The sequence below is a fragment of the Falco punctatus genome, assembly GCF_963210335.1.
Source record: "Falco punctatus genome assembly, chromosome: 10".
Classification (NCBI taxonomy): Eukaryota; Metazoa; Chordata; class Aves; order Falconiformes; family Falconidae; genus Falco; species Falco punctatus.
In genome coordinates this window covers 30,266,328-30,338,416 of record NC_137590.1, presented here as the reverse complement: position 1 = coordinate 30,338,416, position 72,089 = coordinate 30,266,328, and the positions used below count along the sequence as shown (strand labels likewise).

Below are 72,089 nucleotides of genomic sequence, written 5' to 3'. Positions count from 1 at the left end.
GCACTGCTGACCTTTCAGGACACCTCTCCCTCTGATTGTCTGTCAGTGGGGAAGTCGACTCTACCAGTTCTCGCGCACCCTTCCAAAACACTCTGTACTACCCTGTCACAACCCCTCTCACATCTTATCAACATTTCTAGCATTATTGACACCTCCCAGGAGGAACAGCCTCACAGCCATTACCAAATGTATCAGTATTATGATATATAGTAAATCCTGAGATCCACAGAAGCACTATTTGTGCACAACAATTCTTTTTCTAACTGCCTTGAAAACCTATCTCCTTGACCTTGACCACCTCAAACTGATTGTGCATGGGTGTTTCTTGGACCAGCGCCTGCCTTGCACAGCAGAACAAGGTTTTTGATCATCCCTAGCATACTCCCATAGTATGCCAGAAACTGTAGCAGAATAATTATTTTTTTGCTGTAATTTATTCTCTTCATTTTCAATTTTTAGTCAGATGAAAAAAAATACAAATACTTTTGTTTGATAGATGATGTTGGGATTTTTAAGCATAAAAACCAAAACAAAAAGAAAACTGATGGTTTGGGCAAATTATTTTGTGAGAGATTATGTCGTATTCAAAGAGCTAAACTCTCTCCGTCCCCCAGTCCTTAATCATTTGAGCTCAAATTTGTGGTACAATTGCATATTATATTTCTTGATGTGCCAAAGATCTTTTAGAACCCATCATGTATGTCACCCAGTTGCTTCATTCTGGTTACTTTTTCTCTGGGGAAAAAGGTAATTCCAACCACACTGCACTGACCTCTGAAGCACAACAGAAATGTTAAAAACTCCTATTAATTACTGAAAACCTTACTTCACCTGCTACCTACAGGAACATAACAACATCTGTAGGACTCCCATCCAAAGCTGTCTTGATGGTGGGCTTGGAGACAAATCTGGTCAGCCCTTGGCAAGAGTTAAGGCAAGCACTCCACAGCAATTGCTTGTCAAAAGTAAGGCACAGACTTATGACAGATGATGCAAGAGCTTGTAATGGGATTGAAGTGACTTTGTTCCATATTCAGTTCAACTGTAGCTTCCTCAAACAACTAGTTTCTTACATACCTGAAGTGACAGTCACTCAAAACACTTTTTAATCTGGTCCTCAGCATTCCTAAGACTTGATTTTCATTTTAGGAGTAAGTCAAGACAAGCCTTTTGTGTTGCAATCTATCTGCACCTGCTATCTATTAGATCCCCTAATTATCCTTTGTGTTAGAGAAAAAAAATTTAAAAAAATAATGTTAGGGATCAACAACACTGAGAAATTCTGATAGTAGTGGTGCTAAAAGAAAATGGTGCTCAGCTTTCAGCTAGCCTTCTGCAGCATAGTTCTAGTGGACCCCAGGTTTTGGCCTCGCAGCAACGTTGTCCATTGATTTACTTTACAGTTGGCCCATTACACTATATTTTAGTTATTTATATAGCACTTTGGAGCAAAGTATTGGGAAAGGATAACAAGGACACAGCAATAAAAAAAAGTATAACAATTAACAATGACAAAAACTGTGAGCCAATGACTGGTGGCCCCAAGGGAGGACAAAATATTAAGCTGACATGAAAAGGCATCAAATCTATGGATAAAATGCTTTTAGGAAGTTGGGATAAAAGAGGCATTAAAACAAGACATTAAGGTGCAAAGAACAACAGATTAATAAAAAAGGAAGATTCAAACTATTGGGTTGAAAAGAAAAAGTACAGTAGGCAATTTATAAGTAGCGTGCAGAGGGATTTGGAAAAAAAGAGGAAAGAAGAATAAAAGAAAGGACTCCCTTGGGAAAAATAAGAAAGAATCTGTTTCTGTCTAAGCAATTGATTCAACAAACAAGTCAGAATTTGTCATTAAGATAGAAAGATTAAAATGAAAGAACATCTTGGGGCACACACAGCGCACTGGGATATTCAGTTTCTGGATCTGCCACAGACCTACATGACCTTGGTCAAATCGCACTCTTAACATTCAGCTCCTGTCTTGCAAAATGGAGATGCTAATGCTTCCTTTCTAATTTACATTTAAATAATAAGACAGCTATTGGTGTATATCCACATACTATCACAACAGCGGCTGTTGCTCAGGCCTCATTTTAGGTGGGACATTTTTGGAGCAAACAGTGACTACCTAGACAGTGACAAGAGATTTGAAATATGCCCAGGTAGAGAGAGATGATTGGGGGTGGGGCGGTGGGGTTGTGGGGTGTGAATTACACAATGGAAGTAATTTTAATTTTGCAGAAAAAACAGGCACTGACCTCCCAAAACCAAGCAACAAACCCATGTACCAGCTAGTAAAGAAAGCTGTTTTATGTCATCCCTCCAAGTGAACGTGTACTAGACTTCTGTTTCCTTGGAAGCTACTTTAAGGGCTGATGCTTGACTGCAGTGTTTTACTTATCCTGAGACATAACCTTAACAGGAACTGACAGAAAAGAGAGATGCACGTCATCCCTTTTCTCCTATCTAAGCACTAGCTCCACTAGCCTCCAAAGTTTAAGGATCCTTCTTCCCCTTTCACAGGTATATCCCTCAATTCAGTGACAAGGAGGTCTGCTGTTTTAATGTGTTTTATGAACTTGCTAAAGCACATTTTTTAAATCTGGACAAATCCACCTCCACTCAGCACACCATTAACATAGCCCTGCTAGCTATTAAAGAAGATACTAAGAAAAAGAAATCACTGAAATGGCTAAGGAAGAACAGGTATCAAGCTGCCTGTATTACTCCCAAACTGGCTGACAGTGTTATTTGCCAGCACAAATTATCTCTGAGTAGTTCTGCACATCTGCAATTTTTCGTACCCGCTTCTCCCCCCACCCTGTTCATCCTTATTCCCATCAGAAATAGCCCAGATTCTTTAATTGACAAGAGACTGCCCACAGTTTGACATTTTTGTGTTAAACTAACAGTCACATTACTTTTTCATTTTTAAAAGGTACTATTCTTGATCAGCGCCAACACACATATTATTGAGTGCCTTTCAAAGATGGCATTTAAATATTGCTAATGGAATTTCTTTGTAATCAGTCCCAGAGAGTTTAACTCTATCACACAACAAAGCCTTCCTAGCATTTGCCATCAACTCAAATAACAGAAGATTCATAACTAACTCTCACTTCAGTTTTTGTAAACATGATAAAACAAGAAAGTGACTTTTCAAAAGAAAGCTTGTGAGTGGTGAACTGGTAAATCTCATCTGGAGATGAGCAGTGTTTGAGGAACCTCTGAAGCCTTTTCTGAACATGGCAATTAAAATAACAATTATGCAAGGAACTCAAACCCATTTGGATTTCTTCTCTGTTGTCAGGCTCTTTCCTTTGTTGACAGAGATTACTCTATTATTAACCTTGCAGCAGATGCATACTGCAGCACTAACGAAAGTGGTTTTCAGGCTTATATTCTTTTCCTCTTACTTTTCAAAAATAATCTGCTTATTACCCACTCTTGAAGTGAACATGTTATTGAAATAAATTCTGGACAAGGACAGGTTGGTGGGTTTTATTGTAGAAAACGGCCAACCAGCTTCTTTAAATCTGCTTTTACTCAAGAAAAGATGAATAATTTTTTTTAACACTCCAAGAGTCTGTTAGCCTAGTTTGCATAAAGTAGGAAACCATTGGCTTCATCTTGGGTAACAGTACTCTAGGGGTCACAGACCAGTGTAACACAATTGGCTGTACCTTCTGCAAGACAGGGACTTCAGCATTTCCCTAGTTAATTCTTTCATACATTTCTCAGCCTAGCACAGCATCGTTGATAAATACTGATGCAATGGACCCTCTGTCCACCTGTGCAACAGATAGTAAATCTGGTGTCAGTGCAAAATGCAAGTTTTAAATCCAAGGCAAATTTATACATTGATTTTTTTAATAATTTTGTAGGGAAGTCAGACTGCCTTATGAAGAAGTTCCTATGCTGAAGTTACTAGAACTATCCTCTTGTAACCAAAAGCTGAACCTTACCCTGCATAGAGTATGTCCTAATAAACCAGATGAGCTGTCCCTGTCCACAGCCCACACCAACTACACTAGGGAAAGGAGAGGAAACTCCTTTTTACCTATTTGGAAATTTTCTTACAATTGCAAACTGTGCTGGCCTGATAACATCCAGCCCTTGGGAAAAGGTATCCCATCCAACCCAACTGTGGATTATTTTTTTTTTCATCTATACTGATGTCTAATCCACTTTTTCTTATTTAGCATCATGGACTCAGTAGTATGCCACGTCAATGGGATCCACAGGCCAAAACATCCTTTAAAAGTTTATTGTCTCTTGGCTTCATCAAAAGTGGTAATGAAAGAATGATTTAGGTCAGAAGGGATACTAGAAAATAGTCTGGTCCAAGTTCCCCCACTTCTCAAAACAAAGCCAAGTTTGATGTTCATTCAATGATTGCTATAGGTGTAAATAAGTGTTCCTAATTTTCTATGCCTCTCTCGTGACCCCTTAAGGAATCTGTTTTCAGTTTCACATGATTAAAATATTTACCCTCTATGCTTTTTTCATGCCTCTGAGTACTTTCACTTTCTGATTTATCTGGTACTTAGAGTGGGAACTGATTACTAGGAATAATCCCTTCCAAAACACACAGAGCAGCATGCAGCGCCTGATGAGCCAGAGTGCCTCTGTGATGCTTCTACAGCTATCATTTTTCTCCTCATCACTACAGCCACATCTCACTGCTTTCAATATTGTTGTGTTTTGTTCTACAGGATCCTGCAGGTTATGCTTTACAAAGATAACATGAGCCAGTGGCAACACTGCCTATAATCTCCTTGTACATGACAGCAGTGCTTATCAAGTCCCAATCCTGGACAGCCAGCAGATACATAACACTTGATTTCACAAAGGCTGGTTTGCCTCTCTATCACATGCATTTTGAATTCACTGCAGTCCTGCTCTCACGTATCAGTGACTCAGTCCACTGACCATGTCTTCTAAAGATTTCACAAGCACCAACTGAAGACAGCCTCTTCCTTTAGTCAGTGGCTTTTGGTATTGTATGTCCCAGATCAGAAAATTTGCAGAGGTAGGTATAAAATGAACTATTAGTCATCACAAACCCATTTTCCAGATGAACAGAGTCCTCTCTGGGAGCACGTCATCATTTCATGCTGGAAGCATCTACACTTCCTTAGACTCAAAAGACATCTTCCAAATGGCTCTGAAGTGTTCTGTCCTAAACCATGTCTCTTTCATAGTGATTTTTCCTGGTTTGTTTCATTTTTATTCTCTGTCTCCCTCTGCAGAAGGGGGTTTGCAGTAAAGTAAGAGTTATGCAAAACTAAAGAAAAGATGAAAGCACATTTAACTAATTAAGTAGGAACCTGGATTGTAATTTTGATATACCAGTTTATCTAAAAGTTCAGTAGCAGAGACAACACAAAATCAGACCCTGTGAAAGAGGCAAAGGAATTCAGAGAATGCAGGGATCTGACATGGTTTTCTGAGGCACATCAAGTTACAGATGGGTGAAAACTATACAGTAAATTAAAAAAAGAAAATACCAGTTAAATTTTTTGCCACCATAAATGATCATTTCCAAGTTCTTAAAGTTTTCCTAACAACACTAGCTATAAGACTTTGAATAATCATAATTCTGACTTATGTAAGTGTTCCTACCCAATGGTTTATCTATCAGGCTATTCTCCAGATACAAATAAATTTGTTTTATGGAATTTCAAACACTTCTGAATATTTTGGGTCAACTGAAAACACAACTATTATTAGCTTTATGTGCCACCCAAGAGAGAACTAGGAATTAACAAAAAACTGTCACAGCTCAGATGCACACAAATCCACCCTTTGCTAATATATAAGCATGACTTTTCTTTTGCCGCATGGAATTACCTCAGTTTCGGAAGGACAAAAAATTTTTGCAATAGCCAGAAGATAGTCAGAGCCTAACTGAAAGCCCACAGAACCCCTAGTGACTACAGAAGTGTTAAGGACCTACAGCTAAACTGCTCCCTGGCTAGCACTGTCATATTACTTCCAGAAATACTGCCAATATTGTGTCATTCCCACAGGAAAACTAATGGAAAGTATTCAAAATGAGAATCCTTCCTGCAGGTGGGAAGGTATTTCTTCAATCTCAGGGTTAATTGCACCTCGGCTGTGACCTGGAACACCCTTGTTATTTAAGTCTACAGCCTCCCAGGAGCATAGAAATCATGCTAAGTTACAGTGCATTTATACTATGGAAAATAACTGCTAGATGGTAGCGTTAAAACTATTGTGCTCTTATTTGTGACTTAAAGAGCACTTGAAAACAAGTTTCCAAGCAAGAAGAGATTGCTCACTGACTCACTTCAGCCCTTTTCCTCCCCTCACAATTTTCCCTGAGTTACATGGCATTTCAACCACTGCAAACCAGAAGTCATGTTTCCTGCTCTTAAAATTAATTTAAAAGAATAGCTCCTAGAGCTAGGGGCCACATCCTGCTCTCAGTTACACCCAAAGATCAATGAAGTTACGCCAGGTCTCTTCAGTTGCACTTGCAAAACTGAATGCAGAATCTATACTTGGAGGGACTAAGCCTGCTCAGTATAATGGACTGCCGATAACTTAGCTATTATTAATAATTCTTTATTGATTCTTTTACTTATATGAGCTGTTGACAGGGACATCACAACATGAATGGAGAAGGGGAAAAGTAATGGAAATTAAATGACAGCCTGCAACCAGGCAGAGAGAGACCTGTGTTGACGTTATATGTTGGGAGTCCATGAAAGCTTGTGGCCAAAGACATGAAATGTCTTTCAACTTACACAATACATAACTTAATGAAAGCATAAAAACAAGGTGATACTTTTGTCTTCTATTTCTGTTGCAGTAACCATCCTCCACTTTTCATAGTTTACAAGTCAGAATCAACAACCTAAGCTCAGATATTTCCTCACTTCTATTCAGAGAGCTTGCTTATTATTCAGCATTTTAATATTTAGTTTCAAAAATGTTTCTAGCCCACCTGATTGCAAAGCTAGCCTCACATCTTTAAATCAGTACCCTACTGTCTCACTGAGTCTGCTGGCAGAGCCCAGGAAAACAATCATATCTAGCAAGTTGTTCTGCTCTCCCAGTCAGCCTGACGCAGCATAGGATGTTAATGTCAAAACCTAATTGCAACCACTTACAACAACCACCACTGAAAAGCACCGAGTCTCCTGCAGGTACTGCCGAGTCAGCAGGTTCCCGCTATGCCAAACAACACACTGAAATGGACCTTCCCTGCTGTGCTCACAGTACACAGGGCCCATAGGAAGGAGCCCCGTGCTCTGCAATGATACCTACTTTATATGCTAATACTGTCAAAACAGCAGATCAGGAGAGAAACTGTGGTCTGGGTTCTAATTCCAGCCGCCCTCTAGAAAGACAATTTAAACAAGAACAAAAAGACATGATACTGTAAACCTTGCTGGTTGCCAGCTCAGTGAACCAAAGCAAATCTATGTCATAGTAATTATATTTAAACTGTAAATCTAGGCAGTAGCTCTTCAGGTGGTATAAATTGGCATTAGCTCATTACAATCAAGGAAGCCTTATTGATTTACATGAGCTAAGGCTCTTAGATGAATTTTCTATCAGTTACCAACCCAAAGCTACCTCCAGACCTGAATCAACCCATAAACAGTAAATTTCTGGAATGTCTATATTTTCTCTTCACTGTGTAATTTTTATTACTAAGAGCTGAAAGTTTGGCCCATGGCATTCAATTTCTGATTACTAAAATCTCTACTAGGAACAGGTGACCATAACTTCAGGTCTCTTCACAACACCAGCCCTAATTACAACAGCAAATTACATTATTTCAGGCAAGTCTGTATCAATCTTCTGATTTAAATGTTGAATTTTCAGGAATCTGAAACATATCCATAAGGTTTCCTTGACAGTGGAGCTTTGTTTACAAGCCCAAAGCTGGCACTTTGCTTACTTGTTTTGAGAAAACAACGGTTTTCACATGCTCCCACCCAAGCAGGCAGTAACTGGTCAGAAACTGGTTTTGTTTCTCTACAAATTAAGAACAGCTGAGACCTAGAAAAGAGTCAGATGGACATTGGGTATTCCGTATTCCAAACCTGAACCATTAAGCTACTGCAATTGAAAACATGCCAACGGCATCTGAACAATAAGTCTTCTCAGTCAAAATTTCACCAGGCTAAGCTCATGAGCCAGAGGTAGTTTTCCAATACTTCAAGTAGCATGTCAGATATGAAACTTTCCTGGGTAGCTCATTTACTGCATACACAGAACTTTTGCATGTGTCAACAGATTATTTTCTCTCCTAAAAATACATCTTGAAATATTCACTTTAAATATGTACACTACCAGACTGTGTACATGTACCCAGGGCAGAAGACATCTTTCTACTTTAGTGTACCCTGCTAATCACGTACCATCTGGTAATATATTATGTATTCAAAGATACACATAATATATCAAAACACATACTGTAGGCATATTATGGTGTGAGGAAAGAAGGAATATATCAGATGTATTCACACAAGTGTAAATAACTTCTCATCCAAGAAAGCAGAACAGCTTTAAAGTACAATGACATTTTGAAAGATCTGCATTATATCTAGAAATGAGAATTTTTTAAATGAGTCTGAGCACTCAGTGATGCATTAATTAAAGACTTCATCTGATGCCCATAAACATAATTGGAAAGACCTGCTGACTTCACCCATCTCTGAATCAGGCCCAGTAGCACATTAATTGAGGGCAAGTTTACATCTGCAGCAAGGCGAAATTAGTTCTCAGGACAGTAAATCATGGTTTCATGCATTAAATACTGATGTGCAGTTAATTTTACCTCTTGAAAGATCTCTGTTAAAAATCATGCATTGCAAAGCTGCTCAGTACCTAGTATTTTAATACTCAGAAACAGAAAAGCTTGTTTATAATGCTAGATTTCAACTACATGCAGAAGCAGGCAGTGGTCTCTTGACAGACAAATGTAGATATTAAATTATTTCCGTCTATAGCTAAAAAATGAAACACAGTATCAGTTGCTCTGTTTCTTTTTAAAAAAAATATAAACAAACAAAAAACCAACAGCTGTGATGTTTTTAAATCTGTAGCATTTAAACTCTGTTCTACAGTAAATGCATTTAACCTGTCTCCTTTGAGATTCTCACAGTGGGGTTGGACAGACACACTCAAACACTTCTTTTCCACATCCACTGCTGTACCTTCTGCTGATCCCATCATATCTTTGTTAATATGCAAAGGACAGTATTTATTCAGTTGTGTAGGATTTTGTTTCAATTGCATTTTCATTGCCACTTGTTTCATCACTTATTCAAAGAGAACTTTCATGCTTACATATAAATACAGTCATGTAGGACTCCTTTAGCATAAAGCAGAAAGGAAGCTATTTGAAGGTCTTTTTAAGAGAAAAACCAACTGATACTGGGGTGAGCAACTCCAGGGGACCTGCAAGACAGGAGGAAATGGGCAATTTCACACTGAATTCCAGACTTCAGGTTTGATTTTCCTCTGACACTGCAAATTGCTCTAGAGTGAATTGGCATAGAGTAACAAAACAAGATTCCCCAAAGAAACCACATTTCCTTCTGTAAGGGAGACAGAAATATTGGTGAGGACAGAGACAAGCATCCATAAGTTCCAGCCACAGAAATCAGTATGAATGAAAATACATGCAGCACACTGGAAAACTATTTCCCAGGCATTCACTTTTAACTGTCTTACTAGGAGACAGCATTTTTAGAACAAACCAGCCTACATTTGCAGACCAGATTACTGATTCCTAATCTAGTTTGAGTGACTTCCTTGGGACAGTGTGGAGAAGGCTGATTTTTAGCAGCATCTGAGCAGTCCCTGGATCTTAATCCTTTTCAGCTTTCTGAAAAGGCAGATATCATGGCGGGAGTCTGTTATAGATCACCCAACTAGGATGAAGAAGCAGACAAAATAGTCCATAATCAGCTGGGAGAAGTCTCACAATCACTAGCCCATGTTCTCATGGGGGACTTCAACTTACCAGATACCTGCTGATACCATACAGCAGAGAGGAAACAGTCTAGAAGCTTCCTGGAGTGTGTGGAAGAGAACTGCCTGACACAGCTGGTGAGTGAGCCAGCTAGGGAAGGTGCCTGCTGGACTTGTTGTCTGCAAACACAGAAGCACTTGTGGGTGATGTGATGGTTGGAGGCCATCCTAGAAATAGCAATCGCAAAAATGACAGGTCTTCATTTCTCACAGAAGGAAGGAGGGGGGTCAGCAGAATGTCTACCATGGACTTCCAGAGGGCACACTTTGGCCTGTTTAGGAGACTGGCTGATGGAGTCCCTGAGGAGGCAGTCCTGAAGGGCAAAGGGGTCCAGGAAGGCTGGACACCCTTCAAGAGGGAAATCTTAAAGGCGCAGGAGCAGGCTGTCCCCACATGCCAAAAGACAGGCTGGCAGGGAAGACGACCGGCCTGGCTGAACAGAGAGCTTTGACTGGAACTCAGGAAAAAAAAAAAAGGAGAGTTTGTGACCTTTGGAAGAAGGGGCAGGCAACTCTGGAGGACTTGTAATGTCGTGAGGTTCTGCAGGGAGAAAATTAGAAGGGCCAAAGCCCAGCTAGAATTTAATCTGGCTACTGCCATAAGAGACAATAAAAAATGTTTCTGTAAATGCGTTAGCAACAGGAAGAGAGCTAAGGAGAATCTCCATCCTTTATCGGATGGGGGGGGGGGGAAACATAAGTGACAAAGGATGAAGAAAAAACTGAGGTACATAATGTCTTCTTTGCCTCAGTCTTTAATAATAAGAACAGTTGTTCTCCAGGTACCCAGCCCCCTGAGCTGGAAGACAGGGAACAGGGAGCAGAATGAAGCCCCCATTATCCCAGGTGAAATGATCAGCAACGTGCTACACCGCTTAGACACACACAGGTGTATGGGGCTGGATGGGATCCACCCAAAGGTACTGAGGGACTGGGAAGAAGTGCTCACCAAGCCACTTTCAATCATTTATCAGCAGTCCTGGCTAACTGGGGAGGTCCCAGAAGGCTGGAAGTTAGCAAATGTGACATCCATCTACAAGAAGGGCAGGAAGGAAGACCTGGGGAACTACAGGCCTGTCAGCCTGACTTTGGTGCTGGGGAAGGTTACGGAGCAGATCATCTCAAGTGCCAACACACAGCACATGCAGGACAACCAGGGGGTCAGGCCCAGCCAGCATGGGTTTAGGAAAGGCAGGTCCTGCCTGACAAACCTGATCTCTTATGACAAGATGACCCATCTAGTGGATGAGGGAAAGGCTCTGGATGTTGTCTACCTGGATGCTAGTAAAAGCCTTTGACACCATTTCCCACAGCATCTCCTGGAGAAACTGACTGCTCATGGCTTGGACGGATGTACTCTTCACTGGGTTAAAAGCTGGCTGGACAGCCAAACCCAAAGAGTGGTAGCAAATGGAGTTACAACCAGCTGGCAGCCAGGGACAAGTGGTGTTCCCCAGGGCTCAGTGTTGGGTCCAGTCCTGTTTAATATCTTTATTGACGATCTGGATGAGGGGATTGAGTGCACCCACAGTAAGTTTGCAGAGAACACCAAGCTAGGGGGGGAGTGTTGATCTGCTGGAGGACAGGAGGCTCTGCAGAGGGGTCTGGGCAGGCTGGGCCGATGGGCTGAGGCCAGTTGTATGAGGTTCAACCAGGAGAAGCGCCAGGTCCTGCACTTGGGTCACAACAACCCACACAACGCTACAGGCTGGGGGCAGAGCAGCTGGGAAGCTGCCTGGTGGGAAAGGACCTGGGGGCATTGGTCAACAGCCAGCTGAACATGAGCCAGCAGTGTGTCCAGCTAGCCAAGATGTCCAACAGCATCCTGGCTTGTACCCAAAACAGTGTGGCCAGCAGGACCAGGGCAGCAATTGGCCCCTTGCACTGGTGAGGCTACACCTCGAATACTGAGTTTTGAGCCCCTCACTACAAGACAGACATTAGGGTGCTAGAGCGTGTCCAGAGAAGGGCAATGAGGCTGGTGAAGGATCTAGAGAACAGGTCTTAAGAGGAACAGCTGAGGAAACTGGAGTTGTTTAGGTGGGCGGAGACTGAGGGGGATCTTACTGCTCTCTACAACTACCTGAAAGGAGGTTGTAGCAAGGTAAGCGTTGGTCTCTTTTCCCAAGTAAGAAGAGGGAATGGCCTCAAGTTGCACCAGGGGAGGTTTAGATTGGATATTAGGAAAAAATCCTTCACCAAAAGAATTGTCAAGCATTGGAACAGTCTGCCCAGGGAAGTGATTGAGTCACCATCTCTGGAGGTATTTAAAAAACATGTAGATGTGGCACTTAGGGACATGGCTTAGTGGTGGATTTATCAGTGCTAGGTTAACAGTTGCACTCTACGACCTTAAGGGTCTTTTCCAACTTAATTTATGGTTCTCATGCCGGTTTTCAAGCATCTTAAATCACTGTCACTTCAAACAATAGATGCCTATTCCTTTTACATTGCAGCTTATTACATGTAGCAGAGTTAACCCATTTCATCTTCACACTAACAACCCATACAAATGCTGTTTGCAATTCCAGCATCAAGGGTGAGAGATCACTGATTAAACCAGCACATTATTGTTGTAAAGGAGATGTGGAAAGAACAGAGGAGATCAAAGAGCACAGCCACACTGCATTATTTGGGTGACACAGCAGACTGACTCAACTGCATCCATTTATATCTGGAGTGTTCCATGTCACGCATTCAATTTTACATAAAATTTGGGTTAGAGATGCAGTTTCATTACCAGATGAACCTTTGAAGGGACATAATTAGCATGTATTAGATCTCCAAGGAAGACACTGTATTGCAATGTTCATTTCCTTCTTCTCCCACTTCCGCACCCCATCCGCCTTCTTACCTGTCCACCATCTGCAGAGTCAGTTGTCAAGAGATCAAATTTTGATTTCTATATTTGCCAGATTTCAGCTTCTCTAACTACAAGCAAGACACTCCTACACTCTGCAGTTGCTGGTTTTCTTGGTAATTACTGTTCCATCATTGTCCCTAAGGGGGAAAAATAAAAACAACAATGAAATACCCCCAAAAATAACTAACAAAAAATCTTGCTGTTGCCCCATTACCAGCTGTCTTCTGACATTACTGTAACTCCCACCTCCCTTGAGGTATTCTTGCTACTGTTGACCCTGTATTTTCTGATATAATTTGTGATCTTTTTCATATCAAAAAGATCACAGGCATGTATTTGTACATACAGCTCACTCATCTCTAATCCAGGTCTCTAACTTGTTTTCAGGCTGGCAGAGTCTGAAATCTGCTTCTAATCTCCAGACTTCTCTCTATGCTTCATTTCTTCCAAAAATCTTTGCTAGAATAATTTTTCTGGAACTTTAACCTTATTGTCACAACTTAAAATCTTGAATGCAATAAACTCAGAGCATGCAACATGCTCCTTGGAGCACAGGGGAACTGATTCACTTTTATTTCTGTTTCTTCCTTCAGCTCCTTTCCTGGTTCTACACCCTTGGAAAAAAACATTTGCTACCTTTGATCAGAGGTAAGAAATGCAATCCATTTCTTTTTAATTTAAAAGTACTGTTTCCTTACTTCCAGTTTTCTGTTATCCCCACAGCTCATTCTTAGAAGTTTGCCATGATGCTAGGGATGGTGGAGTCTGAAATCTGAGAACAGGCCTGTCTTGGCAGCACTGCAAGACAGCAAGCATCAGTGTAGGAATGCCAATCACACAAGCTATTTTACATAGGGGGCTTCCTAAAAGCCTAGATTATTTTTTCTGTTTTCTATTTGCGGAACAGGTCAGACACAGGTACATTCAATATCCTAAATGAAATCTGCCCTTAGCTAAGGTCAAGCAGTCTTTCAGTCTCATCTCTATACTGAGAATCAACACAGGCATCAAGTCCAACTTAAACCTTCTGCACCAATGATCTTCACTAGTGTGCAGGCCCTTGGCACAAAGGCAAGATTTCATCATTAACAAAGTTAGCACATTGCAGTAATTGTTTCAAGAGATCACTTTTCTTTGGATTATCCTGGTGTGTAAACTTTAACAATCCTGGCTTGTGCTGATTATCTCTAGTCTTCTCCTCTCACATGCTTCACCTGGATAGCAGCCATCTGTTTTAACAATCACAGTATTTCAGACTGTGCCTGCTGAGATACAGAGGTGTATCTCAGCACTCAAGGGGAAGGCACTGAAATAAGGTTATCTTTCACTAAGCATGATGCACCAGGCACTTCATCTCACCTTGTCATCTTTTCATATTGCAGTCATATTTTAGCATATTGTGCTATATATTTTATACATGTATATGACGAAGAGTTTCTTCTAAGCGCAATCCAGCAGCAAATCTGTTGACTGGCCAAAAGGCACTGTTTATTTTACTGTTACTTCTGCTGATGGACACGAAATGCAGAGTTTGGGTTAACCTTGCATTTAGGTCAATAGATATTATAATGCATTGAAAGTGTTATGAAATGTATTATTTACTACTACAAGGGGTTGGGAATATAGTTAAAGAAAGTAAGAGGGGAAGGCAGTGGTTTCTCTTCAAGCTAGTTTACCCTTAGTTTTCTTGAAGCAATTTAGCCTTTGCCATTATTTAAATCTTCAGCCTCTAAAATGAAGCATTTCTCTCAGTCATGTGCTGTTCACAAGCATGTGATTTGGTCAACCATGCTGTACAGAATTGTTCTTGCATCTTTTTTTTGACCAAGCTGAACACTTCAAGCAGGCTATTACAAAACCTTTTATGACTGGGTTTTCAAATGGGTTTGAAGGGAACGAAAAGCCAGGTATCAGCTGACCTCCAACAAAAAGCAGTATAATTTTTCTTGTCCCTTTGGAAATGAAGGTGAATGGGGCCATACTAAGTCAATGGAGTAACGTTCATGGAAGCCTTCCACTTCCAAGCATTTATTGAGCAGCTTTGCTGTGCTATTCACAACTAATACAGGGCTCCCAAATATTACTAGGCAATACCATGCTTTCATTCATTCATATTTTCTAAAATATATTATTTAAGACTCACCCAGATCCTATAGAGATGAAAAATTGGACACAGTGGTGCAAAAGTTATTATATATAGCAGCCCAATTCATAAATAGGCCAGTATTCAAAACAGCTCAAATAAGAGATTTACAGTAGAGGGTTGTTTCAAGACTGAAGGTAAACACACTGTAGGATGAAGCTAAACAAGTTTTACTAAAAATTTAACAGAACAAAGCTGGTGAAAGGCCTGGATGTGGAAAAGTCTGCAAATACCTCCACTTATGAGAAAAGGAAACAACTTGCCATTCACACAGAGAGGTAACAGTGCCTATGTCTGCTGGCTGATACTGCATGACATTATGAAGTTGGCTGTCCATACATTTCACTTTGCATGGCGAAACCTTGATCTTGACCACAGTCTCTAGATGCTGCAGAGATAATGGCTAATACCTCTGAAAGGATTAGCAACAGGCTCATGATTTCTCCAATATAAAAATATTGCAGCATCCTATTCTAAGCCATGCAGCCTTATTTCTCACAAATGCTTTATATAATACTAGTTCAAAAGCTAGAAGTATTTCCCCACTTTCCAAGAGCTAATTAAACTCCTCTAGGACTGCAGAATATCTAATGCCAGAAAACAGGGAAGTGGCAACCATGGTGGTAAGAGGATCACACCAAATGTTGATGTAGTAAGATTCATACTTTACCCAATTTTTCAGCAGCTACACACAATCACTGCTTATGAATTCTTCACTCAGTGCAGGCAGTATGCATTTAGTCCAGTTCTTAGAGAACTCAAACCCTTATCTGTATGCAGACTGCTTTTGTTCTGAGCCTTTCTTCATTTTCTCCCTCTCTTCTTAATTAACAGAAAACAGTTATGAATATTAAAGGAGAAATTAACAGCAGTGTAAATAATTTCTGAGTGTTTGTAGATTCCGAATTTAGTTTTTAATTAACCCCCACTGGTTTCAAAAAGCTGTTTAAGAAAACGATATCCTTTCAAAATTTCCCTTGTGTTTAAAAAAGGAAGAAGAAATAAGGTAAGACTGTAAAATTGCAGTTTGGCGTTGCAGACACCACCATCACGTGAGGATGTTATTCTGACATTAGTTCTCCTCCACTTAGCCTGGTTTAGGACCTGGTTTCAATAGAACAACTCACATATTGCCTCCTTCCCTTAACAAACAAAATGTGGGGGGTCTGGCCAAATACTCTAACTATGATAACACAAGTCCACCTTCTACAGAATTAAAAGCATCCAACTCTGATTCCTATTGGATAAAACCAGAACACAGGAACTGGTCAACTTCAGAGGTCAGCTGAATCCCACATTGTAATCACTGACCACAGGTAATACAAATGCTTTCAAGGAAGATGCCAAAAGTGCTGATGTAGCCATTACAGAATTACTACCTTTTTATGGGTACATCCTTTTGTCACTCAAGTCCTATGGCCTTGGGGATTTTGTTTTAGTTTGTATAATTCTTCTCACAGTAAATATGTATGTCCTTGCTAGCCATTTAAACATCCAGTCTTTACAGTTGATCCGAGCAATCTATCGTCCTTCAACTCCTGTCAGCAATCAAGGTCACAGAGTAGGCTCTTTGGATTGAAGGAAAAGAAATTCCTCACCAGTTTTCTAATGGGCTTATTTTTCCAGTGTTTTGGCATTCACATAACCCAAAAGCACATGCCTTGAAGTGAATCACTACCACATACACAAGGCAAGCATCTGTATATCATACCAATAAGAGCAATTTATTTCTATTTTACACATCTTGAAAAGATAACCCCCCATCAATCTGTGGGCAGCAAGCCCTATTCAGTCAGCGAGAGTTCTGCATGTGAGACAGCTCAAAGACAGACACTCCAAGAAATCTAAGATTCCTCAGGAATCCTCAGGATCCTCTAAGATGCCTCAGGAAAGCTTTTAAACTGCACTTCCCAGAGCATGCAGTGGGGTAGATCGTCCTCTCCTTGGTGCATAACACTTATTAGCATTAATTTGAGTTGTCCATGTTCACTGGCAGGAGAACATGGCCTGGTGCTGCTAAAGGAGTCTCTTGGTTTCTCACCAACACCACTTATCCCCTCTGCTTCCTCACAGATCCATTGCACACACACATGCTAAAGAAATATCTCATGTACTACGCTTAGCCTAAAAGCTGCACAATGGGAAGAAATTTCTAATATGGCAACCAAAAAGGTACCTTTAGACCAAATGACAGATAGCAGTGGGCCATGTTGCCTCTGCAACAGCTGAGTGACAGTATACTGACAGAAAGAAGACACATAGGAAAAGATACTATGTTTGAAATACTATTGTTTAGATACACATTTTGGCTTCCTATTTGGAAAAATTACTTTTGAGGAAAAAAAAAAAAAAGACAACACTGCTGAGCCTATACAAGTGCTTCCTCCATCAGAAGTCATCAAACAACTGCATTCTTTGACCCACAATTAACATGTTTTATTAAAAGTAGAAAAAGACATTTGTTTTACCCCATCTCTTGCTTTTAATCTTTTTTCTTCGAGATTCCATTTTATCCTAGGAAGGTAGTTACACCAGTATTAAAACAGCGTGCACTTTAAGTGGATTAGCTGCACAACTGTCAACGCAGACCCACAAGTCAACAGAAACTACCGCTAAAAAGGAGGGTGGAAGCTGTCATTCACACATCTGAGGCCTCTGCCTCCACACCAGAAGCAACACACTTTAGAAAAGTCAGAAAGCAGCCAGGAGCTAAAAGGTAGTGCCCTATGCACAGCTGAGCATGCTGGAGTGGTTTTCCAGTGAAGGAACTGGAAGCAGAGTAAGAGCACAGGAGAACATTTAGGGAAGTACAATCAAAACTAAATTCCTATGAGGACAGCATCCAACGGTCAATACAAAACACTGTGGCAAGTGATCCCAGAGAATTGCTACCCACCCTGGATCTACCTCGCTGCTTGCATGAGGCAATGCTGCGAGCTTATTTCCTCACACCCAAACTGGAGAGGGGTGCAGGGGAACAGGCTCCCATGGAAATCTACCTCCACCCAACACCTGGGGTGCACCAGAGGGACCTTAGCCACCCCACCATAACAGAGGAGGAGACCAAGAGCTGGGGCCAGGCCTGGAAGAGGGCACCCTCTTCTCTCCATCCATCATGACATTTACCACCCTGACAGATGTCCACTATCAATGCATGAACACACCTTCTCTTATACTGAAAAGCTTCAGCACAGTGAAGTGGATCTCCTAAACAGAAGCACCACATAACCAGTTGGTGCATTTCTTTGCCATTTTCATTGGCATTCACTGACTGACAGCTACAGGTCTGGTTCAGGAAAGTAATGGCAGCAGCTCGAAAGGTGGGAGAGATCTGGAAGGCAGGCATATACATTGATTTGGCCTCATACACAAATTGCATCACCAGTGGCCTGACTCTGCAAACCTGACAGATTTGTGGATCCGTTTAATCCTGTGATAGACCTCATACCCACTCAGGAGTTGGACAGGCAGCAGGAATTTGGTGGCAGGTGCTCAGATGCAAGTACAGTAAGTCACCTTCCCACGCAAGCTGGTTTTCCTGCTAGCTAGGCTATTAGCAATCCTCAATCCCTACACATTAGAAGTTAATCCTGCCTCAGGCAGCATTAACTTACACATTAGCTCTTTAATGTAACTTCTGCAGTGCTAGAAAAGAGTCATCTGGTACAAATATTATCCCACATGAATCCACTCACTTCCCCAGTTGCTACATTCCCTATTCTCTTTTGAAAAGATCTTTTTTATGAAGCTTTATGTTGTGAGGCTGTAATTATCATGGCAACATCCCACAAAGGTGTTTTTATCCTCTGTGTGGTAACTTTGAGCCTGGTTTTGTGGTATCGCCAACAACACTCACTCAGTGGTGCACAGGGAGCGAGCGATGTGGCATACAGCCAAGGCTGCTGCCCACCAAACAGAAAAAACTTTGAATATTCTTACAACAAGCCCTCCATGCAGTTTGTTATTAGCAGTAGAGTAATTGTAAAGGTACTATGTATTTGTGAAAACATGCACAAATCAAAGCATCCTGAAATTCAGGACAAGTGATGATTTATTAAAAAATGCATACTAGATGCCTAATTTATAAACTATTTATAACCCAGCAAGGGAGCAGAAGCTGTACTGTTTTACTTTACAGACTCTCCATGCAAAAACTGTAAAACAAGTATTTTAAGAACAAGCTGGATTGATTTCCAACTTGTGTAAATCAAGCTAACTTCATTGACTCTAGTTTTATATGCACAAATTCTTCTGTGTTTATGAATAATAAATTATTTTTTTTCCCCCAGATAATCAGAATGAGATTACATATCTTTTGCTGTCCTAAAAAAAACCACAAAAAATATTGCATAAAGACAGTGACTCAAAATAGTTAAACCAACAGTCCTTTAAATTGCACATTTAGGTTAACGCTTACAGAAATATCACAGGAAAAAAAGCATTTATACAAATTAATGCAGGAAAGTCACTAGAATAAGAAAACCAAAATTGTTGTAAATAGGTTTCGGAAACTGTATCACAGGAAAGTCACTAATGAAATCCTTGGAGAGACTAGGCAATCTTCAGTGCAACAATTCAACTTCAGGTTCTCCCCCCCACTACTTCTTACATTTTCAGATGTTCCCCAAGGTGCCTGTGCTCTGAAAATACCTTTGTGGTAAGATAAGTTCAAATACAACTTAAAAGAAAATGTATTTTATGTCATTTTGATAGGGTGAGGTTGTCACCTTATTGTTTCAGCAGCTTCCCCGGCAGATCAGTTGGTAAAGAACCAAGCGGGTGTTAAGGTGAAACAAAGCTATCTAAGTCAAGCTGATAAAGCCTCTTGTGGTTAAAGCACCAGTTCCTTCTTTTTCGGTAAATGCCTCCCGATCCAGCCCTCCAGTTGTTGGAGGCTTGCAAAATCCTTTTTCCATGGAACCCGATCCCCACCTAAACAGAGCAAGCCCATCTGAGCCTTATTCCTGCAAAAAACTTGGCTTCTCACCCCCAAGGCCATTTCATGTGCCACTCCCCTTATATCAGAGCAAACAAAACCCAAACTGGAGATACCAGAGGAGAACATGGCCACCAGGCCACAGCACCAGGGCAAGATCCTTCCCACTATCACGTGTCCAACTGATCCATCAGTGTGGGTCTGAGTTACTTCACCAACTAGTTTGCCACCACTCCCTCAGCAGATCATTGCACTTCCTGATCAACCTAAAGGACAGGATTTCCCCTGTGCTTCTGTAGTTATTTCTTTTTTTAAGCTGCCTCATTATGAGCAGATAGGTTGATATTTCAACAGAGGATAACAGAATTAAGCACCTAGCGTAACTCTTAACCGTGATCTATGCACTGCTGAAAGGTAGCAGTATACCATACCATGACAAGTACAGTCCATCCATCGTACAAAGTGCTCATAGTCTGCATTATCACTGGGATAATCTACTGCGCTTTTAGTTTAAGAGTAATGCCATGTGTTGATGCCTTGCAATTTGATGGGATTTCCGTTCATTAGTAGTAATAAAAGAACCACTTTTTATTCATTAAATTATTCTAAGTGACAGAAAAAAACCTCCTTTCTTAAGCATATGCACAGCTGCATTTTTTTTCTCATGCAGTTGGGATCACCCCTCTCAGCACATTAATATTGTATTAGAGGATGTAGATCGCTTTTTCATTCTTAATTGGTACTTAAAAATTTCTCTCTAGTGAAAATACTGATTGATTTGGTGTTTAAATGAACTTGCTCATTGCAACTGCAAATATCCTGAATACTAAGTAGTTTAAAATAACTTGTCATAATAAAAAAATAGATGGACCATACCTAGAAAAACAGTGCTATTAAAATTAAAACTCTAGCTTCATAGCTATTTTGTAGTATCACTGAATAAATAACATTCTGAAGGAAATCTAGAACAAGCCTACCATAATCGTGCTCCATCTTTTTGCACTACCAGCTTTGATGGCTCAAAAATAATGAAACTGCTAGAGGAAGTGATCAGATTGTTACTGATAATAAAGTTATACTCATTATATTTACTTTTTCATTTCTGACTCTTTCCAGATTTCTTATTTGCAGTATTTCCCCTACATCCACAAGATCTAGTGTTCTAGGTTCATTTTTAAAAAAACAATTGTATAAAAAGGAAAGTGCAGGCTATTCTGACCTAATCGCATTATCCAAAATAAAAAGAAAGAAAAAAGTTTGGCAAGTTGGGTGCGTTTCCATTATTTTTATTTCTTTTTTTTTACCCTCAGCTGATAGCATTTGTTCATCAGCTATTACAAGTGTGCACGGTGGGTACTCTCAGGTGCTACAGCAACAAGGGTAACATGCACATGAAAGGTTCTCAAGGCTAGTGGGTGTGCAGAGCAAGGTTTTATTTTCCTCTTTAGCATGCCTCAGCTATCTTCACAACAGAAAAGGGATAGTAGCACACCTCAGCCAGGGGCTGCTGACATCGCTACACCAAGTAAGCTGCATAAAGCTTAACAGTGGTAGCAACACAGGAAAGCTACAACGAAACTAGAAAACCCCACGGCCAGCATCAGGTCTGGGTGAAGTGCACTGAGAAACAGCAACACGAACAGCCTCAAAGCAGAGCATTAGAAGGAATGTTCAAAAATCACCTGTGGGCAAGCTCCCCTGGCCGGTGGGGTGCTGAGCACTCTGCAGATGCTGGGGGCCGCAGGCAGGCAGAGGTGGTCAAAGCTGCCCAGATGAGTGCAGGAACCTCCAGGGCTGAACCCCGGACTCCTACCATGCTCTGGCCCCTCCTCTGAGCTCTTCCTCTTTCCTTCCCAGAGCCATGCTTAGCCTTACTGACCAAGACCAGCCACGGAGAAAGCCTAAGGACAATAGCTCAGGTGCCCAAGGAGGCTTGGAACCTGCCCACACCTCTTTATGGGCTGGGCAAGGAGCCCAGGCCAACCAGGGCAGCTCCCAGCACCCGCACCTGCCAACAGGCTGCGGTGAAAACTGCCTGCAGCTGGCTCCTGCACTCAGGTGCTTCCCTTAGCACCTCACCGTGCTCTGCTAGGGAGGTGAGGCCAGGGCAATACCTCCTCATCTAAATACTATGTATTAGCATAAAAGACAAAGCTTGTGATTTAATGTAGGTTCTCTGAAGACGAGAGTGAAAAGGTAAAAAGTAAGTTCATTAACATACTGCAGGCTTACGGTCCTTACTATGTGATCTCGTTCAATTTACCTTTCACATTCAGATTTATTAAATTTGCCCAGTAAAAGAATATGCAGTCTTTATTTAACAGCCCCTGAGATTTGTTATTTTTTTTTAATTTTGTGTGCTTTATTCAAAGTCTACTAAAACAGAAACAAATATATAGAACAGTTTACATTTTCTACTCATTAATTATTTTGTTCTCTCAGCATAAAATGCCTTTGAACAGTCTCTGACTTTCAGGCAATGCTGAGCCTGAAAACCCAGCTTTTTAAGTCAGCACCCAGAACTGAAGATTCTACTTTTGAAAGCATTAGGTTATGTGTTAATATTTCATTTTTATCTTCATTTTGCAGAAATGAATTTATTCTTCATGTGGCTCAGTGTTATACTTTGTTTTTTCATTCCTTGTTCTCCTCAGCAGCATTGTTGATTGTTTCATCAGGAGTGGTCACAACTCAGGAGAAGAGGGTTTAGGCAAGTCAATTAACATTGCTGTAGAGCAGAGCCCAGGAGAGGAATGGACATACGGCATGCGATGATGTGCAATTTACTATTTTTTAATTTCTTAGTAAGTAGAGTGAGCTAGAGGACATTCTTGGTCACATTAAGATGAAAGACCAACTACAGAGCTTTACTAATCTGGCCTCACTTAAAATTCATAGATGTTTTACATGTCAAGTAACCTAACGTCCTGAAAATTTACAGAAAGGAGATTTAAAAAATGGGATTCTTTTGCTATACCAAATATTTGCTTTCATTATACATTCATTAGACTGGGAGAAGTGCTGGAGGGCAGAATTTGGGCTGTTTAATGTTTATTAAAAAAATCCTTTGTTAGACACAAAAATGTCCTAATAGGTCATCAAATTCATATCATTGTGCCACTACAACCTGACCCATGTTTATTTCCTCATATGCTTCTAATCAATTTTTATAGCTGCTCTAGAGTAGTCAATTAAGAGTTCTATTAATAGCAATGAATCCACAGCTCCAGCAACCTGGAAATATCTGCCAGGACTTTCTTGCTGAATTTTATTTTTCACTGTGAAGAGAAGTGCACTCCCAAACACAGGCTTTATGGGGCACTGGCACAGGTCAGCATACTGTGCTGCGGTCATTTGTAGGTCATTTGTGAACCAGCATGTTACCCTTCTGGCCATTTGTGCCCAGACTTAACAGGTCTCCCATGGCTCTATCTTGCCATGAGGAGTCAAAACAAAGCACCCACAGACTTAGCAATTCCCCCCAAGTCCTGGGTAGAGAAAACAGGATAAAGTGTAGGAGCAGTCAACCTCCATTTGAACACCTTTTATTTTATTTCAGTTACCAATAAAACCAGAATCCAGGAAGGGAACAAGTACAGACGAAGCCACACACATGCAAGTTTGGCTCAGAGCAGTCTGAGGACCTTGCACCTTTTAACAAGCTGCAGTAAAAGGTTTCCACAGCTTCCTTAGCAGGTGTGCCCGGTGAGTGGAAGCACAGCAAAGCAAGCAGGGCTTATACACAGTAGGTGTACTGCAGGCCGTTGGCAACATGGAATATTTTCCCATTTTTCCACGGATTTAAGCTCCTCTAACTTGAATTGCATTCATTCCACTCAGTGCCTTTTTCAGTCCATATAGGCACTATTGAGCCTTTTCTTCCAGTATAGTTTTTTTTTTAACCAGCAAGCCGATCTCACTGTTTACATACGCACTCTTCCTCACAGTTCTAACAAAGAGAAAAAAATCCAGTTTTTGACCTTCCTGGCTTCCTTATGCTCCCTTTCTCCTTATGAAATTGCCCCTTCTCAGGAGTTAGCAAGGAAGGCCGCCCATTGATCAACAAGCCGCAACAGCAACAGCAAGATAGGACATGACAGTGGTTCTGGCAGCTGGAATGAAAAATGAATGTCTGTCTCTAGCTGGCCAATTCAAAACCAGGTTAACAGTACCTGAAATTCATCACTATCTAATGTCTTTGTGAGATGAGACTGATGTCAGTTTAATTTAATAGGCCAGGCTGAAAAATGCGACAGTTCAATAATTGATTAATGAGTGGTTTAAACATCACTGCCTCAGGGGTGGTAACATCCACCAAAGAGTGGGGACGATGACTGGGGCAGTAACGACATTAGCTGCCTCATTTTAGTCCAGCCTCCAAGCCTGCCAGACACCCCAGCCTGTACCCACGCTGCTGCAGAAGCGGGCAGACAGGCCCATGACTGAACACACCTCGGAAATAAAAGCATGCCCTACATTACCCGTTAGGAGAGCAAAGGGGGGAAACTGGTGCTGTAGGTGTCTGTACTGTAAATCCTGCTGGGAATAAACCAAGGACTGCAAGGTACAGAGCTGTCAACCAGGTGCTTTCTGCAAGGACTGAAACTCACTGAATAAATAAAGGGAGAAAAGGGAGATGAGAGTCCTCTTATCTCTTTCAGTGATGTTCTTGCTGACTCTCCTCATTCAGGCTAAGTGCAGTTCTCTTTCCTTATCAGATACCTGTAACAGCAGTCACCCCGTGCCACTGTTTTCTCTTCCTGCTCTTTCACCCCACAGTCTCCTTTTCTTTCATAGTATGTAGAGATACGCCATCTTTTCCAAAGTGTTTCCTAGTTAATGCTAAGAAGCCTCCAATGACTCCATAATGTATTCTTCAACAGTCACACTGAGATTATGGCTGCCCTACCCTTGTATCTTTATAGATTATTAGTAAACCACTTACTTATGGGAAAGAAGTAATTATTTTGATCGCCATCTTTTATTTTCAGGCTCTGAATGCTTGCACAATACTTTTCTGTTTTTCATGCAAATTGTAAATGTAGGCACGATAAACTGCACTTCTTTACGTTATCAACATGAAAGACACATTCACTTTTAACACGTTTTAATTAAGACTTAATTCATTGAATCCAGATGTTACCAGAAACCAGCTGTTATTTGGATAAATACTGCATCGTTTATAGTGCTTCTTAATATATTTGGTTGGGACAGAAAAGCAAAGCAACTCCTCACTTGACATAGAAGAATAGCCCAAGCTGAGTGTTGAGAGCTCTTAGCAATCTAGGAGTTACCACGGCAAACTTCCACCTTTGGAAAGCATGTATTTTAGATGGAAAGGGGGAAGAAGCTTCAGGAATGTTACTGTACTAGATGTTTACCCCTTCCGAGGCCTCAGTTAACCCAAATAGGGGACAAACCCAAGAAGAGGGTGCTACCTTCAACTTACTTCCAGCAAAGCCATACTCTCATGCAAATTCTGGTCCTTCTTCCAAGAAAGTCCTTCCTGCCGCACCAGTTCCTCTGTACCACACAGCAGCTGCTTGCAGAGCTCTGGCCACAAGCAGCTGCCTGGTCCAGAGCACCTTGCAGCATTCTGTTGGGATGTCAAGGATCACACCTTAACCTATCATTGCTATTGCCATCAAAATAATTAAAATAGCACTTTTTTTATTTAATCTTCAGAGGACCTAAACATTTCTTACACTATGAATATAAGACTAATGTAAGTGGAAGAGAGTCAGAGAGCAGAAGTGGAAGAAATTCATAAGCTTATTTCTGCTTTTTTTATGAAAGTAGTAGAACAAAAGTGATCAGACTTGGACATTCCTGAAGCCTATAGGTCCAATGTTTTCAAGACAACATTAAGTATAAAAATGATCCATAACCATTATAAAAAAAATATTCTCTTTTTAAATAGGCCTGGGCATTATCTCAGTTGCTTTCTTCCTGGAAACAAAGCTGGGGTTAGACACAAATACGGATGAAGCTTTAACAGCCAGACAACACATAAACAGTAGTCATTCATTAAGCCCTCTGACTGCAATGAACCAAAGTGTGCCACATATGGACTACTAAACAGAAACTTCTAAATATACAAATCAAGAATCTCTGCTGGAAACAACCAAGAAACCACACAATAGGTGTAGCTGCAAAAAATTAACTGGCTTGCTTCACAAAGCAGGAGTTGAACAGTGTTGCCCTTTTAATTTTTGTCATGCTATATGACAAACAATTAGGACATACCTGCACACCCATAAATGAGGAGCTGCTATACCTAGACTTTTACTTGCTGCCATAATTGAGACATCGTATTTTAAAGCTACTGCGGTTCCACAACCATTACCATGATTTTACTGGCCTCAGTGCTTACATTACAACAGTGTCTTAGGTTCAAGCCAGCTCAGGTTGCAACAAGCGCTCTGTAAACCCTCAGAAAATGACAGTTCCTGCTCCCCAGAGCTCAGTGGAAGGCTAGCTAGGCAACGCCAGGAGTTTCTATGGCTTTTAGGTTCCAGTGACCTACTGCTCCTTTTAAACTTGCTGGGCAACGGCTTGATCCTCTTCTGCCCTGAAATTCCTATCATGTGGTGATCCACACTCTCTTTAAACTGTAAGGGACAGATCCTCACCCCATGTAAACCATCAGCATTTCACTGAAGTCCTTGGTGTAAACTATCAGCACACCAAGGTCAGGATTTGCCTTTAGCCATCTTGTCTCTCAGATACGCTGAACACAGAAGGCATTTCTATACCTGTAAATAAAAATATTCATACTTGAAAATACTGTCAAGAGCAGTATGAGATTAGTCTGCCCTCCTACATGTACACACTGCTTACCCTCTGAGCAAAGTAATGATCCAGCAACTGTGGTTACAGAAGATCTCCAGATTAAATACTGCCAGGTAGGAAGTGCAGATTAAGAAAGTTTTCAGGGTACTTCTCTTCCTCCTTCACGAGTACGTATATATCACTCAGCACTGCTAAGGACTAAGAAAATAAAACACCCGTAGAGACTTAAACTTCAATTTACCTGCAAGGCCAGTTCTTTCCCGTAGCAACTAAGTACTTTCTTCACTGTAGTACACACCCAGAGGTCTACTCAGTCAACAAGGACCGTTTTTTGGTGCATATGATGTCATGCCTCTCCCCTCTCTCTCAAATGAATTTATACACTAAAATTAATTGCAATAATACTTTTGCTGACACTGACAATAGAGGAAATACCCTTCAGACAAGAACAGAACTAAAAAAGAAATCCAAATGAAAAACACCACAAGAAAATTTTAAAATTTCAGATTATTTTACAAAGCCAAAGGAAATATGGCCAGTATAATCACACAGCCATTCTGTAAAGGAAGTATTTCCTGGTATCTTGGCCCCTTGTCAATGGCCCCATCTTGTGTCCCAGTTATTTTTAAAGCAGGCTTTGCACAGTAAATAAGAATGGAGGTGGAGAAGAGAAGGAAAAAAAAAACCACCAGTCTCCTCTTAGGAAAATAAGACTTAATTAAAAAGTCTGCCATTGCTTTGCACTTAATTAGGGATAACACAGCTGTTAATAAGTTTCTGATTGATAGTAAACCTGATGTCTGCACAGAAAACTACTTACTTGGTTCAAAGATGCTGATAGTTCCATACAGAAAAAAGATTCTGTTTTGTAATTGTGCATAATGTTAATATTTGAAACATCCTTAAGGGTGATTGTACCTATTAAAATTTCATATGTGAAACGAGAAATAAATGAATTGGTGTTGCATTTTTAAAGGATCAGATTACTGTTGATTAAAGCTTTGTCTACACTTGAAATTTCCCAGTAGAACAGCTCTACTGGTGGTTGCAATAATAGGAGGACAAGCAGAGATAGGCTGCCAGCAACTGCTGTTTAAATCACAATGTCATACAGACCTGATCTGTAACGGGTTAGACGAGACTGTCATTATAACGTGGCTGTAGCAGTTAATACTGCCAACCTAACTATGTTACTGAGTGTGTAACAAGAAAAAATGGAACAAAAAGCCAGTACAGATGCAATCGGAAAGTTGGTGTTTGTCAGTAAGGCTGAGATACAGATCAGATTATTTATCCACAACATGGTAATGTGAATGCTACCATGAATTCTCACTCCACCTGAGAAGTTAAATAATCAAGCAACATAAGTGAAGGGGAAGATGAAGTGGAAGGACAGAGCAATAGAGGGAAAGATGAGTTAAATGATTTTGAAGTAGAGGAAGGAAGCATTTGAGGATGGTAAACTTCATAGAAATAGGAGGGAAGAGAAACAGGTCTCTAGAGGAAAAGGAGAAATAAGAAATTCCCACGCAATCTACTTTTAATTTTTCAATAGTGCTCCTCCATGTAGCAAATACAGTGAAGAGACTAAAGTAAGCTCTGAGGGTTGAAAGGGAAACATGGAGAAAAGCCACATCAAAAGGCACGACAAGAAAGAGATTTGTGGAAGAAGAAAAGAAATCTTTTGACAAATGAAAAAAATCAACAGAGAAAATGTAGGTATTGAAAAGGAGTGAAAAAAAGGCATAAAGAAAAAAGAGGATAAGGAAGAAAAAGGAAAAACGTTTGGAGCATATTGTAAGAGCTCTGTTTTGTTTGACAAGAGTTTTAACACTAGGAGTCACACACATAATGAAAGCTTCTTCTCCAGCCTTTGGGTAGATGATGTTCTACTCTTCTGCAATTCCAACACAAGCTCAACCGCTCCTATCCACAAACATTCTGGCATCACCACCTTCAGGACACATTCCTAATTCCTCACTCCCTTCTTTCTCTGATAAAACTCCGTGTTGGGCAGGAGGCAGGTTACAAGCCATGGATCTGACAGGCTGCTGCCCTCTTCCATGTGAGCCCCACAGCCCTCCACTGTACATCATCAAAATCCACTGATATATTGGGACAACACTGGACATATGTGACACACGGGGCAACACAGGGCATCCATGTGGTCTGTGGCAAAAAGCATGAGGAGTCGTGGAAGCAGAAACGTACGTAGGCGAAACAGAACAATGTACAAAATAAATCCAGGAATGTAAAGGAAAGTCAAACGGGTGATATCAAAGTCAAGTCTGTTGAGAAGCCAGCCACAAAATGTGTGCTTTAACCAAAATATCTAAAGATCGACAGCTGGGAAATAATTTAATATCTCAGGATAGGGGAATGCAACCAAGACAAGTAAATAGCTCACTCTTTAAAGGTAAATTATGCTTATTGTGCTCTGCCAGTGCTGTAAAAATGACATAACCCTTTGATGTGAAGCAGTGCATTTTCGAGCTTCCTTGGTTCAAAAGAGTAGGGGTGGTAGAAAACGGCAGCATGTCTGCTGGGCTTCTGGAAGTTTTATCTGTGTTACAAAAAAGTGCACCTGGTAACAGAATACCAGCACCCTCAATACCGTGCCCTGTCAGGGAGAGGAGTTTACTGCTGAGCAGCTGTGGTGATGGGGTAGGACTGCCATGAGCTTGGCTAATGATGCAGCCACTGTTTTAATAGTAAGTCCAGACATGCCCTTCAAGCGACTGTCTCACTAAATGAAAAGAATGAGCGGTGTCGGTTAATAGTCGAGGAGATAGTTATTCAGGCCACAGTCTGACCTAACATTCTGGTGTCACAAGAAGCAGAAAGCAGTCTGGACTTTGTAAAAGATTTGAACCACATCAAATAAAAACAGTGTGACTATTAGGGCTTGTATGTGAAGTAGACTTCACTACTGTGTGAGCACACAACAAAAAGAGAAAGAAAGGACAACTTCCTGTTTAAAGTGAAAATCTTGCTGAAGTCTGTCTCAAAAGTATAGAAATCTGACTTTCTTACGGTCACCACATTTGGTGGAATACACCTTTTGTGCTCAGCTCCTCAATAGACTTGACTTTGATTTGAAAAACAGAAACTAGAAGATTAATTCTCCCAAAAAGGTGCCTGATTATATATTCTTCATTGAGAATGAGAGTGATATATTACCCTTCTAATATTATATGGTCAAAAAGCTCTTACTTCGTTTACTGTAAATCAGATCTCTCCAAGTTTTCACCTATGTACAGAGAAAGATTTTGGCCCTCTAATAGGAATAATTCAAGCCTCAATGAAGTCAAGGTTGTAATGGCTGTAAGAGGAATTTTAAGATTATTGTGGAGATCAGAAGATATTTAAGTAGGTGATGTCTCCTCAGACTGATATTCTCAGCATAATTTCTTGAATAAGCCATAACACAGAATGTACATATATTTAAGGAAATGTTTTCAACCAGCCAGGAGCGTGTATATCTTGCTCACACCATGTACCACAACGCCAGTCTATGGGAAAGACCTGTCCTTAGAGAGTGGCTTTGTCTTTGGAACAGTAAATCACATTGCAATTTACACATATGTATAATAAACCTAAGCTTAATGGTAGCTCATCCTTTTGAAAATGAAGATTAATTAACTTGTAAAGGCCATTACTCTAACACCTGTTTTATTTAAAGAATTTAATCAACACACCAGAAATTCAGTAGTGAGAACCATAGCAATTCCATTGTACTTAAAAATACATTTCCTATTCATCAAGCTTAAAATAAGTTCTGTTTAAAAATAAGCAATTGACGGCAACCTAAAATAGCAGTAACAAATTCCATAGACTGGAGCACTTCTGCTGTAATGCCTCAGGCAAATTTATAAGCAATTTCTCAGAATATTCTCAGGGTGTAAAGCATCCAGTGCTTGGGAATCCCTATTACAGATTCTGGCCTCATTTTTTTGCCCCTAAACATTTGTGATAAAAGGAAAGAAAGTAAATGTAAGTAAAACACAGCAAAATGGATTTGTGAAAGCCAGCTGCCTACCTGGCATGGTGCTTATTAGTATAGAACAGGTAAATCACATACATTTTTAGACAATTCTATAATTTGTACTCTGACAAAAATACTCTCAGTGGATGTCCTCTTAGAGGTTAGGAGTTCACACTGCTGTTAGATTTTCTTCAGTGCTAAAGGAAAGCTAAAGCTTTCTGATTAAAGGGTTCAGGAGACTAGAGGCAAACACTTCAGGATAGATTTATCCATCTTTATACGGTCTGCTCATTCTGACACAAGTAATAGTTGTTTACTCTTAAGCTGTTTGGAGTTGATGGTTGCCCTATGATTTCTTTTTGGTTCTGAATGCAACAGCAGAAGTCAGTAGGCTTTTATTTCCTGGTTCACTGGTGGAAGGCACCAAGGACTTGTCCAATTCTCCCTTTTTTTCCTGGCAATCCTGATTCCACTTTGAATTTGATACTGGAGATCCTGACCTACCTGCAGGGGACTACATTTTAAAAAATAAAAATAATGACCACAACTTTATAAACACACTAAAAAGGTGGGAAGAACACCAATATGAGCAAAGTGGTGCAACAGAGAAGAATTACAAAATACTATTCTAGTGTAACTGTACCATACTGTATAACATATATTGTGATATATAATAAGATCATACAGAAATGATAATTTTTTATCTCTCCTACAGTACACAGAGACAAGTTTCATACCTGTACATTTTAAATCCAATCTTTCTGAGACAGAACTTTCTTGCTTTAACAACTGTATATGACTATTTTCTTGACTTTAATCTTCACTAACTAGTTTCTGAGTCAAAATTACACATATTAACTCATCACAGTATTCAAACACAGTTTAAAATGGTATCTTCATATTATAAAAATGAGAGATGAAGAATTGTATCTTCATCTCTCATAAAAATGATGCTCTTTGGTATCTCTTTGGTGTGTTTCATGGTTAAAATTCAGCCAAGATAGTATCAATGGTCTTCACTAGACAAAGTCCAACTTTTACTCGAAGATTTATCTCTGCAAAAAACAAGACAAAGTTAGCTAGCAGCTATTCCTTGGTACATGTCTTTAATTGCTAAGAATCAGTGATTTTAGTAGTAATAACAACAATTATACCTACTGAAAAGCTAAGCCTTTTTACTTCAGTACAATGAGAATCTCTTGACTTTCAAAGATATACTTCTCTAAACCCTCCTGCTAACACAAATAATATTCAGTACTAGCAGATGAAGTAGTCCAATACTTTTAAAGCTTAAAATCACACTCCTAAATACACAGGATGACCAAGTATCTAAACCCTGGTCATCTCAAAGGGCAATACTGGTTCCTCTGCATTGTGTTTCCTATCTGGATGCAAAATAGTATTTTACCAGGGAAACATGAAACAGCCAGTTTTTAATTACATGTTACTTTATCTCTCAATTTAAACAAACTTTCAATAAAATGTTAGCGAGGGTGCTCAAAAAGGTACTCACAACACTGTAGGTCTTGAGGGCTGTATTCTCATTCCCAAGAGTCACCTTTGATAAGACAGGTGTGCTACTTTTTTTCTTGCCAGTCCATGAAAAAAGAATGAAGGAGCTGAAGCAATCTGCTGATATGCTTTGGAGGCTTAAAAAGGCTCTAGAGAACTGGCATCAGTGAAACGATCCTGAACATGGCTCTATTTGGGGGAAAAGAGTGGTCCAGATAAGTGACAACATCTGTATGTTTATCAGCAGTAAAATTCTTACGCAGCTAAACTGGAAATGTTCTGTGTACACTTTTACCCCTGGGTGAAGCCATATTTCTTTTCCCTTGCAGAACACAGAGAAAGAGGCTTCAGAAAATAAGAAAAAAAAGAAAGGGGGGGTGGGTGGGATGGGGGTGTTGCATGTGTAAAATGACACACTTGGGGAAAATAATTCAGAGCAGGTCTACATGATGGTTAAAAACTGGCAGTTACAGTCACAATTGAGGGAAGCTACTTGGAGCCACCACTGAGGGCTGCCTGGTGGCAGTGGCTGGAGAAGCAGTGGTATCCAGAAAGCCAAATACATCTGGCCTTGCTGAGATGGTATTGAGAATATCACAATATACCCCATCTTCCTAATACATAAAACCTTGGTGCCTCTGCATCTTTAGCAAGGTACAGTTCTGGTCTCCACATCTCAAGGAGGACATAGAGGAATCAGAAAAGGTACAAAGAATGGCAATTAAAATAATCAAAGTGATAGAGCATGAGAGTGTACATGAGAAGAGATTAAAAAGTCTGGGGCTCTTCAGTTTGGTGAGAAGGTGACTGAGGAGGGATACGACAGAGATCCTAATAATAAATGTGAGCTGTTCATCCCATGCTGTAATTCCAGAAATAAGGGCTATTTGATGAACAGAGTAGGAGATCCGTTTAAAACAGAAAAAACATTGTTTCTTTACTCGGTAAAGAGTGCATGCCTGCATCTCGCAGCCGTGGGCAGCTGCAGAGGCAGATGGTGTCGGCGTATTCAAAAAGGAATCAGACATATTCACTGACAACAGGTCCATAATGAATACTAAAAAGATTATGTTGGGATGTATCTTCTAACAACCGTAAGGACAATTCTGGATGCCAGGGCACTACGTGGGAGGAAATGTCCAGGCTTGGTACCACATGGGAGACAACAGCCAGGCTTGTATATTCTCCCGAGATAACGTTTCCTGCTGTCACTGTCAGCGAGAGTACTGAGCTAGATGATCTCACCCAGTAAGTCATTTCTCACTTTCTAGGGTTTTGTCTATTTTGCTGTGACTTCCTGTTCAGTTGAATGGGAAGGAAACAGGTCCCCTGGGGAGGCATCCCATGTAAGTCCGCCAGGGATGGTGATCAACGACCAGCTTAGTAGCAGGAGCAGTCACCTCCATACAGCAGTGCTGCATATTGGGTATGGAATATTGAAGGAGTTTTTGTCCCTATCGGTACTTAAAATACTTATGCCAAGTCTGTCTTTTGTCTTGTGTGGGAAAGAAGGAGGAGGAAGAGAAAGGAAATATAAGCAAATTCCAACACAGGCATTGCCACAAATAATTTGTGCGTACGTGGTCCATACAATGGAATCCAAACCACAGCATTTGTCCTCTGTCTGTGGAAGAAGTGCTAGTATTCTTTGAGTGATAGTGATGAATGAGGTGAAAGGAGATACAAGATGATAAATGAAAGAAAAGTCCCGCCTGAGAAAGGAGCTGTCTGTAAGCAGCATGCTCAGAAAGACAAGGAATCTGAAGTCTCCTGCAGCTCAAACTCCGTGCCTAGGCTACAGCAAAAAAGAGCAGCAGCATGACCATCACCACTTCTGCTGCCTCAGGGCCCGTTTCGGAGAAAGAGCAGTTTTCATTGTTTTATATAAAACCTAAGCTATGACACTCCAGAAACACTCCCTGACCTAGCTTTTCAACAGGGGCTGGGCCAGAGCATTTCCAGGCAAGCTCAGCAAAGTTGTTTGTGCCCATGGAGCCTGGAAGTAAGGATGACAGTTTCCACATCTCCAGTTAGGGTGGCATGAAGCAGAACTTCTAGAACTTTGATTCTGGCATATAAAGTATATTTAAATCCTTTTTTTGTGTATAGACCCCTTTTAATTCACACAAGAATATTCAGCTGTAATAAATATGCATTATTACTCCCTATCAAGAGCTCGTTCTTTGCTTAAGTAGCCTCTTTGAAAGCAGAAACCACCCGATGTAACAACGCTTTCAGGCTGTGGCACAGCAAGGTACCTTGTGACTGACAAATCTGTGAGCCTCAGAGGTCATGGCTGAGGCAGAGTCCTCAGCGTTTGCATTAGAGTTTTTCCCTGATTAAACAAAAGGATCAAGAGAGGCACAACGAAAGGAAATTCAGTATCTTGGGCAATCCTCCAAAGAAATCAAAAGACTACCCAACATGTTAATCTTTGGACTTCATTATTAATTGGGGGTTTATATGTTTGTTGTTTATGAACAATTATTTCCCCTTTTCTCCCCCGCTCCCCCCTCCTTCCCCCCAGAGCCAGTGTCACAAGATGGCTACTTAGATTAGCTAGAGTGCGCATATACAAAAAATCAGCTGTTTTGTGAAGAATTCCTTTTCAGTGCCCCTAAATATTGCTGTCTTAAGATCCCATGGTTTTCTGCCACGTTCCTCCTGCTCTCTCCCATCCCGTGTGTACACATAGCCCCTACACCTGAAGAGAACAAACAGGAGACATTACCTGTTATGGACTTGGTATCTCAGTCAAAATGTTTTCTTACAGTGCACAGTACTTACATGACAACTGTGCATGGCGAGTTCACCTTATATCCTAGTATTTATTTCTGTTCTTACACTAAAATGTTTGAGCAGACATCTGCAATTTCTCCCTGCAGTAGGTCACACTGCACATTTCCTAAATCACTCTCCATTCTACTTGTCATTTACCTTGTTGCATTTTACAACAAAGTAGACCTTACCTGGCCTGCTGTTGTGGAGGGTTTGTTGCCCCCTTTCTCTCTTTCAATTTCTGCACCAGGTTCTATGTTATTGTTACTGGCAGAGCTTTCTTGTGCTTCGCTGGTTTCAGCCTGCTGGCAGGCAGTAGCAGGGTTACTTGATTCTTGTTACGTATTGCATTCCTCACCAATGTCTAGATTATTTTTCCATTCCCTCATTAACTCCAAGGCGTGGTCTCCAGACAACATGAGTTTCACCCTAGACATGACAGTAAATTTTATTAACATTTGACATCAAATCTAGGACCTATTACTAAAAACATGACAGCAAGGTAATAGCCCTGTTTGGTTTAAGCCCAGCAGTTCAATCCACAGTCACATTGAGAAAAAAAGTTTTTCCAAATGCCGGTCATCTCTTTTGCAAGCACAAACCTGCGAGTACTACTACTACTACTGTTCTTTTTACCACAGTCAGGAAGGAAGCAGATGACCTTTTCCTCCAGAACTCCTTCAATTATGGATCTCAAAAATTTGCAAAGGAATTTTAGCTTTTTCTACAAAAGTAACAACAAGAAACCCCAAAGAGTTGGAGAATGGCTCTGAGATTTTCCACTGCCTGTGCTTCTCCCTGTGTCTGTATCCATCAGTATTTCTTTACGTTACTGAGCAAACAAACATGCCTATCCAGCACTCCTGTTTTACTCAGCCTATCTGGAATGGGTAGTGCAACGATCTATGGGTCCAGAAGGAACAGTTTTCCTTAAACTGCTCAAGCTCCTGTCTTCTCAGCTCACACCGAATGATTTGAAATAATTTTGATTTGACTCCTTTGGCCATTTGGTAAAGCTGACAATTGTGTATCTGAAAGCTTGGCGAGAAAGGCAAGCGCGTACTGTATGCAAATTTTATACACGACTCTGAAAACTAGAGTTGTCCTGTTGCTTATTTGTCAGGGATAATATTTTGCATTAATAATTGCTACCAATCTCCTGATGCTCTTAGAGCACTTCACTAACAGCAGAGATACTTTTTTCTAACATTAATTAACGATAGATAGTTACTAGGTAGTTTTTTATCTGCACTGTATAGACTGGTAAACTGCAACACAGAAAATATGATCATAATGGTGTTTTCTGAGGTCACACAGTGGATCCAACAGAGGAAAGAGGTAACAGACAAGACTCTTTTGTTTGAAAGCTCTTTACCCCCATCTTATTAGACTAGCAATTCTTACTTCAAACTCCTAGGTTTTTTTCTTTACTTGACTGGTATTTAGAAAGTATTTCCTTTGAAGTAGCTACCTACATACACATACGTACCAAGTGATCAAGGCATAAACACTCATCCCCATCAGAAAGGTAAGTCTCGATTTTGCAAAACAACCTCATCTGTTGCAGATGCATATTTACACCTGCAGTTACGACGGCTGTGGGCATAACCGATGACACGTGTTGTAACTACCTCTTTGGCATGAACAGTTATGTAGTTAAATATGCAGCTTGCAGTGAATTGCACCCAAAAAATCAGAGGCTGATTTTAGGGGTTTTTAAAAGATCTAGGCCTTGCAGAGTGCCAGATAATTGTATACCACATAAAAGAGAAGGGGGAGTTTATTTCCTGACAGTTTTTAAGAAAATAGGACCATTTAAGTTAATTATCTGTGCTGGCTCATTTGAACACCTGTTGGGTTTAATTCACTAGCACCTGGTGCCAACTGCGGGTGAAAGGAGGGGAGGTGTACTAACTGACAGACTATGTTGTTCCCATTTCTTTTGTTTCCATTTCAACTTTTTTTCTGCTCAGTTTTAAGGAAGCAAACTGTAGCAGGGTTCAAGGCAAAAATGCAGAGATACCCAACTTCTTATGGAAATACAATAAAGTATTTTGTCCATGAACACATCTAACATACAGAATTTCAAGCCTGATGAGCACCTTTATTCTGTTAATCTCAACGGCACATACAGCACTTTAAAACCACAAGGCTGAAGTGATCATTTTCAAGAGCTGTTCGAAGCCTTAGTCTGGAGTATTTTAGACTTAGATTTTAGGAGACAAAACCTCAGTACTGAGGGGGAAAAAAAGATTTCAGTTAACAGCAGTAAACTGAGAGCAGGAAACAGTTCTGTTAAATTCTTGATTCATTATCAGACATTCAGAATCCAATAAGCATTCCACTGAAACAATTAAAACGTTTAAAACGTTATACAGTAAACAGAAGAACCTTCAAACTAGGTATGATACAAAGTAAAATAGAAGAACAGGATGTCTGGAAATACTAAAAATGCTTCTGATACCATGGGGACAGTTGACAGAGCCAGAGAAAAGCACTGATACATAAAGGTCTTAGAGTTTAAATCCGAAACCAATTGTAACTACACAAAGCAAAAAGGAGCAACTGTCTTGCCTGGTTTCTTGATTTTTCTATACAGAAGAAAGCTAGAAACAACGCTTTTGATTTAGATCAGAGAAATCTTGAGTGCCACCATCAATTAAAAAAGGAGACCGATCCAAAGAAATGGAAAATCTAAACATGAGGTAACTAAGATGGGTAACTAAACATGAGGTAACTAAATTTACACAGACAGTGACAAACCCACAAGTAATTAGGCAACATAAACAAAAGGGAACTTGTGTATTAGAAAAATATCACAGAGTGCAACTGCTACTTATTCTCCTGAGCTATGACAGCAGAATGCGTTCTTTTGCTGGTAGCAAAGGTGTTGAAGGGGTTTCAGGTTCCGTATTTGGTGCAGAGTGAAGGCATATGTGTATTAAATGCACTTGTGTAGTATGTATCTTGGCCCTTATCGTTCCTGTCAAATGCCTGCTCTGCAGAATCACAAAAAGTGACCCTCTCGCGAGCCATCCAACCCAAATGTCATCGCTTCAGTCAAGGGAAGAAAAAGCAATGCCGTGCTGTCCCCCAGCGCAAGCCTTTGCCTCTAGGCAAGTTTATGCTGTGCATCAAGCCCAGGTCTCCTGCATCTTCAGGAAGTAGTCTGATCGCTAGGCCACCACACAAAAGGTTTTATCTCTGCCAGTTACTAAGAGCAAGCCATGATTTTTACTGCTTTCTGTCAGGAAGCTGTCTGGTTTGGCTGTAACTCAGCTCAGACCTCCCTCCCTTGGCATTGCTGGGCAGTTTGAGGTGCACAAAAAGATGCAACTCCAGATAGCTGAGAAAATTTAAGATGGGAGAGTGAGAGGCCGCTTTGTTAAAGCAAGAGCTCTAAGCAGATTTCTCAGAATCATTATGCAGCTTAGGCATCTCAGTCCTTCATTGCATCTAATTTTTCAGGTCCTCAGATAACTTTGGAAACATACTTAAATAATTTGCATAACAGGAACGCACCTACGTGCTGTTTACTGTAAGTCAGGCATGAGAGGATTTGGGCTTTAGGCATTTTGTTTGCTTCTAAAAGTCAATCTGCTCCCAAAAGGAACAAGAAAGCTCACTCAGTGATCACATACATTTTCTATTTAGGGCCTTGATTTACTCTTCAGTCAAGCACTCTCATAACTGTAAATTTCATCAAAAATCACAGCAATAACAGAGGATTCTAAACCAGAGCTCACCTTCAATGTGCTCAAAAGCTCTTCCAAGAAAAACTAAAATCAGAAGTGGAGAAGAAAGGAGAAAAAGACCAAACCCACTACCTGAAAGGAAACACCACCTTCCATTAAATCAGATCTAAGAAAATATCAAATTCTTCTAGTGGGAAGTGAAGAAAATGAGGTAGAGTATTCTTACAGTGAAACTGTATCACAATCTATACAATACATTATGAGGTTTAAAAAAATGGAATACAGCATACCTTAAAAATCATGCTTAAGGTAACTGGAAATTACAATATCAAACCAAAATATGTGTATCCATAAAACTATTTATTGCAAAATTCGATTTGCCCTGTATTTTTTGAATATTTTACTCAGTATATAAATAATATACTCCTGCAGAATATTCAGAAACAACACATAGTGGTAATACAATCTTTGCATTTCTTAGAAACTTAAAAGTATTCTGCGATTCTGTCATGTTTTTTTCTCTAACTTTTTAGCAGATGTAAAAATTTAAGTGCATCTGGGAAAATTTTAACTGGTATAAAGATCAGAATAATCAAAACTAGTAACAGAACTGCATTAATTAATATTTCTGGTAAATAATTAATCAGCAACCCTTTGCATAGCCCCCGGCCAAAACTATATATGGTCTCAAACTGACAAAACACAAACCTCCAGAGGTATACATCAACTTGAATTGAGCTTGAGGTCATTTGTTTAGCTATAAGTACCTGGTAACTTTTAAATTAAAATTTTTATTGTTAAAGTATTGTCTGGAATATAAAACTGCTGCACCTATCTTTGAAATGCCAGTTTTAATCATACAGAATGACTTGTGACTTCATAAATTTTTGGTACAGATGGTAGGGATTTCCTGGTGGGAGACTGTGGTGCCAAATGCATTTACTCCTATGCAGAAGCTCATGTGTCACACGGCACCAAGGGGTTAATTTTTTTACACGCAGAATTCTCTACATGATAATGCACTTTCATGTTTCCCATCTGGCTATTGTAAAATCACAAAGGCTGTGAAGGCACAAACATGAAGTAGAAACTGGTGTCCTGATTTTCAGCGGTGCTGAGTACCTGCAAGTCCCACTGAAGTAAGGCGGGAGCCACAGGTGCTCAGCGGTTCTGAAAACCAGGCCCTACCAGGACAGCTTAAAAAGCAGTTGTTCAAGAACTCTGCAGAGTGTCACTTAGCACTTTAGGTCCCCGTTCCTTCTCTTTATACTCTTGTAAAAACCTAAAGCTCTAACTGGAAATGGAAAAACATTTAAGCGCTGCTTTGAACACTGCGATACGTATGAAACCCACAAGCAGCACTGGAGAATGCAAATAAGAATCCAACAAAACATTCTGGTGGAAGGCAGAAGGTACAGAACAAGGGAGACTCTCCTTCCTGGTCTCCCCACAGAAGCTGAGGAATTCTTTGCCACAAGTCTATTTTTAGGAGTTTCAAAATATTTGGACAAATCTGAGGGAAAATGTCAACGGAGCTTTGTCACCACTGCTTTCTTCAGGTTCAGAGCAACAAGCGGCTGAAGGCTGCTCTAATATTTCAGTACTGTTTTCACTACTGGCCGCTGATGGCGATGTGAGAAAGACCTTTGACATTACCTTGTATGACCATTCTGGTATTCTTAGCTCCTTATAAAAAATAATCATTTGTCAACGAAATAAAAAACGCTATTAAATAAATAAATAATTTGGAAGTGTCACTACTGAACAAAGATGAGGGTGTATTTAGTAGTAAAATTACTAAACAGGTCCATCAGTATTCAAGAAAACGGGCAGATTAGTTGATGTTTTTTCAAGAAATTCAGCAGAAGCACATGAGGACAGTGGGCACCACACAGGTGCTGTGCGAGCCCATGGGGCAAGTTCAACCAAATACCTTCTGCAAGCGCAGCAGCTGCACGAGGTAACACACAGTGGATCCAAAACATCTCATGCTGGAGCTACTGCTGAAAGGCAGATGGCTGCCAGTCTCCGTTACAACTGGAGACACGGCAACCCAAGCCTTGAAATAGCACTGAAAGTCAGCTCACGCTAACGTAGAGAAATTTAAGGGACCAAAATGCCTCTTAGCAATTCTACCATAATAGAAGGCTGGCTGGCCCGTAGGAGGGGTTGGAGCACGAAGGCACGACCACTGCCTGAAGCACTGCCTCATCTAGGAAGTTTTACCTTCAGGAGAAAGCTTAAAATTGCTGGAAGTGAATCTGCTGGAGGAACAAGCGCATTTTAGTGTATTTCCAGAGCCCATTTCTGTTGGTATTTATTTCTGACCCAATAACGTCTGCCAAAGCTGTCCATAACAGCAGGCTTCAGAGTGAGGTCCCCACCATGAGGGAATTCTGTCTGCAGTGCCCATCTCTCAACATTTAGAAACATTCAAACTTGGTCAAAAATTCTAAAATACAGTTCTGCATTGAAACTAACGATTAAAAGTGTTGCACACTTACTGTGAAAGTGTAAATGGAAGACAACTAACATGGCTTGCATTTGTAGATATTTTATAGTCAGGATAACCAGTCTGCTACCAACTTCTTAAATGAAGAAAAGCATTGTAAATTAAAATCTACTGTGCCTGAGTTGTTGTGTAGTACAGAGAGAAGAAATGGTTTACTATGAACTATAGCAAGGCTTTGTTCCATGCAATTATGTTATCATATGGAATTTAGTCTCAAACTTCATTAATATATATGGTGAAAAGTCATCAAATCACATGGATGGTAGTTTTCCGTATCTTCATTTTCATGAAGCAAGGACAGTGTGGTACTCATAGTATGGCAGGGCAGAAGTGAATAAAAATTGTCTCATTTTCAGGCCATGGTAGAGTTACACCTTTGCTTGCCGTTGTTCTCACACACGTAAGAATGCACTGAAACTTAGGAAAAAAGCTGCTTCTTCATCTCTACTCAATATAGTGGGAAAGAAGGAAAATACATGCTAGTCCAGAATGTGTCCTTCGTAGATGAAGGTGTGAGGCAAAACCAGTGGTCCATTTTTAATAGTGCGTGCTATTTATCCTCCCACATGCCAGAATATTTTCCAGTTATTCACCGGCATTTCTCTTTCTGCATGGCGTTGAAGCCAGCTTGGAAGAAATCACGGTTTGTTACCATTAGCGCTGCCTTTAAGCAGCAGGTGGACCCAGTCTCTCTGCTTTGATTTCAACTACAAAATAGCATGACTGTTTCATCAGAGCGCTGAAGGCTCAGTGCCTGCGCAGTGGCGTGGTCTCACAGGTTCCCTTTCCAGCACCACAATTCACTTGCCTTCAGGAATGGCCACAATCTCTGTGACTCAATATTCTGTTTTTAAATTTAAAAAAAATACTTTTATTACAGTAATAGGAATGTTGTGAGAATTAGTTAAACCTGACCGGAACCCATACTTCCATATTATGTCAAAACGTGGGAAATTAGGTAAAGTCGGTTTGGGTAAGGAACCTAGTGTAAAGCTTCTCCTAATTAATGGGCTTATCAGAAGCCCATGGGATACAAGCAAAACATGTTGATGGATTTGGGAGCTTTGGATAAGGCCCCTACAAGTGTCCCGTTGCTTAGGTTGTGGGGGGTTTTAATTTTCCATTCTGCTGGGTCCCACTGATGCGATACAGCATCTTTAGGTACCAAGTCAGTAAGAGTTAGAACAGCAGGTGAAGAAATGATACCTCCTCAAAACTCACCGTTATCCACTGGTTATCACGTAATTCTTTAGCTGCGATTTGGCGAGCAGGACCAACTTTCAGAAGCAGTTTCAACATTTGTTTTGGTAGGAAAAAAACCCCACAACTTGATACATCTCATTTCCACTAACTTCTCAACCCATTTTCAACTGAGTGCTTTAATTCAGCAGAGAATATTTCACTCACAATGCTATGAAATCAGCTCATGATATCATTTATGTCAATTGATTTTTTAACATCAGTTTTTCTTTTCAGAAACTGCGTACTACTAAAAAGCAAAAAAAAAAGAAAAAGATTACTGCATTTGTGGAATTCATTGCAATATGTTCAGCATCTATCTTCTGAGCACACCGCATACTTACCAGCCTCACTAACCATTTCCCAGACCAGATTTTTAAAGCACAGGTCACCCTTTCTTATTAGTTCAAAAATCATTTCTTCTAAGCTTGCTATAAAAGGTGTAAGAAAATTAGCATCAGTGAAAAAGTACCTACTATTTTTCACTGGTGAGACAAAAACTATTGTGTTATCACTGTGAAATCAAAAAGTTTGCAAGACTGGGAAAGCTTCAGAAGAACTCTACAAAAGTGAGACAAGTTCTGAAAAATGCATGTCTAGGGTTTAAAGGGAAAGATTCTGAGGTTAAAAGGTGATATAATCTTGGTCACTGGGTATCCACATAAGGAAAAGATAATTGCTGTTATACAGATTTTCGAAGTAGCAGCCAAAGGTTTAACGAGATACAACAACTGAAGTAACAGCTAGAAAAAAATAAACTGGATATCTAATATATTTGTATTCTGTAACTCACTCATCCAAATCACTTGGCTGACGGAAAGCTAACCTGCTGCTGCCGTGTGCAGTATTTCCACCACAGAAATGTTGTTTACTGCACACTTTACACTTACAATTTCTTTTGATTTCATGTCAAAGTACCTTTGCCATTAAAAAATTCAACAATTCTGTCCTAGCAACTACTACATTTCAGTAATAAGATCCAGCATTAATTCACACCCCACTGTTTTTAGACCAGTGAGCTAAAACTCCGCTGAGTTGACAATCATGAGAACTGAAACAGCAGCAACAAGACGAACCAGACTGCTCTCGGTTTAGGCATGGTCAGTCCCAATCAGCTGTCTTTCTAAAAGACGGGTCTTGGATCAAATGCAGGTCATTGATTCAGTATAAGAACTACAACATACGTTTTGTTCTGTAGCCTTATTCATGTAAGAAGTCAGTTTGGTCATACATGGTGGTTGCTTGTGTCCCTGAAGTCAGTTCCAAATTCTTACCATCTATGAAATATGTTCAATTCTCAGTCTTATGTTGCTACTCTTCAGTAAATTAAAAGTGTGTAATATCCTTTTACTGCTACAAAAGATGTATTTTTCAGGACAAAACCATAAAGCAGAAAACACTATGACAAAAGAAAACATCATATTTAATTTCACTTTTTACACTTTTTTTTTCACAATTTAATTTAACTTTTTATTCTGTTATCAAGCTGTATCTCCTTTAGCTACATAGTGTGGATGTTGCCTTATTTGGCCTTACCAAAATTTCTATCAGCAGAAACAGGATAATAAAAAAGTTAAGATGAGAAATGTCAGAAAAATTGTAAGACATACCCGTAAGGGCAGATATTAAGAGTACAGAGGTTTGTAAAAATATACCTTGGCTGCATTCTTGCCCTGTATGTATTTCTTGTTCTTTGGAGTGAAATATTTGAGAGAATGTGGGATCTGGATGTCTGTAAATTCAACCTTTCTATGTCACCTGCTTGTATTCTTAATAATGTGGTACCAATAAAAAAGGTTATATATATGAAACTAAACCAAATGTATCCTAAAAAAAATTGTGTTACTATCAAACCCAGCGTGTAAACTTGCTTTGTATTTGGTTTCTGTGACTATTACTGTTTACCAACAGAAGTATTAACCAGAAACATCAACTGTAAATGTTTATTAGAGAATATACTTCAAAACTAAATATTGATCTGTGTTCTACTAATCACATAACGAATGAAAAACTGTATCATCTGATCTGTGTTTTCAATCAAAACTAATAAAGGCAGATTAAATTTCTGATAGATTTTACATCATATTATTCGTGCACAACTGACATGCAAAAAATACATAGCAAATACTTCCAGGAAATGAATATACCTATCGGTGGCCATTTAAAACAAAAAAGATACTAACTTCATCAAATAAATTATTTGCGTCAAATTATGGTTCTAATTCTACTCCCAAAAGACAGAAGCAGCTACTGAAAATGTAACTGTCACGTTCTAGTGAAGGATGCCTGCCACTTTATATCAAAGTAAAATGCTCTGGAGTTTCATTCACATGGCTTTAATTTTTAATTTTAAGGTAAAACATAAAATTAATATTTTAGTGCATTTTCCCCAAAACTTTTAATCTCAAAATGTCTTCAACAAAAATTGTTTTCTTCTGTCCTCTGATTCTCCTTTGCAATGTCCCTGAGGAATTAAATCTACACAGAACTCAATTTGAAGAACAGAAAATGGGAAGAATGTATTCATTTTGGGACACAACACTGCATAAGCAGTGGCTGGTGACAATGCCCATTATTTCGTTATGCACAGACAGGACTAAATTCTCTCCAGACTAAGGCAGTGGCAGACAACAGATAACTCCAGCTAAAGGAATCAAGTTAAGTAGGTGAAATGTATCACACGGAACCTTGAAAATCTGCAAAGAAATGTTCTGTGCCTTTAGAAAGGAGCAAGTACCACCACATTTTCTTAATAGGTTTCTTACTGCTGCAATGCAGGAAGTAATTTATTAGGCATCCTAGATTTCTTTAGCTGCGTAAAGGTTTTCAAGTACTATTGCAGGGGCCAGAGCCTCTGAGCATACTTGGAAGAACGAGCAAGAAGTGCAGCAGCATGGACTGCACGGGAAACAGCAGCCCCCAGCCCTTTCCTATCAGAGAGCAGCTTATGGGCCATGCTTCGAGTGTGGCAGGCAGCAGGACTCCGGCTAGTCTACTCTTTCAACGTGCTGACATACTTTTGTATTTTAATGGATTTTCTTTTTCTTGGTTACCATTGTGTATGCTTCTATTAGTATATGTTAAAATAGAAATGAAATGGAAAGTGTAAAGTACACCTCAGTTTAAATTACATATAAAAATCCATCATGCTGGCATTGCCCCATTATGCAGAGGCAACCCTGTGCATTAACATTCATGAAAACAGAGTTCATGAGTCACCTCAGGGCTTATGCTCCCCAAATAGGTAGAGGCTGAGCCTGCCGTGGCAATAATACCCTTGGTACCAAGATGGAGCAGGCCATCTGCACTGCAGAGAGCTCTGGCGGCCAGCAAATTACCAGCAAGGCATTAGCTGCAGCCTAGAAGGGTCAAAGTTGTGATGGTAGCGGTAATGGCTGTAACAGAATCTTCAGGCCCATTAGAGGAGCACCAGGAGCACAAGCTATTATTCAGGGCAGGAAGAAAAGTAATTTGCAAAACCAGAATTAAAATCAGAAGATGATCTTACGGCTTTTGTATTACTGTTTTCAAATTAAGCAATAAAAAGGAGTGTGAATTGTATTATATTAATTCATACGCAGTATTTTCATTCTTGTGCAGTCAACACAACAAGGGGTGAATTAATGTTACTTTCTTCTGACACTGTTGTGATTACAAAATGCTAATTTTAAAAAATATTTATATTGCTAATTAAGGAAGAAGGTCAGAAGTTCTAAGCTCCGGCTGCAATCAAAATAGTTCACTGCTCTGAATTTTACAAGTTCTGAGCTGTGAATTGTGCTGATTGCAGGCGCTGCTCTGGATTCTTATTAGCCAGTCAAACCATCCAATTTCTACCAACCATTTTATAATATATTCTATTGTATTACGTTGTGCAAATCCTACTACCATGATGCAAACGTTAATATCACGAAGTACAACAATAAAACTCATTCTGTATCAGCATAGAAAGTGCACATGGATTTTAGAAATAAAAAAATATACAGGCAATAAAGCTATGAACACTTCATCTTGCTGACACAAAAAGAAAAGCGAGCTAATTGTATAGAAAAGAAAGTGGGGAATCAAAACAAAGTGAAAAGAAAAACCAAAGAAAATCCAGAAAAGAGGAGGTTATGAAAATGCGTGCCGGTTTGCATGCCCACGTACAAAGTCTTAAGTTATAAAAGAACTCTGGGGTATGCAACAAAAGTAAAACAATCACAGGACAGAAATAATAACAAATGAAATGGCAAGTGGTAGTTTTCTAAAACATTGGCATTACAGCATCATCTGGGGGCCACTGAGAGAAGAAAAAGCCTGAAAGTGGGGAAAAAAGCCCTTGCAAATACATTACAAAAGAAGTCCCTGCATACAATGTGACATTTTAGTTGCATCATATGAACAGTAATTTATGTTGTTTGCCACAATTTATTTTTAATTACTGGAGTATCTTTTTTTATTATTTAGCTAGTATAGGCAGGATAACATTTTTCAGAGAGAAATTATTATTTTGTTACTAAGACGAATGTGATAAATGATAAAAGACTTCAATAAAAATATGCATGTACTCTTACAATTGTAAAATTTCATTTCATCCTCTAATAACAGCAGGCTAATAAACTTTCAGAGGACACAGATAACCTGTAGTGAGAGACCTGGCAGCCCTGGAATGTCTGAGTTACAGAGTTACCATGGGCACAAGTGGAGAAGAAAGGCCCTTGCCTTGATTGCACAGCGTGCGCAATCCATTTGAGGATTTGACCAATAAACTGTAAATCAATAACTTGGTTCTCACACATAGATCCAGCCAACAGATGAAAAAGAGAGGTCTAAACTCTCAGTTTAGTTTTACAGTGTTTCACTGCAATATTCTGTAATACTCTGTTATTTCAGGATTATAAAGTGGTTTATAAATCAAAACCTCGATTTTTAATACTGAACTATATCTTTTACTTTATTTTACTTGGAAATTTGTGATGCTTATATATAAGAAAGTATAAGAGCTTGATCTTTTGTGAAGGTTTAGCACGCATTTTTTTTTTATTTTGGTGCAAAATTGTAAGTACTTGTATTATAAATGGGTCTGTACATTTTATATTACTTTTACAAGCTACTTACAGCATGTTCATAATGACACCTATGCTCCAAATGTCACACTGTTGGCTGTAGTCGTAGGCACTGATAACTTCAGGGGCTGCCAACCAAGCAGAAAAAATAGGATTAATAATAGAAATAAAAAAACTTTTAAATGCTTAAACACAAAGCATGAAGAATGTGCTGATGTGGTATAATTTATTCCCATATGTAAAGAGGAACCAACAGCAGATGTTTGAATGAATAATGTACAGACCTTAAAAATTCATGCTGATGTGTCCTCACTTTTATCATTTAGCTGTTAAGGGGGTGGTGACATGGTGACATTAGCTGTATGATTAAACTTAGTATTCTTTTTCCCCACAATAAGTTATTAAAGCAGTATTCGCAACACACTGACAAAGTACCACAAGACACTGTATGAACTTTTCTTTTCCTCCCAGATGTAAGTGTAGCACATAAGAACACAGGGGTTTTTGCAAAACACAAGAAGCCCCGTTTGTATGTATTAGCTTGGATACATCATGATGGGCAAAATCAATATCAAAATACAGTAAAATAAAAATTTTCAAAAGTATTTACTTATATCCTAGATTAAAACCTCACAAATTTTATCTTTTCACTAATGGCTTTCTATTATTTCAGCCACACATCGGAAAGATGCTGCTTTGGAGCCATATTGGTGATATTTTATCTGCTAGATGATGGGAGATGTGGTTGTGAGTTCACAGCAAGATCTATGCTTTTCGCTTCCATAATCAGTGGAAGTGCCGTACTTACTTAGCCCCAGTAATGAACAGAAGATAAAACCTTTCACACAATAGCAGAGGAGACTGACAGAGACTGTTTTATTCAGTGTCATCCTACCAAATCAAAAAGCTTGTTTAACTCTACCCTCAGATTTTTGTTTTAGGTAGGTACTGAGCTTCAGATACCTAATTATGTCACTGAACTTAAAATGGTTAACTTCATGGTTTGATAACAACACGACTGGTAAAACAAGACTTTAAAGGAGATTCTTATCATTAATATTGCCAAACTGGCCAAAACCTACGGTACTGTCTCATTTTTAATTGATCTTTGTGAGAACATTTTAAAGCAGCAGTAATTCATGCTATTAACATCCTGGGGAAACTTACAAACTTACATCAAATTATATATACTTATATACATATCCTACACAAAATAAAATGACTGAATTGGGAAATTGCTATTACTTTCATAGTTGGGGTTTTTTTAATTAATAAACCAGTCTGGTTAAATCATGAATTTCCACAAGTCTCACATGCAAGAAGGGAGCATATAAAAGACGGACATAAGACAAAAGGAAAACATAAGCATAGAAGGGCGATATCAGAAAGGAAAACTGAGGAGCAACTAGCAAGGGACGTAACTAAGAATGAAATAATCTATAAGTGTATGAGTAGTAGGAAGACAAGGAATGAAGAGGCTGCTATTTTACTCAACCAAGGATGCAATTGATAGATGACGCTCAGAAGGCGAATGTATTTAATGTCGTCTTACATCAATCTTAACCAAAATGTCAACTGCAAGCAGGGGATAGCACAATCAATATCAATGACAAAGGGGCAAGACCTCAGTTTTTTACAGAGAAGCAAAAGGTTAGCAAGTACTTGGGATGGAAATTTTAAAATCAGCCATAACCTATAAAATTCATTCTAGAGTGCTTCAGAAGCTGACAAGACTTTTCAGAGCTATTAGAGGTTCAAGAACTATTAGTGGAAGGCAGGTAAAATGCTAAAAAGCTGAAAAAGGCAATCATGGTATCTATCTGTAAGAGGGTGAAAAAGCTGGTATCAAAGAAATACAGATGTGGCCCATTAATTTTAATTCCCAGGAACATACTGGAAATAATAAGCACCTAGAAGAAAACAAAAAGGTAAGTAACAGCCGTTATGCACCTGTCAGGAACAAATCTCCATGCAGCACAGGCTGACAGGCTTTGAGGAGGAGGAACACTAAATATCACATATATCTATTTTAGTAAGGCTTTTGACACTGTTTCACATAACTTTTTTCATAATACTGTCTACACTAAAATATCACAGGAGCAATGCACACATGCTTATAAAAAACGCTTCTCAGAAAGCAGTTGTGACTTGTTCACTGCCCAGGTGGAAGGCCGCACCAGGGAACATTTCGGAGGTGCCTGTCCTAGGCATGATACCGTTGTGCTTGATGACCTGGATGATCCAAGAGAGAGCACAGTAAATCTGAAGACAACATCAAGGCAGGGATGACTGTAAGTACGTGGAAAGCCAAGCTCAGAATGCAAACACGAGGACAAGAGCTGGTCAGGCACCAGCTCAAGGACCGTTGCGATGAGATGGACATGAGTTAACAGTTCCACTGTTAGCAGACAATGCTGCTGTGAGGCAGAACTGCCACCCCAGTACAAAACCTCCTGCGCACACCTGCCCTTGCTGGGGTGGCCAAGAAATTGAAATGCAGTCTGGGGTAGAAGCCATTTAAATATGCCATGTGAAAAACAGGCCAACGGCCCGATTCCCAGCCCTCACCTCTTGTTCTTCCATGAGGATTGCAGAGTCCTTCAAAAACTACAGAAAGACGGTCATCACCTGTGTTTGAGAGGCAAGCCTAAGGTCTGCAGTACATACAAAACAGTCCTTCCATGCAGCCCAGTACTGGTGAGGCTCCAGCTAGACACTGCCCAGTTTTGGATGCTCCCATTTTGAGATAACAGGTACCAAATGGAGCATGGCGGGTCAATCACAAGGACTGGAAATGCAGGACGGGACTGTTTAGTCTAAAGAGCAAGAGACCAAGGGAGAAATGTGACCTCGGATTCCTGAAAATAGGAAGGTTGCTACCTGTTCTTTATACCCATGATGGACAGGGTGAGAAATAACAGTCTGAAAACATGAAGTGTAGTTCCACCCTTTTCCTTAGCCCCACATCCAGGCTCCAACCACCACCCTTAGGTCAGCTCTAGTAATTGTGTAGCTGCAGGTGAATTAACTGAAAATTTATAGTGAAAAAAGTGATTCGATCACGGCCTGTAGGTATAACTTTAAGCTGATTGTCAAACTGAAGGTGCGGGGCAGACAGGAGGAAGAATTTCTAGGAGGATAACGAAGCATCAGAATAGAGTGCCTGGGAAGATTATGGAGTGTCCATTACTGGAGGTCTTTAAATACACTTTACACAAATATTCAACAGAAATTACTTTAGTATAGCTGCTTCTTTCTTTGGACAGAGAAATAAATCAAATGACTCAAGGTCCCTTCCAGTGATGACACTCTATGTTTCTGTCATGATTAGTAAATTGGAAAGTAATTTCATCCCGTGCAACTCCCTCACTGGAAGAAGTATTTAATACTATTAGTATTTCATCAATCAAAATGTCTGAGGCACTAATTATCTTCCTCCAAAAAGGATTTCTTTTTTGCTTCAGTTTGTTACAAGCAAGCTGTGAAATGCATTGCTGGTATATACCATTGAGGAAAAGAACTTCATAGATTTTAAAAACAAACACTGTATTGGATAATGAAGTATATTATAGCACACAGTATAAACCTGAGTAGGAATCTGAGTCTGGATTTCTGCCGTAATTCTCTTGGCACATCCTGCCCCAAACCAGAAAATCATGGAGGTTCAGGAAAGCTATTTCTCACAGCCAAAAACAGGAGGGCGTGAACCTTAGCCTCATGTTTAACATCAGCAGCCTCAAGCCCGAAAACTCTGAAGCAGATAAATGTTGTCTTAGCCGTTTAAGTTTCACACCATGTGACGGACATCCCCTTTCCTGCAGCCGCTTTTATTGCTGCTAGCTGTACCAGCTCCAGGGTTTGCGTCCTTGTTTTCTGCTGCTTCTATTAAAGTTATTCAGGAGTTACTCTCTTCTAAAACGAAAAGAACAGGGAAAATGGGGAAATACGTGTTCTCGTTCACAGGATGGAGGCCAAGAAAAATGCTCGCACCTTGAAGGAGAGATGGTAGAGTGTGATAGTTGCTGTTCCAAATGCATATGTAAAGCAAGGCCATGAAGCAAGGGTAGCTGGCCACGATGGTTTCTGCAGATGGAAGTGGACTACAAGGATAGAAAACCTGTTGAGAAACTAGAGATTCATATCAGTGTCCTACCGAGCTTTAGCATTTGCAGGAAGAAAGGTAAAACTGCCTCAAAATGAAGGATATAAAGAAAACCAAAACTATGCTTTTTAAAATGGGTATAATATGATATAAAAATACACAGGGGCTCCAAGAAACATAGCAGAGTTCTGCAACCTGGATTTCTCCCACCATAAATTACTGAGTTGTCCACCCACTTCAGTATCTGAAACACTTCTCAACATAGTTTTCTACCCAAGATAGTACTTTCATTATCCAATAATTCAGTTCTACAATGTTATCTTAGAAGATGCGTACATTTTCTAATGATGCCTACTACTAAATCAGCAAATCAGCAATGGATATTTAGCATATGATTTATTAAGCATCAAAGACTCTTTTCAAGGGTAAAAAAGAAGATGTAAACATATGGCAGATTGTGTTTAGATAGTAAATGTTTATTAATAAATCAAAAGACTCCTATAATATATTTGTATTTCAATCAAAGCACAGGCTAAATAGGTGGTTTTTTTCTAAATTATTAACAGATTTGCATTAAATTGACAATATTCTCAATATAAAAATTAATTACATCTCATAGCAACTGCTGGCTTCCTGTAACTAATGGCTTGGGAATATGCTAATGTAGATCTAGATGGTATAACAAGGTATGGTTACTTTAAGGATTTTTTTTTTTTAATTGACCTAGAAATATACTTATTAAAAGAAAAGTGCCTTTTTCAGCAGTGGCACTTAGCTTCCAAAATTATTTTTTTCCCTAATAACACCATTTAGTAGCTCATTTCAAAAGCTGCTAATAGGTATCAAAGGCAAGTCTCCCAGTAATACCTGGATGTTAGAACTACTTCGTGAAGTAGAACAGCTTCAGTTGTCGTCTTACCTTTATCTTTAATTTCATTTCATTTGCTTCATCGATGTCACTGCTTTTAACTAAAATGTTTTCCAGTTTTAGAGCTATGTGAACAGATTCTGCCAAGAGAAATAAAATCCTATCAGCTGCAGTCAAGATATTCTGACAGAAATGTTTTAAACTCTTTCGATTGAGTAATTTCTTTGAGCAGTTCCAGTGCGTTTCACTCTGAACTAGTGGAAGCCTAACCAAAAGCATCTTTCCCATTTCATCTAGGGAGTCATAGAAATATTTCAGATTTCCAAATCTCATTCCTCCCCACAATCCTGTAGTAAAGGAAAAAGTTCATATTGGTTCAGTTTTTTGTATCAGTAGATCATCTGGCATCATCTCACAAAAAAAGTAGGGTTTATATTGTATGATTACCAAATTTGTACATATTTTCGTACTTGCAGTTCACTTTCACATCCAAAACTCACAGGTTTTGCCCTTTCAATGAGTACACAGAAGAAGCAAGGCTCTAAATAAGGCACCATTCCACAATTCAGCTATCTCTACGGGAAAAAATGTAAACGGAGGATTCCTAGCAGTATGCTGTAACAGAGTTTAATCTTTCTGTGTAAAAAAACTCCAGAATTATTCACAATCCTACACTATCTACCAAGTCTAAATTTTTGACTGGCTAGGTTAACCCTGTTGTGGACTGTGCAGAATTGTAATGCTTCTGTGTGGCGGATGAAAACGCTGATGTTTACTGAATCCTAAATGCAACACATATTGTTAAGTATCAGAAACAATCTGCTTCTGTTTTTTTACCTCTTGTAACAGACTAGTAATGTGTACTTAACAACAAAGCTAAGATAATGTTCTAATGCAAAGCAGTTGCAAGTTAGGAAATAATAATACTTGTAATTGTAGCTGGTATAGAAAGAGAAATAAAAATGGTAGCAGTTATTGCATCTGTAAGTAAAATAAAGTTATAAAAAAGCATTAATGTAGTATATTTTACTTTTTCTTTACTGGACTATTTTTATCCTATGAAATAAATGATAGTTAACAATACCAATCAGTAACTGTTGTTAAATGTATGAATGCTCAAAATCAATGAACATATGGGAGAGAAAAAGGAACTTAATTACCATTTCTGTGAAGATACGCTGTTGCTGAAGCAAGACTAAGTGATATGCCTTCACTAATTTTCTGTAAAATGCTTTTACTACGTATAATTTTTTTAAGCTCTCCATCCTCACACAACTCCATTACAAGATGCATCAGCTAACATTAATGAAGAGAGAATGTAATGATTTTGTTATTTCTGGGTTTAGTTTCTTTTAATGTAAAAACAATATATATAATTAATGGCAGTGCTCCAGCTGCCATGACCTAGAACCCTAATGCACTTAGTATGTCATGAACAGAAGGCAAAAGACAATTGACCTGCCATAAATATTACCCGTGGTTACTACAGCAAAACTCTCAAGTTCTCAAAACATATACATTTAAAAAAAATGTATAATGATGTTATGATTTCAAAACAAGGACTGAGTGTGGATTTAACTTAAAGCCTCTTCCATTCAATGCATTAATCAATGGCTTTTACAGAAAGTACCAACATCTGAAAAAATATAAACCGCAACTTTTCTGCAACTAGGAATGAAAGCTATAATACATTACTCAAATGAGACTTCTGACCAATTCAATATTCCAAGACAAAAACCTGTGCTTAAAGCTAACAGCAAATATTATTTTACATGTTACTGCAATATTTATAGTATAGTGATGTCATTGAAGAGTCCTGAGATCTTTTCTGTTCAGCTCAGCAATAACACCTTTCCAACAAGTAATACAGTAAGTTAAAGACAGAATAGTAGTAATTTAACCTCAAAAATAAGATTTCCATCATTTTTGCCATTGTGACAATTTCTGAAACAACAGACATCCATAAAAAAATGGAAAGACTGCTTATGGGCTGATGTCTCCCCCTGTTAGAAATCCTATGGACACACAAGAGGGTCACTTTTCCTATAGAGCACTACAGCAAACAAGCAGAGGAAAGGAACAACCCTGCAATTTTCATAGTGACTGTATTTAATTGTTGCAATAGTTCTAAACAGAATAGGGGAAGGGGGGGTGGGGGAGAGAGAATCAGAAGTAGGAAGAAATTACAACCTAAGCTGCAGTAACTGTCTCTGCTTATCAGAGATCGGCAAACAAAGCAGGCTTAGTTGGCTATTTGCCTTGACATAAACTGGTTTTGTCCTCTGTTAAACTGCTAGTTTATATTTCTGGCAACAGTGGCTTAGCAGGAATTTAGTGGAAAATAAAATATACTTATTTCCACAATGTTTTGGTAAGATCTGTGTCAAATGATAAAATTGTCAAATAAGATTTGTAATGAGTTACCATGGAACTGAGATGGTTCTTTTGTTTGTTTTTCAGCCTACCGGCACTCTGGCAGCGATTAATGACATCTTACCTTTGGTGTCTCAAATATCTCTTCTAAGTGTATTGTATAATCATGCTTCACTCTCTTTGGAGATGCTTACCTCCTGTTCAAGCAGCTTCATGGCAGAACTTCTACCTTTAGTTATTGATGGAAAACACATTTTACAAACATCACTATTGTTTTTTTCAATGACAGCAATTTATTTTTAAAAAAAGGTATAGGATGTATTTAAGAAATTAATAGGTCTTACATTCAGAAATATGTCTACCAAGTAAATCCTAGTGTATTTCAGGATTGGTTCCCCATCTAATAAATTTGGCCCTTACCATCTTACAGTTTTTTAAATACACACTTCCCTGAAATGTCCTGTAATCCTTCAAGTTGTATGCAACCATTTTCACGTTATCCAAACACACCATTCACCTATGATACAAAAATAAAATAGACTTTACTTAAATAGAATAGGTGATGTTCAGTAAGCCTCTAAAATGAACACAAAATATAGATGTTGGGGCAATGGAGTTAAACAAAAAGTAATTATTCACATTGAAAGCCAGTAAACTCAGTCAAGCTGATACCCATGATCTCACTTGTATATAAACAAGACCAAATGAGCGAAAAAATATTTTACAGAGCACCAAGCATCCCAGGACCCAGCAACATGATTGTGTATTTTAGTGTGGTATCAATGAGATGAAACAATTCCATCTCCCCTGTGTGAAGGTATCCCATTCAAACACAATCATACCCACTACTGCCACATCTGCCATCTGCTGACAATGACCTACATGCAGTATTTTTCTAACCTGTTAAATAACCCAGAAAGTAAAATAATTTATTATTGCCAATTTAGCATTTGAAAAGTTTAAAATATCAAGAGGAACAAAATACTATCTCTGAATTTTCACCTGGTAAGTTGTGAGTTTCAGGATTCATTGTGCAGCAACAAAACTTTAAGCATCTATGGCCACACATCTCTAACTTCATTGCTGAGACTTTGTGTGTCCTCCTGCTAACCACATTTTCCACATAATTCACAAAAGCAAATAATCAGTTGTATATTCAGCTATGACTAATTTAGAATGATAGTTGCTTTATACCCATGTATATGAATATAAAGAAATGGATATTTAGGAACGCTACTTGAAAGGAGGCCATTTATGTTAATATCAAAAATTATGGGGTTTATTCTGAAATTTCAGTTTCAGTGCTTTTTTCAATTTTCTTTTCATATGTATATATAATACAAACTCCTTTAAGGAAAGCTTTTAAATTATTTAACCGAACAATTTTAAAGCCTACAACATTATAGAAGGTATTATGATATAAGATAAATACATCTCCATCAATTGGTTAACTACTGCAGGAATTTTAAGAAAAGAGATTCTGTACATTGATAAGAACGAACTACAGAGAAATTAAAGAGAGTCAACTTCAAATCCAGCTTCTGCCTAAACTTTTTCACCTATTATCATTAGTATAGTATTACCAGTTACACACTATTATATAGTTGGAAAGTACCATATTTGAAGGACATCAGGAGTATGAGCAGGTGGTAGGAAAAACAGAAAATTGCCCACCACACGCAGCTCTGACTCAAAAAAAAAAAAAAAAGAAAAAAAATCTTGATTTTCAAAATACAATGAACAAGAAATTTTCATTGACTTTAACTGCATGTGTGTATTCTCAGTATTTCTACTTAGTTGTACTTAGAATACTACTCAACAAATGTGAAGCATGTGACCTCAGAGGTCAATTCCTCAGGGGCTGAGTCAACAAATAATCCAAATTCAGAGAAGCCTGAGCATGTATTCTCTGACCACAGGATGGATTAACTAATTGGGTATCACCTGATTATTGCTGACATAGATTTAATAGTGTTTTATTTACTTCTTTAACTTTATTGTTTTCCCTACAGAGTTACCTAGACCTAAATCCTTAGACTGATTTCTCACTTCAAAGTCTATAAACGTAATCTAACATGTTGGGCTACTTGTGGGACTGATAAGCCATTTAGAGCATGCATTTCTCATCAATTTATACAGTAGTAAGAAAATATATCTACTGAGCGTGCAGACAAATCTTCTGCATGAATTAACTCAATCTTAGGAATGAAGGCGTGATATCTCCAGATGAATACCACTACAAACTGCTACACCATTTCAAAACATTATGTAATTCATCCCATTTATTATATTACTTTGATGTAAAACAATAACACTAAATGTTTCTGAAAAATATAAATGACTTTTCAAAGTTCACTATTTAGGTTCATTTGTTTAACACATCTTGGAATTTCTTGGAAACCAGCACTTTCTATGACCATTGAAAGTAATGTCAAGTTGTCATTAGGTGCAAGAGTTCAAAAACATTGTCTGTGGAAAAGATTTGACTCCAGTATATCAAACTTCAAATAATTCTTTGAGAAATACAATCCTTGTTTTGCTTCAGAGAAATGAGCACTAGTGACTAATTTCTAGTCTAGTGACTAGTGACTATAGACTAGTGACGTGAGTAGAATATGAAAAACACTTAGTCTTGAAAACGCACCTCAGAAATACATAGCAAAGAAAGATAGGTCCAATTCCAGTTCGTTTACCTGCTTTGTGCATGCTGGATCCTTCAGAAGGTGAAGCTATTTGTTGTCCTCTCCGTCCCTGGTTCTTGGCTGGATGCCTCTGCTAACACGCCTCCAAAACACATGATCTTCATTGCAATGGGGGCAAAAAATTTACAACGTTGCTTGGTTCAAATGACATTGAGCATGCGGTACATTTTATGGTCTTCACTGTTTTCAGCCATCCGTTCTATCTTATATAGCTGCCCAAATTAAATAAAAGCACAGAGACTGACAGGAATGTGTCCACTGCTCAAAGAAATGGAATAAAATCTGAGAGATGAGGGAGCTGGTGGAACGCAAAAGCCTTGTATTCTAACTACAGCTGCCTGCTGCACTGACGAGGAGATAGATTGGCATAACACAGCATACTGGTTTGGACAGCAGATCTGCAAGAATAAAAAAACGTAGTCAAAAATGATACTTCAGCTTGCCGAGCTACAGAATGCTGGCTGCATTCAGAGATGGGGGGGTGCAGGGGGGTGGGGGAAGAAAATAGATAAATCACATTTTTTCCACCAGACACGACAAAACCATAATAGATTTTTCCTTCAAAGCAAATGGTATGCAACACATTTTTAGAGGATTTCAAAATACTTTTAAACCCGGGAAGTTGTTGATCTGGAGTGTCAAAAAAAAGAACGAACTTTTGCTTCTAAGTGGCACCATGTGAGGACATACTCCAGCAGTACTGCCAAGACAGTGATAATGAAAGCAAGTATTTCTGGGTGCTCTTGTAATTCCCCTGGAGAGCTACTGATTTGCACACAATTCCTCAAAGTCTACTTTTTTCATAAAAGAAGCTGCGCAAAAAGGCTCAGAGGGAATTAAAACGCACTAAAGAAGGCATGCTTATCTAAACATTTCCAGGCAACGGGGCTAGAGCTCAGCTCCTACACATTTGAAAACTGAGAATAGGCAATACCTGAAAGTGTTAGGGGATTAACTAGGCAACTATTAACTGCCTTTAACTCCTGGAAAACCATCATGTTGAAGATGCCCAGCTATATAAAAGAGAGTTGTTCTTGCCTTCCAGATGGCTGGTGAGAGTGAGGCATGGAAAACTACCTTTACCTGCTGGTACTGGTTCACCTCTTGCACGCCAAGGGTTGGGGTGCTTACACTTGTGGCCATCCCGCGCCCAGCACCTACGCCCCACGCTGAAGCAGCTGCTGCCCTGGCCAGCTGTGAAAGGCAACGTCCCTCATTTCAGGCAGTTTGAGGCTTCAGTCTATGGAGACTACAAGGGAGATGGCATTTTAGAGACAGAGACACAAATAAGCTAGGATGAGGATCCACATTTCAAGAAAATAGAAATCTGGCTTAAGCTTAGAGTGTACCACCAGCATTTCTGCAGAAAACAAGAAGCAAATTTTCAGCAGGCATTCTGCAAAATCTCCTCTGCTCCAATACCTCTGATGCACCTCAGAGCTAAACATGTCATTTGAACATTCTTAAGCCCTTGGTTCCTCCCTGTCCCCTCACTTCCCAGATCTAGGACTTTTCTTTTTGAATGACAGATGGCTTATTAGAAAACAATAGTACAAAATCCTTACATTGCAGGCAAAAACTACTTAAGGGAATATTCTTTTCCGATACAGTGCTTTCATAATGAGAGATATCTTCTAATCCAACTTGATAGTCCATATTCTGCAATTTACATTAAATGTGATTAATACCCCATTTTCATATTTAAGTCTGTGACTTAAGTACTCTTATTCCTACTGTCCAAGAAATTTTTAACTGTAATATGATAAAACTATTACAATCTGTGATTCTCTGAAACTTAACAGGCAAAAAAATGTGATAACTAGCACAAAAAACTAAGTGTAATGATACGTAGAAATATTTTTGTTCTCTTGAAGATATTCTGAAAATATAAAAGGCTAAAATCCTGAATTCATTTTACATTTTGCTTGTGGGCAAAGTTATTGCATTTAAAAATTCTGAACTGAGTAAAGTCTTCTGTTGACAAATACTGAACTGAAGGATGTATTTTTTAACATTACCAATAAGACTATGCAAGAAAAAGGAGTGATTACTTTTCCAGGAAACCTTTGTGAACCTTTCGTCTTGCCACAAGTACTACTAGCTCAAGATAAATAAATAAATGAGGGACCTGCAGCTGCTTTAAATCAAACTATTGTCAATAGAAAAAAAAAAAAAAAAACTGATTAGACATCAGGCAAAGCCTACCATAATGTCTCCATGCATCTAACAGATGATTTTGCAGTATTTTATTAATCACTTAAACTAGAAACTGTAACAACAGATTTAATTAAACCAATTAAATCATGAACAGATAGCATGGCAGATAGCCCTATGGATAGATAAAACCCCCAGACAGATAAAAGGAATGCAGCATATAGCAAGAAGAGCAAGTACTCTGGAATACACAGCACAGTTGTTAGATATCCTTTGGTAATAAATATCCAAGATCTCAGATGCTCCAACAGTGAATTATCTGCCTTAATCACTCTAGGTAACTATGACAAATGCACATTTTACACAATTAAAAGCTGTACAGGAGGAGCAGATTAATATTTGCTCTGGTTTTAATAAACAGGGACAATATAATATGCATGGGATACAAACAGGGAAATAGCAGAGGAGGAAACGTTACACGACAGCTTTAGGCACTAGAAACACTTCCCTACCAAACCTGCAGCTTGCTTTCCTCTCCATTGCGAACTGACAACGTGATCAAAAAGCAATTTGAAGTTATTTTTCCTTCCCAGCCCAGAAGTATTTTTAGGTGCTTTTGATCAAAGTTAAAGTGGTGAGGAATCCAACGGGAATGTGAGCTCACATCGATATATTTAGTTGTCACTGGTTAAGGCAGATACACTAATTGACACAGTGTCCCTCATGAATAAAGAATGGTCACACACTCTAGGAATTCCCACTTCCAACTTTCTGGTGTTGGAAGGTAGGAGCTATGTGGCCCATGAATTAGATTCTAACATCCCAATCATCTTTTATTTCAATTCCTCTATGATTTTTAGCATCTGCAATACCCAAACTTGATGAAAAAAACAAAGCAAACCAGAATGCTCGGTTTTTAGACTTACTGATTGCTCTTTTCTCCAAGTCTGAAATTAAATCTTCTCTCAGACATAGCACCTCCTTTGGGAACTGAGAGGTTACATCACCCTCCTGCTACAATTTTCCTTATCTGTTAAATTAAGATAATGTCAGTTATCACAATTAATGTTGTACAAATTATTTTTCATGTATTAATATTTTACAGAAAGACTAGTACTGAAAGGAAAATTTTCTAAAATGCACAGGGGAAATTCCTACAAAGGACAGAGAGAAAATCTACAAAGCCCCTGGACAATTCCCACCTGGAGGGGAGTTTTCTCAGAAAGCACAAAGAAAATTCCTAAAACACAGGAGGTAAAATTCCTAGGAAGCAGACAAGGAGAATTCCTGGAAAGCAGAGGGAAAATTCCTGGAAATAAAAGAAGGAATTTCTAGAAGACACGTTAGCAATTACTGAAAACTGGGAGGAAATTACTGGGCAGCCTAGGAAAAATTAATAGAAAGCAGATGGGGAAACAATCCTGGAAAGTGATGAGGAAATATACCTAGGAAGCAGAAGGTGGCGTTTCCTACAAAGTACAGTATAAATTCCTAGAAAGCCAAGGGGCGAATTCCTGGAAAGCAAGCCAGGAATTCCTGGAAAGCTTGTGGAGACTTTCCAGGTCTGCCCGACACAGCACTACAGCTCAGCTTTAACAGTTGCATCGGTTTTTGTCTGTAGAGAGACATTAGGATACATTATCACCCCTTCCCTCGGTGACAAAACAAGAAAAATAACTTGACAGTGCAAACAAAGATAAAGGCATCCTTTAACTCCAACACTAGAGACTTTCTCTTCTAGACAGATCTGTTTGTTTTCTTCTGCAGCCATTAACGGTCACATAGACCAAGAAAATGCAGCAGAACATAGGGGTGACCTTCCCTACTACATGTTGCAACTGCTCGAAGTCTGAACACGCCTAAAATTCTGCTTTCACACATGCCCCCAGCTGTTCAACTCCTGCCAGGAAGCAAACATCTCCAAAGTTATCCGGCATCACAGTCCAGACTGGTTTCCAGTGCAGCCTGCCCAGGTGGCTGCTCGGTCGGCTGCGGATGCTCAGAGTGCCCAAGGCATTTCTGTGGGAGCCCTTTCGCCCCAGGAGCCCAAGCAGCAAGGTGCTGTGCCCTGCGGGGCTCAAGCCCTCCTGCTGCTGTCAGAAAGTGCACACCTTGCACCCTCCCTGAAGGGTATGACATTTTAGGCTCACAGGGGATCAGCACGGACTCCACCAGCTATTCTGGCGTGACCGTATGGAGTGTGCACCATGCCTCCTCATCTAGCCACATGTTAGAGGAAGGTCTTTGAGGGGAATGGGTCAGGGCTGTCCTGCAGCCAAAGCCCTGGGAACAAAAAGGACCAAAGACACACCCCTTCCCGCAGAGCAAGGAAGACCAGCAGACCAAGATCTTCAGCTCTCCTCCTTAACTTAAACACCCAGAAGTACTGTGATGTAGCACGGACCATGAATACACTCCAAATATTTTGTTGATCTAACTCCAAATATTCCAGTGTTTCAGGACTTCAGAAACAGTTAAAATTATTTCCCCATATCCATAACTTAGTCAAATCTAGGATGGATGTTCAATTAAACCATATTACTATGTTACAATAAACAGGTATTTTTGATATAAATGCTCCTTTCTTTTCCTGTATTTTTTTTTTCATCATTTCTGTATTATCCTTAAGTTACATTGAGGATGCATAAAAGTCACACTGGACCGATTTATTAACAGAGGTAAGTAGTAACCAGTTTCTGTTAATTATTAGCTATGAGTAGCAGTCCATAATTACTAACACAGATATCTTTGACCTTTATCAATAAATAGGAGATATTGAGAACCACAAGTAACAAACAAGCACAGGACTCCCATTAATTTTCATTGGTCAGTAAATAAAGGAGGGAAAAAACATATTAGGCTCAGCAGCAAATTAACTGGTCTTACCACATTAAAAAAAAAAAAAAACCTCAAAAAACTACTGAAGGTTCTGCTGTGGATGGTCTGTTTGGCTTACAAGTCTGAAAAGCAAGCTTCCAGTGTAAAGAAAAAGTCTTCACTAAATAGGAAACATTCACGTCTGTGCCATGAAATCTGCTGTGAACAACCTACATTTTTGTTCTGTACGAGTCTAATGCTGTAGTCCCTGCTATGCAGACAGCTCTCCTATTGACAGTATCAGAGGTTGAAAAAATGGTTGCAGGATTAGATCCTACATTTCAATAGTTTCTATTTATGACCACTTACCAAAAAGTATTCCAGAATACATCCAATTACTCCATCCATCCACAGACATCCAAATATATTCATATCAGTTTCAAACTGACTATAAAGCCAGTGCAAAAGCTCATGAATAAAGAGAAATTCTAGTGACAAGCTGCAGGAATCTTAAAGCAACTCAAACTGGCTGTAAGACAATGAAAAGTCAACTAGTGCATGCATTTAGCACAACAACCTCGAGCCATCAGTACAAACACACAGACAGATACATGACAATTTTAACAACTGGTCAGTGATGAATGCTGTTTGAATGAGAAAGCTGTCATGAAGAGATGGGAAAAGTCATCCATATCTTTCTTGCTTTGGTGGCTTCTGAAGATCTTGTAGCAGAAGCACAAATACAATGAACTAAATATGCATTTCATTTACACTGAGATGTTTATGGTAATTCCAGTGAAGTCAGTGGAGTTACTCTGCATTCACACTCAGGTCAGTGAGATCAGAATCAAACTGTAAGTGATTAAAATCAACAGAGCACATCATCTGCTGATACCGCTGCCCAAAAAATTGCAATAAGCCTCAGGCATGGTATTATCAGATTACACGATTTCACTGTCAGGTTGACAAGTTCGAAAAGCAACTACAAACTGTGGAGGATTTAATTTTCACAGGCAAAGTATCCTTTCTTTCAATTAAAAGGACAAGACCATGTCATTTCTTCAAAGTTCAAACTTAGTTTTGTTTTTCGCTTGTGAAATGCTAGGCAGAAATGCTCTTGCCCTGTATTTTACCAGAATTATTATTTTTATCTGTGACTGGAATGTGAAGAACATGAAAGTCTGATTTTGCTTAAGAATGCCATGAAGTGTGTACCATGCAATACCAGCAGAGATCACAAGACTGTTGACACCACCATTCCAATTGACATAACACCATGAAGTGATTCTGCAAACAGCAGGAACAGTGGCCACAAATCTGTTTAGTAGTGATGGCAAGATGTGAAAACAGATTCATCCTTCCAAACTCAGATGGAATTTTGTCTCAAAGACTAATGGGATTACAAAAATTCTGACTCAGGAAACCTCTAAGAGATAAAGTAAGTTGGTGTGTTATGGTATGAACTCAGTATGTCTAGATATCTGACACAGATCTTTCCTTAACACCACCAAGACTGAAAACGTTTTCTGTTTTCAACCTTTTCATATTTTGATTTAGATTTCCTTTCAACAGTCTTCCTAAACCCCCACTCTGTGCATTTTGGAGTGCTAGGTTGCTCAGTTAATTACTCTGAGTTAGTAAAGTAGACATGAAACTTCACAGCTTTCTAGCTGAAACAAACAAACCAGCAAAAAAAAGCTGCAAATATGCAATCTTTCTTAACTTGAAACAGCCCTTTTTTTAGATTACTTGCAGTTACTAGTTAGTAAAATTTAACAAAGAAGAGGTCACTTCGGTACTTTTTGGCAAAACAGAGTCCAGGGGCACAGACAAAATGGGACTTAATTTTTCACAACTCTGATTCAAGATTTCTGGCTGCCTCTCTGCACTCACAGTTGTCCTACTCCAAGTTTGGCAGAAATACAGGGTAAATGTTCACACTCACCAAGTGCCAAGGCAGCCTGCAATGCTTAAAAACCAGAACTGGAAGCCTTGTGGGCAAAAGGAATTTATTCTGACTCCACCAAAACTGGATGAGCCAGCAAGACCAAATTTAGTTCAAATGAGTGAATGGTCAGTAGTGGCTGCTGTCAGAAAACTAAGTCCAAGGGACTGGGAAACAACTAATGAAATACATGGGGAAATTTCATATATTTGTCAGCCAAGAACAAGAAAACAACCATTCAGACAAGCAAAATGTAATTACTCGTTGCCTGCTGAGTTGTGTTTTAAATTCCTTCCTGTACTCAGTAGCTAGAATGCCCAACCTGAGGCTGAAAAATATCTCAGTATTAATACCCGTATCTCAGACAATTCTGTTTGACATTGTAACATTCATATAATCTGTTAGGCAGTTATCAGCACACAAGCCTGCAAAAAGGACATTCTGTTAAATAATATTTATTTTTTATCAGCAAAATAATGTAAATCTTTAAATAAGGCAATCTAATGCCAAGCTGTTACAGTATATAGTAACAACCAGTGCTGTAGACACAGAAAAGCTAGCAATTGACACTTCTGCTGTATATGAATGAAACACTATTTTTAGACAAAAAAACACCAAGGGTAACCATCAAGATACACTTTCAAAATGTACAAATATACATGTGAATGTATATATAATTGCACATCCAGCATAAATGCCATTACACTTCAGTTGCATATGATTCCTCTTTTTTTTGAGATTTTTCGGAAGTGATGTGATTTGCATCTGTCATACTGCATAGCTATTTGACTGCGTGAGGATTACCTTATGGGTTAAAACATCAGAAGCTATTGCTGTCATTTATCAGGTCCAGTTCTAACATATTACGGAGCTGTGCACAACACTAGCTGCTGATAATTTTCATTTCCTCTTATTTAACACTCCTGAAAGTCTGTATCACCTTTATTAATAAGAAAACCTTAGTTTCTCCCCTACCTTTTTGCACTGCATTTTTTAAAAATAATTCCTCAGGTTTTTCCCCAACAAGTCTGCATAGCTCTGTAATTCTATTTCATCTCCTGAGACGGGTTCCTACAGCTGCTGTCCAGCTAGAATTTTATTTGAAGTACACCACAATGTAAGAGACAAATCCCTATGTTCAAATCACTGGGAATGGTTTTTCCTAAAATAATCAAATGCAAAGAAAGACTTTCATACAAGAAATATGGCTGACTGCATGTCCACATAATTTCACTGATAACTGCACCCCCAAAACCCCCTTTTATCACCCATTTCAATGTGTTATTTGATGCATATCTTTATGTTGCCATACATAAAAAAATACAAAATCCTAAATTACTTTTTTATCTTTCATTTTGTTCAAATGTTTCACAACTTAAGCCTATCATATTACAAGGCTCTTCAGGAGACTTAAATAGTATTAAAATACTATCTTCAATTTGAAGGGCAAAATACCTGGAAAATTAAGGTCACATAATGTTACAAAACCTAATGGAGTATGGATTTCTGCTTGAAGTACTTCAACCAGAAACCTCAGTAATCTTAAATCTGTCGCTCTTAGACATAATAAGTTTTAAAAGTTTGAATGAATTTCAGAGTACATTTTGTATACCCTGTAATTTCTGAGCAGGGTGCAAAGTATTAAGCTCAGAATAGTCGGTTGCCATAGGAAAGACAAATCTTTCAAAACAAAGGCACTCTTACAGGACATTAGGAATAGACAGCTGCAGTCATATATTTTGAACCTGTAAATACAATGTTAATTTCTTGCACTGCATTAGCATTTAAATATACATAAACATCATAGTAATAATAGGTCAAGGAGTTACAAAGCAGAGCTTGGCATGTTTAAAAGATGTGCACAACCGTATACAAAAAAGCTGCATCTGACAGTTATTACCAGAGTATTTGACTTTTGGGATGATTCTAATGTCATCGATGATTTCCTAAGGGTACAAAAACCAGTTAACTTAAAGCATAAGAGAGAACAGCCTTAAAAAAAAAATAATCTTCAGACTAGGAATTTTTAAATATGCTGCAATAGATTGTTTTTAAATACTTGACCTCTGAGGGTCATCATTGGCCAAGAAAAGCCACTACACTACTATTCAGGCTCCAGGAGGGACTGGAGACAGCCCGTCTGACAGCCTGAGCCCTGCTCAGCACAGGGAAGAGCCTGTGCTACTACAAAACCCCCGCAGCCTGCTCAGCACCTCCTGGTGACAGCATGCGAGCAAGTAGCAGATTTCAGATCTGAGATGCCAGGCATGGAGAAAGTAATTGCCAGCCATGACTGGCTCAGCTGCACAGCAGAACTCCCGTCCACGTTACTCCACTTGCCCATGCAGAAGGAGGTGGACAGAAACCGCCTTTGCCTGATCTGACCCAAAGTCAGCCATGGAAAAGAAGAAACCTACCTAGGGATTTACAGAGGTAACATAACAAACCTCCTGAAAGCTACAGACAAACCAGCAAGAACTGAATCCAAAGCCAAAGGAGCACTATGTTATTCACAGATACTTCAATCAGCAGAAAGGCCAAGTACTGTATTTGTTTTAGTTGGAGCCATGCTAAAGAAAGCAGCTTTAAACAACTGGGTTTGTTCTCCCCGGACTGAGCTTGGGATGTTTTAACCCTTCCTCACTGAGCATAGCAACCTGGTTTCCAGCAGATGCTGATGTACACATGATACATTTTAAGTAGAGTACAGTCTGAGGCATAAAATCTCTAAGGTAAAAGAAAAAAATAACCTACTATCCTTTGAAAGAATGCTACCGATAAGACCTCACTTGAAGACTGTAAGATGAAAAATAATATCAAAACATTGCAGCCTCCTTCCAGGAACTGTCTTGCTAGCCATCTCCATGAAATATTGGAAGTGCTGTCACAAGACCTCGCTTTATCACGTGTTGTGTTCATGTAGAACAATTTTTTTTTCTTTGTACACTGAAATTATAAACACATCAAGCTAGGGATCTGTTACCTGTTTGGCACAAGTCATTACTCCATGGTCCTCTGGAAATGCAGAGTACTTTATTTATTTGACTAAGTTGGGGAAAAAAATGCATTATCTATTTCTGGATAGCTCTCTCTGAAATTTGGACAACAGAAAACCACAAAAGACAGCTACTACAATAAAAATGCATTTACCAGTTACACTACTGAGGCCACTGAGTCTGTGGCCAAACTGGGGGGCAAGCACTCCCCACTGTGAGCCATGACACCCTGGTTCTTTGGTAATACACATCAGGAATGGGACTGTGTTGTGACTGCTTTCCAGTACAAACACCAGATTTTATTGAAATAGATGTTTTGGGAGACCCTGGCTCTTGCTCTGCACATGTTGGAATATGTGGAAGGGTGAAGCAGAAGGCAGGAATTCTGAAGCAGCCTTCTCCAGTTTAGACATTGTCATGGGGAGACAAGTACTTGCCTGGAGGCAGATGAATGCAAATTATCAGTTGAATGTCTTTGTCTGTATCTGCAAATAGCAAAGATAAGCTACCTTTTCCTCCTTGTAGATCATCTTCAAAAATGATAATAAAAGTATTCTCATTAAAAGGAAATCTGAAGACCTAGGAGTTAACAGTCCTGTGGACAAGTACAAGACATGAAGGTAAGGGGCTATTTCCTAGATGGACGAGTACCAGGGCTCACGCAAAGTCAATGACTCCACTGGAGGCTGGATTATGACTTGCAGCTGGCTTCCAAAGACAACCTACACCAGTCTTGGTAACTATTTCTTGCCACATCTGAGATCTGTGTTGCTCAGATCCTTTTTCACATGCATACTCCCCCTGCCAGCAACAAAATGCAGATGCTGCATGGCAACAACATTTAAACCGTGAGTTGTGTGGGTCACAAGTCCCCAACAGGACTTATGATAGAAAAGACCTTGTGCAGCATGTAGCTGCAGGAGTAGTTTTAAAATGCTTCTGACAACACTGGGAAGTGTTCTCCTTGCCAGTGTCACATCAAAGACTCACTATGCCGTGCAAGCTGAACTGATCCTGGAGAGTTCATTAGGAGTTTCTTGTGCTGAGCTGAACAGCAAACATAGTTTTTCCAAAGCAAAAGACCAAAATGAACAAGTCTCCAAGAATCCATGCAAGAATAAAGGGGACAAGTAATTCAAGTAAAATAGCCCGAATGAGAGTAATGTAGGTTTTATCTGGAGTCTTTCACCTGAAACACTTCACAGACCCATCTCACTCTGTGGAAGCCGTGCAAACAGAACACATGAACAGTACACAATACTTCGTTACAGGAACAGAAATCAGATTTCTATCTGAAACCACTTGGGGAACTTTTGGTACCTGGCTGGACTGTGGCATGGATACCAAGCATCACTACTGCCTTTAGTTGAGAGGTCTCATGAGCTGACTCAGCCATAGTTTGCTGGTCCACATTTTTTAGGTATTGATACTGTTTCTCTCAGTTGTGTTCCCCATATACAGCAGCTATAAGAGGTCATTACCACTGAATGAGGAAAAAACCCACTGACACAATGTCCTCAAAATCCAGAACACTGTATATAAACCTGCCCAAGACAAAGGTGATTCAAAACCAAGATCTGCAGACACCTGGCATTTCACTGACTTGTGTAAGAAATCAGTGAAGGGCAGCTAAAAAAGGCAAATTAATAGATACTATGTGTTCCTTCAGGTATGTAGTGAGAAGAATTCCAGCAAAGGAACCTGAATGCACCACCATTCTGTTTTCATACAGAGAATATCTACAAACCCATTAACTTTGGTTACCCGCTCAGGTTAGGGTGACAGCATTAGAATTGTGCTTCAATACATTGAAAACTGATGCCCAAACTGTGGTGACGAGGAGCACGAAGGAAGTTACCATCGTGTGATTTTTAGCAGTCATATAACACTTAAGACCAGAACAGTCCAACTGCAGTTACCGAGATACTTTACCAAATGTAAACTCCAAAAGTAATTGTTAATGTTGAAGAAAATACAAGCTCAGATTCTAGTAACCAGTCTCAAATGCATAGAATCTATTTGGTAAACAAGCTATTTTGAATTGTCTACTGCATCATTTATTTCACCCACAAGGTGGCATCTTTATTCTACATTTCCTTTCTTTAATAGCCTAGATAGGACCAACCTAAACTTTATAAAAAATACTGTAACCTCAGGTGAGAAGTGAGGCCACTGTGCAAAGACATGTTAGAATTTATATTCAGAAATCAGTTCTTTCTTTAAGATTAAACTTTTACTGATTTTACTATTGAGAAAGGAATCAACTTGCAAGTCATGGCATCCAGTTCAGCATTTTTCCAAGTTCAATGTACCTACTAAATATAAAAGACAAACTGCTTTAGGCATGATTGCAGAAAATCTATTGGCATTCTGTGTACTAATACTTGGTATTCTCAGTAATAAAGCTTTAAAAATGAACACTTTGTAAACATGTATAAAACTAGCTTAACCTGTAAAACTAACCTTACAACTGTCTGATAATGATCAAAACAGTTAAGTCATTCAATACTTAGACCCAAAGATCTGAATTTTTAAATTTATATGAAGTTTATCATTAAAAAATAAAATCAAGCATCAGCTAAATACGCGCCTGCCAAAAAATTATTCTGCACTGCATGGTTACATACTAGTACATATATTACATAGGTAAACAACTGTATCATTATGTATTAAAAATAAATTATAAAACAACAAGTAATTACAGATTTTACTGTCTGTGAAAATGCACTGAACGTGCATAATTTAAAATTAATTATAAATTATACGAAGATCTCTTAGATTACAGTAAGGCAGATTCTAATGCAAGACCACAAATAAAGTAATTATATTAAAAAGAAGAAAAAGCTAAGCAACGAAACATGCCTTTTTCCCTAGAAATTATGTTAACCCTGCTGTCTTGTTTTCATTGCTGTTCTTTTGTGTTTGGATTTTTGCCATAATCAAATATATGTATTCCTTAATCCATACTTTGTTATTATGGAACTGGGAAGGTAGTAGTTTTTCTTTTACATTAAATAAAAAAGTTCACAGGAACACATAGGGTTGCGTGCACACAAACACATGTTAAACTAACTATGCAAAAAATTTAAAAATATCAACTGTAATTTCAATTATTGGCTCTTAAAGTTTGGAAGGGGGGGGAAGTGTACAGAAAACCATTCCTAGAATCTTCTCAAATATATCACATTCACTGCATTTTACTTAGATCTTTCTTGAAAATGAAAACTCAGTGGTACTAAATTAAATGTCATTCATTTTTATACTGCCATCAACATGCAATTTGAACAGTCATAAAACCCAGAAATCTATCACAATTTAAAAATACAAACAAGGGAATGTGAATTACATGCACTGTTGTAAGATCGTATTTACTGAATAGAAATGTCAAGAGTAAAAATTAATTCTTACAGTTACTTTACTTTGCCCATCCAATACAACTTTCTATATTCCTTCTTAAAGATTGCCTACCATTAAATTTAATGCACTTGTTCCAAACTTCTTCAATCTGAAGACCCCTAAAAGTTTTCCAGTAATAACACAAACTCTTTCAGAAATTTTGCAGACTGCTGTATAAAGAATATGAAATCGTTTCCATAGTCAAAAAGTAGTTAAAAAACTAGTATCAGTGAAATAAGACATGCAAGAGAAAAAACGCCCTCTTGCATAAATAGTTGTCTTAGGCTTTGGCCTAAAAGGCAATGAAACAGCCTCCAATAAACCATATGCACCTGTTGTGATGATTTATTAAATATTTGTTCTAATATAATTTCCTACCTTCCCTCTAAACTTCTGGCTTGGCCAACAGTAGATGGAAAGATAAATCATCTCAAAGAAAACCTACAACCTTACTACACCTACATGCTAAAACATGGCAGAAATTAGACTCTATCAAATCAAGACTTTTCAGCTTTGAATAAAGAAGCAGATGAAAACACATGTTGTTTCAGCAAAAGCAATGAAGGCCCTTCAAAGCTAAAAGAAAAATCTTTTTGCCACAGAGATAAATATAGTAAGGAGTCAATCAGGACAATGATGTGGTTTGAAAAATAAACTACAGTAGAGTTTCTGACATATGTTAAACAGGAGCTACTTGTAATAAAACAGTGCATTTTTTACTGACATCAAACGTGGGTAAAGATAATAGTCCCTTCATTCCTTCATTAGAGCTTATACCTCAGATTATCTGAATTATCAAGTTCTACCCCATGCAGTTGTGGGCAGCCCCACAAAGGATGCTTACTTCAAAAAAACCCACAAAACAATCTAACCCACATTATACCCTACAGGTCAGACAACATTCTTCAAATCCCACAACAAATTGAGCATCTGTTGTAGAAATTAACTAATTTAACCAAAACTATCAGTTGTAATGGACCACAGTAAGAAAGAAGCAGTCAACATCCTGTGCTACTGCAACAACAGATTAATTAATTATTAAATAAAATCTACCATTCTCTGTTGTGACTTCTACTCCTTTCACTTTTCATATTTAAAACTATATATAAATAAATTACTCTATGCTATATGCTGTTTCAATACCATTTATGCATTTGGTATTTTGCTGAGAGCTTTTGTGAGCAGGCATCCCCAATCTCAGCAATGGATCCAA

At 39.0% G+C, this 72,089-nt stretch overlaps 1 protein-coding gene across 1 annotated transcript; it reads right to left on the bottom strand.

The window, feature by feature from the left end:
* Positions 1–30,409: 30,409 nt before the first annotated feature.
* On the bottom strand, positions 30,410–60,353 carry STK33 (serine/threonine kinase 33). The gene is given in 13 exon segments (XM_080405914.1): positions 30,410–31,253; positions 34,510–34,586; positions 35,388–35,431; positions 35,433–35,441; positions 35,444–35,458; positions 47,576–47,651; positions 50,092–50,151; positions 51,443–51,623; positions 52,545–52,844; positions 54,991–55,047; positions 55,049–55,095; positions 55,313–55,383; positions 57,560–60,353. Coding segments are annotated over 12 exon segments (1,077 nt in total). The 5' UTR covers positions 55,356–55,383; positions 57,560–60,353; the 3' UTR covers positions 30,410–31,085.
* Between the last annotated feature and the right edge of the window lie 11,736 nt (positions 60,354–72,089).